Genomic DNA, 72,089 nt, shown 5'->3' with positions numbered 1-72,089 from the left:
GAGGTGTGGTCGCACCATGGAGCGATACAAAGGCATTATAAAATCCTCATTTTTGTCTTCCATTCCTTTCCTAATAACACCTAACATTGTATTTGCTTTCTTAGCTGCCACCGCACACTGAGCGGAGGGTTTCGACATATCATCAACGATGACACCTAGATCCCTTTCCTGATCAGTGACTCCTAATGTGGGTTCCTCTTTCTCACATGCATCACTTTGCACTTGTTCACACTAAACGTCATCTGCCATTTAGACGCCCCGTCTCTCCCAGTCTGGTAAGGTCCACTTGTAATTTTTCACAATCCTCCCGCGATTTAACGACTTTGAATAACTTTGTGTCATCAGCAAATTTAATTACCTCACTAGTTACTCCCATCTCTAGGTCCCAGCACAGAGCCCTGGGGAACCCCACTAACTACCCTTCTCCATTACTGACCATTTAACCCTACTCTCTGTTTTCTATCTTTTAACCAGTTTTTAATCCACAATGGGACACTACCTCCTATCCCACGACTCTCTAATTTCAGCCCAAAATTTAGGAGCCTAAATGTGACTGAAAACTTGCACAATTAGATGTGTGAAAGTGTAAAAATAAGGCACCTAGGTCAGACATTCAGCTTCATTGAATGTCGATTTCCATGTTACTTTGTTATGAGAACTCAAATTTCTTTTACATATCTCCCCTCTCCCCTCCAACCCCCTTGACATGTCCTGATTCTCACCAGAGACATATTGAGGACAACTGATTAAAAAGTTTTGGTGGTGGGGGGGGAAGGGGAGATGGGATTGGGGCAAGATGCAAACATGCACTAATAGAAAGAAAAATGTCTCATCGATATTCAGCTTCGAGCCAGAGAGGCAAGATAGGAATGCTAGACTGACTTCTGATTTCTGGCCTCCGCAAGGAGCAGAATTTAGCTGAAGGGAACTTGGCAATCAGCTAATTGGCAATGAATTAACCATGAAATGCAGTATAACTCCTCTTTTTCTGAAGTACATGATAGTAATACTTCAAGAGGCTTTTAATTATTGATTATTAATTACTGCATGTTGAAGATGATCCCTTCGGCCTGGTGTTTACAAGTTTTTTTTTTTTTTGCCCTTGAAAATTCTGGCTTCACCTTGTTTTGCTGATTTGTTTCATCAAGAAACAATTTCAGATGACACCACTGCCAATTATCTGTTCAACATTTATGATATTTGATGGATTGGTTCATCCAGATTTCAGAATTAGCAACAGGATGGAATCGGTCCAGAGGGCGGCTACAAAATTAATAAGTGCAGTGGTGTTCCTTGGTCGGCCGCCACTCGGGGTGGATTGCTGCTGTACCCCCCCCCCCCCCCCCAGTGCAGCGTTATTCCCACATGGTGGAGAGTCGTCGTCCCTGGCACATCACCTCCAAACACTCCCCCCCCCCCAGTGCATTGCTCTTATCTCATAGGGTGCAGCTGGGAGCGGCTGTCGGCTCCGCCGGTTCTGTGCTCCCTCTGCCCTGGAACAGGAAGTAACATCAGAGGGAGCAGGGAACCGGCGGAACCGACAGCTGTGTAGCTGCTCCCTGCACCCCCCCTCCAGCGTACGCCTGGGGCAGACTGCCCCCACCACCCTGCCCTCGGTATGCCACTGAGTAAGCAGTCTCTGTCGTAAAACATACAGGGAAAGACTTAGGAACCGCAACATGTATATGCTAGAAGAGAGGCGAGAGAGAGGGGATATGATAGAGATGTTTAAACACCTCAGTGGTGTCAATATACAGGGGGCGAGCCTTGTTCAAATGAAGAAAAACTCTGGAATGAGGGGGCATATGATGACGAGAAAATAGAAGGATTCTAAGGAAATACTCTTTCACCGAAAGGGTGGTGGATACGTGAAATGGTCTCCCGGTGGAGGCCGTGGAGACGAGGACAGTGTCGGAATTTAAGAAAGCGTGGGACAGGCATGTGGGATCCCTCAGTTAGTTAGTGTTAATGAGGATGGGCAGACTGGATGGGCCATTTGGTCCTTATCTGCCATCATGTTTCTATGTTTCTATTTCCAGAGAAGGAAGTTGTTCAATAGACTAGTCGTGAATACAAAATGATCATATTCAATATAAATAAATAAATAAATAAATAAATAAATAAAAAGAGGAGACTAGGACTCTGTATACCAGAACAGGTGCATAAACTTCAGCCCAGCACGGGGTTGGAGCTATCTGCACTCAATCTGCAGCCCCTCATTACCTCTCCACCCTAATCTCCCCTTACGCTCCTACCCGTAACCTCCGCTCACAGGACAAATCCCTCCTCTCAGTACCCTTTTCCAGGCTCCGCCCTTTCTGCCTCGCCTCACCCTATGCTTGGAATAAACTCCCTGAGCCCATACGCCAAGCCCCCTCCCTGCCCATCTTCAAATCCTTACTCAAAGCCCACCTCTTCAATGTCGCCTTCGGCACCTAACCATTATACCTCCATTCATGAAATCTAGACTGCCCAATTTGATTGACTGCACACTTTGTCCTTTAGATTGTAAGCTCCTTTGAGCAGGGATTGTCCTTCTCTGTTAAATTGTACAGCGCTGCGTAACCCTAGTAGCGCTTTAGAAATGTTAAGTAGTAGTAGTAGGTATGTAATATATTAGCATTATTAAAATAGACCTGATCCTTCCTTAATATGCAAAATCATTCAGTAGATATCAGCAACCTAGAACCAGACAGAGGATGCAATGCAGACCATATGCTAATGGTGATGTTATCTGTGATCAAGGACAAGTAGCTGAAAGTGCTTTGGGCACACTTCAGTCACCAAACAACCTCATCGAAATATGCCTCAAAGCACTTGAACGTCCCAAGTTCATCATAAGTGTCTATTGTAAAACCCTGGCGATTTGAAGAAACACAAACCTAGTTATAAGAAAAGAAAGGAACTTGTTTGCTTGGTAATTGTGCTCAGAACTACACACACCATTCAGGAATCTTTCAAGGACTAATTACTACGGGCACTACAGTGAAAAGATAAGTAGCCCTGTAGCATACATGGAAACATCCTCAGTACAGACCTGATAGAGCAACCATCTGGATATTGTCAAAGAACTAACTTGTATATGCATGCCTTTTTGTATCGCTCCATGGTGCGTTCGCACCTTGAGTATTGCGTTAAGTTCTGGTCGCCGTACCTCAAAAAAGATATAGCGGAATTAGAAAAGGTTCAAAGAGGAGCGACCAAAATGATAAAGGGGATGGAACTCTTCTCGTATGAGGAAAGGCTAAAGAGGTTAGGGCTCTTCAGCCTGGAAAACAGACGGATGAAGGGAGATACGATTGAGGTCTACAAAATCCTGAGTGGTGTAGAATGAGTAGAAGTAAATCGATTTTTTACTCGTTCCAAAAGTACAAAGGCTACGGGACACTCAAGGAAGTTGCATGGACATACTTTTAAAACAAATAGGAGGAAATATTTTTTCACTCAACGAATAGTTAAGCTGTGGAACTCTTTGCTCAAGGATGTGGTAACAGTGGTTAGTGTATTTGGGTTTAAAAAAGGTTTGGACAAATTCCTGAAGGAAAAGTCCATAGTCTGCTTTTGAGAAAGACATGGGGAAGCCACTGCTTGCCCTGGGATTTGTAGTATGGAGTGTTGCTATTCTGAGATTCTGCATGGAATCTTGTCACTCTTTAGGATTCCAGAATCTTGCTATTTTTTGGGGTTCTACATGGAATCTTGACACTCTTTAGGATTCCAGAATCTTGCTATTCTTTGGGGTTCTACATGGAATATTGCCATGATTTTAGTTTCTGCCAGGTACTTGTGACCTGGCTTGGCCACTGTTTGGAAAACAGGATACTGGGCTACATGGACCATTGGTCTGACCCTGTATGGCTACTCTTATGTTCTTGTGTACAGTGGAGGTAGTAGACATGCAAATCTCTCTCTTCCGTATTTGTTAGGGATATCCTGAAAACTTGGACTGTTGGTGGCCCTCAAGAACTGGGAGTGAAGACCAAGGGCCTATCAGTAGCATCTTTCCCGTCTCTTCATAATTAGACCCAAATCGGACGATATTCCTCTGGCGGCGGTCAGCGTTTTTATGTCCGCTGCTGGCTGTATTCCCGGAAGTTCAATGCCGGGTCATGTCTGGACACCGGCGTTGAATATCTGGATGTATGTTGGCTGCTGAAGCTTATGTGATTAAGTGCAATATTTATTTATTTATTTGTTACATTTGTATCCCACATTTTCCCACCTATTTGTAGGTTCAATGTGGCTTACATAGTACCGTAGAGGCATTTGCAGACTCCGGTGTAAACAAATACAAAGTGATATTGTGGTAAGATAAAGTTCATGTGGCACAGCCATATTAGGGAATCGTACAACGGAAGAGTTGTGTTATGTCCATTACGTACTTTAGTTTTGTTGTGTTGCAGAGATCAGACATTTATGTTGGATCGGTAGGGTATGCCTTTTTAAACAGGTTAGTTTTTAGTTTTTTTCCGGACGTTTAGGTGGTCGTACGTAGTTTTCAAGGCTTTGGTAATGCGTTCCACAGTTGTGTGCTTAAGTTGATTTGTATTTGAGTCCTTTGCAGCTTGGGTAGTGCAGATTTAGGTACGTTCGTGTTGATTCGGATGTATTTCTAGTTGGAAGGTTGATCAGGTCTGTCATGTATCCCGGGGCTTCATCATAGATAATTTTGTGAACCAGAGTACAAATTTTGAAAGCAATGCGTTCTTTGATTGGGAGCCAGTGTAGCTTTTCACGGAGGAGTTTTGCACTTTCAAATCGTGTTTTTCCAAAGATAAGTCTAGCTGCTGTGTTTTGAGCGGTCTGAAGTTTCTTTAATGTTTGTTCTTTGCATCCCGCATAAATTCCATTACAGTAGTCTAAATGGCTTGGTACCATTGATTGTATCAGGTTGCAAAATGTTTCCCTCGGGAAGAATAGCTTCACGCGTTTGAGTTTCCACATTGAGTGGAACGTTTTCTTTGTTGTGGGATGTCACTTGGGGTCTCTAGTGTTAGGTTGCGGTCCAATGTAACGCCGAGGATTTTCAGGCTGTCTGAGATAGGGAGGGTGTAATCTGGGGTGTTGATAATTGTGGGGTTGTCCGCGCTGTGTTGGGATGAGAGGATAAGACAGTGAGCCTTTAACCACATAAGCTGAGCCACGTGAAGATAATTTAGGCCATGTAATAGCAGTTCTAAGTGGTTATGTTATGCGGTCAAGGGCTGAGTGTCAACTCCAACCTTGGAACACCCACAAATTAGCTGGTTTATGCTCAGGCGCTAACAACAAAAGTTCAGTGGCACCAACCAGTTAAATGCCACTGAATATCCGTGGTTAGCCACGGACAGGCGTGGGCGGGAGCCTCTCCTGTCCACTTATTTGAAAATCGGCTGAAGTATATGTCTGATTTTAATGACGTGATCAATTAAAGCAGGTGTTTTACAAGAAATGCACCCCATACCTCTTCAGGACTGTCATTCCCAGTGCTATAATTATTAAAAACCCTATTGCAGGTGCAGTGATCTAAATAACTTACCCCGTGGCAAGACTCCAGATGTACCAGGCCTCTAGATCTTCTGAAATCTGTTTATTTTCTGTCTTTCAAGCCTGCTGCTGCTGTGCTGACTTGTTGCACATCCTTTGCCAGCTACAGAGACAGCTGTACCTGGCCTATGGTGAGAACATCTGGTTCTAGCTGCTGAACCCCGCTGTGAGTCTTCCACAGTACGTCTCTGTTTGACAACAACGCTGTGCCATTCCCCTTAGGCTTGGACACAGAGGTTTTCTGCAATCTGCTATCTCATTTGACAGCACGGAATGTAGCAAGAAACCACATAAGAAGTAAATGTGACGTTCTGGGGTGTCGAACACACAAACATAGAATCTAATGGCAAAAAAGGGCCTTAAGAGGCCATTTAGACTAGGGCTGTCCTGGAGACCTCACTGCTAGTCCGGTTTTCAGGATATCCACAAGGAACATGCATGGAAAAAAATGTGGATCTACTGACTTCCAATGTGCACACATGCATTTCTATTCATTGTGAATAGAAACCATTATACAACAAAAAAAATGCAATAAAGTACATTAATAAAAAAAAGTATAGAAGTACTTACTTTTGAACAAAAACATTATAAAATGATGTAACATAGTAACATAAGTTTTGATGGAAGATACAGAACCACTGCCACTCCGTGCAGGTTACACTCCATCACGATCAAGTACTGGCCAAGGGCATAGCTGTAGGTGGGCCTGGGTGGACACAAGCCCATCCCATTCTTGGCTGAGGCCCACCCAGCAGAGGCACCTCACTTCCCTCTCCTCCTCTCCTCTGCCAGGGGCCCAGCATCTGCTCCCCCAATCCCTCCCCGGTGAACCTCAGAGGCATCCCAGCGGATGCAGTGATTCATCTTCGCTGCCTGCACCAGCCCCCTTCAGGCTTCCATCTGCTGTGTCCCACCCTCGCTGATGTCACTACCTGTTTCCTCACTGGCCACAACAGCCAGTAGACTTGCTGTGGCCTGCTGTGACACCTCTGAGGTACATGGAGGAAGGAAGATGACAGTCTTTGGGTGGGGGTGGAGGGTGCGAAGGACAGAGGAAATGCTGAGCTAATGAGGGGGGAGGGGGTTTGGAAAGGCCCACCCAAGTTAACTCTTGGCCCACCCAAAATAGTAAGCCTGGCTATGCCACTAGTACCTGGTACCACAAACTGGGCAGTCGCACAAGCGGGATTTTATAACTTTAGTTGCAGTGTAGTCTTGCGATCTGGAGCTCCTTGAGGCTTTTTCCTTCCGATACCTAAACTATTTGACACTGTGATTGTGGGACACCTAAGTTTCCTTTTTTTTTTTTTCACAAGGAATCTTTTGTGTGTAGTTGAGCTTTGTGCATTTGGATCCCTTTTCCACTTTATTTTGGCATAGTGGATTTTAGGAAGTGACACCGACAGATATAGCCACAGAATTTAAGAAGACTCCTGAGGCAGGCCATAGGGCCGAAACATGGCCGTGTCGAGTCTATATTGATGTTAAATAAACTTTCAAGACTGTACAGCTTCATTGGATCATTTTTTTTTTTGAGTCACCTTCGCTGTCTCCTCAGTGTCTTTATCCCTGCAAAGCTTTGGTTCTTCTGTACTTCTTGTTGTTATCTCCAGTCTGAAGCCACACTGCGTTAATTATCAAAGAGGAAGAGGCTGAAAAGGCCAGCTTTTGGGCTGACTCCCTCCCCGGGTTTCTGCCCCGGGCCCCTGAATGTCTAACACCAGCCCTGGTGGTACAATCAAAGCAGTTTATATATTCTACGCAGGTACTTTCTAAAAAGAAAAGTTGTTAAACCTTGTTTAAAGTTATTAAGGGATGACTCCACTCATAAATGGTCCGGTAAAGAATTCAAAAAATCTGGTGCTGTAATGCCAAAAATGGATTGTCTAATCTATACACAATATGCAGGTCATTGGATCTTCCTTAATTTCAGTATTTTTAATTAGTGACTACTGCAACCTACTCCTCACTGGTCTCCCACTTAGCCACCTGTCCCCCCTTCAGTCCGTTCAGAACTCTGCTGCACGTCTTATCTTCCGCCTGAACCGATATATTCATATCACCCCTCTCCTCAAGTAACTTCATTGGCTTCCGATCAGGTACCGCATTCAATTCAAGCTTCTGCTACTAACCTACAAATGCACTCGATCTGCAGCCCCTCCTTACCTCTCAACCCTCATCTCCCCTTACGTTCCTACCCGTAACCTCCGCTCTCAAGACAAATCCCTCCTTTCAGTACCCTTCTCCACCACCGCCAACTCCAGGCTCCGCCCTTTCTGCCTCGCCTCACCCCACGCGTGGAACAAACTCCCCGAGCCCATACGTCAGGCCCCCTCCCTCCCCATCTTCAAATCTCTGCTTAAAGCCCACCTCTTCAATGTCGCCTTCGGCACCTAACCTCTACACCTCTACCCAGGAAATCTAGACTGCCCAACTTGACATTTCGTTCTTTAGATTGTAAGCTCATTTGAGCAGGGACTGTCCTTCTTTGTTTATTTTGTACAGCGCTGCGTAACCCTAGTAGCGCTCTAGAAATGTTAATTAGTAGTAGTAGTCTTTGGCAACCAATATTTACACTTATTGAGAGAGAGGGGCACAGGAAGTCAGGCTATTTGAAGATCCCTTCTCGTTCCACATTTTGGTGACACTGAGAACCACGTTATGTTTTTAAAACTTAGAAAACTTTAAAGTGTGTTTGGACGGTACGAAGCCGAAATGGTTATTAATCCTCATAACTAACTTCAGACTCTCAGAAAAGCAGCCGGTCATTTTCAGATTTAAAACAGCTGAAATTTCTCTCTGGAATGCCTACCAACGTAGCCTCGCCATGCCTTTTTTAAAAATATATATAGATCACCAAGGAAATAAGTGCAGATGGAAAGTAAGTGAGTAGTTACTGAATATGCAAGTCCATTCTTTGAGAAGGAACACGAGACCTTGCAATGCATGCTTAGAAATGCACTTATCTTCCAATTTCCAGCATAAATTTGTGTGTCTGAAAAGCGAAGGAGGCGTAGCGGTGAAATCAGCCCACCATTGTTCCTGCTGGGATCTCTTTTTTTATATGAATGCCTTTAATAAAGCTCAAATGACAACAGTGACATACTGTACGCATTTTATCTCATTAATATATAAGCATATTTATCTCTTAAATCAGATGTGACTTGCACCAGAACATGAGTAATTAAATTAAATATTGATGTGTGATGGTTATATGTGGAGTCTGGATGGATAGATGGAATTTGCCTTATCTAATTAACATCTTTCAGAAGTGGCCCCATTGGTGCTGTTAGTTAAACCTCCAAATGGCAATGCTAACGGAAGCATAACTAGCATTTAACTCTAATTAATAGTAACCTAATTATATTTATATAACATCCCACGTAATTCTTGGTTTGGCTGCTAGCTGCACTGTGTTTCTAGTTGTTTTGACAGGGTGACGGAGTGCGCAGGCTGGCATCACCGATGATGCTGCCGGCTGAAGTCCTGGTTCTTGCAGCAGCCTTTGAACCTGGTGCGTGGGGTGGGGGTGGGGGTGGGGGGTGGGTTCCCAAGAAGATGTAGGAACCAAAAATAAAGACGGTACTAAAAGTTGAAAGTGGTGGAAAGAGTTTGTGTGTGTATCCGTGAGTGCAATATGAAGGGAAAGTGCTGGGGGCGAGAGGAGGGCAAATGAGCAATTCTTTGCTTCAATTTATGCAAGCTAGATTTTCTCTGGATCTCAGACATTCCTTTTCACATGATCTTCTAGGACAGGAGGGCACAAAGATATTTGTTTGAAATGCTCATATTAATGCAATTTTCATCAAAAGTAACTACAAAGCAGGGTGTGATGTACTGTAAACTCCGATGGCTACCTGCATTTCATCCCGGTGTTCAGCATGTTATGACGTAGATGGTCCATTAATCTGATGGATTAACACTGGGATCTCAGCTGAGCTGCCGCCTAACAGATTATCCAAACTACAGCTCCCAGCAAACTTTGTAATGAGCAGAGGCGTAGCCAGACTTCGGCGGGAGGGGGGGTCCAGAGCCTGAGGTAAGGGAGCACATTTTAGCCCCCCCCCCGGCGCCACCGACCCCCCCTCCCCGCCCGCCAGCCATTGTCGACCCCCCCAACGACCCGCTTGACCCCCCTGCCGCCTACCTTTCCTGGTGGGGGACCCCAACCCCCCGCCAGCCGAGGTCCTCCTCGCAAAAGGCTTCCTTCTGTTTCTGACGTCGTGCAGGACGTCAGACTCACAGAACAAAGCCTTGCAGATCAGCAAAGGTAGGCAGGTTGGCAGCGGGGGGGGGGGGGGGGGGGGTCAAGCGGGTCGTCAGCAGGGGGGTTCAGGGCCCAATCTGCAGAGGCCCCAGGCCCCCTCAGGCCCCACGTACCTATGCCACTGGTAATGAGGCCCAGGGAAGGAAGAGCTGAAGCCCCAGCATATGCCTTTACAAAGTACATTTAGCTACTGTGACCAATCTGAGACTCCTGAAGAAGGCGCTACGGCGCCGAAACACAGCTGTGTTGAGTCATATATTTGTTCGATGCTACCAATAAACTATTTTTAATCATACGCCTGTCTCTCTGGTTGGAAAGAACCTACCTTCCCCACTCCTCCTCTGTTTTTCCACTGGACCTTTTTCGGGGGGATCAAGTGCACCTCCACAACCTGTGTGGTCTCTCTCTTGCTTAAGTATGGGGTAACCAGAGAGCTGGTCTTTTTAACTAGAGATGTAAATTTCCCAGAAAATAGGAAAAATGGAAAAAAAAAAAGGTGGAAAGAAATAGGAAAACTGGTGGATAATAAATAATTGGATTTGAGTATTGAGAAATGCTCTTATTTCTGTGGCCATTGTGGGCTAGATTCTAGAGGGCCCTTTACAAAGCAGTGGTAAGCTCAACGCGAGTTTACCGCTTGCTAAAACGGAAGTACTGTCAGGCTGCCGCAGCTGCCCGGTGGTAGTTCCCACCCCCAGTGTGCGCCATTTCTGGCGCTACAAAAATATTTTAATTTTTGTAGTGCCAGTGTGTACCCGGTGGTAATCGGGCAGTGGCATGTGCTGCCCGGTTACCGCCGGGTTAGCGCAGGAGCTCAATGGGTGGCGGTAAGTGCTCCCCCTGAAATGAGCGTGTGGCAAGTGCTTTACTTGTCGCACGACCATTTCTTTAAAAGAAGAAAGACCTGCCTTTTACGCACTGTGGTAGAAGGGGGCCTCAGCGTGCCTCAAAAACACGAGCCGATGCCAGCACAGGCCCCCTTTTGCTGTAGCTTCATGAAGGGACCCCTTTATATGGTGCCAAAAAGATCAGCGCAGAAAAAAGCTCTCTTCTATAAGTTAAGCGCGGTTTATAGACTAACGCTTATGCCTGGGAATGGTGCAAATGTGTAACCCCATTATTCTATACACAAAACAAGAAAGCAGACTATATAAAATAAAAACAAAAAACAAAGTAAAGAAAATATTTTTATTAAGAACAATACCCGACGTGGCCACGTTTCGCCCTCTGGCTGCGTCATGGATAAAAATCTAAATTCAAAACACAAAACGTGAAATCAGCATATTAAAAACAGTAACATGTATATAGTCATGAAATAAATTATATTCAAAAACAAACATCAAATCAACGTAGTAAATACATTAACGTGTATATAAATATAAAATCAGTAACATGTATATTGTGATGAAATAATTTTAACATAGTCCATAGTAAAAAAGGGCCCTGCACTATTAGTGGGGGCCGTTTTGGCCACGTGCTGAGGCCCTTTTTACTGCAGCAGGTAAAAAAAAGTTGAAAATAGCCATGGCCGTGAAGATTTCTCATACTATGTGGACATGTGAGGGAGAGCACTTACTGCCACTCACCCTCTCGGTAACTGGGTAGTGTGCGGCACTGCCCGATCACCGCCAGGTTAGTACCATGCTAAAAAAATACTGCCCTCCTTTCCCCAGTGTGGAAAATGGCTCATGCTGGGGCTGGAACAACCGCTGGTGCCCATGTTGGGCCGGTGGTAGCTCCAGATTAGCATGTGGTAAGCTCATGTTGGGCTTATCGCCGCTTTGTTAAAGAGAGAGAGAGAGAGAGAAAAGGGACTTGATATACTGCCTTTCTGAGGTTTTTGCAAAGCGGTTTACATATATTCAGGTACTTATTTTGTACCAGGGGCAATGGAGGGTTAAGTGACTTACCCAGAGTCACAGGGAGCAGCAGCGGGAGTTGAACTCAGTTCCCCAGGATCAAAGTCCACTGCACTAACCACTAGGCTACTCCTCCACTCATTCCACCAATAAGAGTCAACCTCATCAGTGATGTCACAATGGCTTGATTGCCCGATACAGTTCCCCAGGATCAAAGTCCACTGCACTAACCACTAGGCTACTCCTCCACTCCTTATTCCACCAATAAGAGCCAACCTCATCAGTGATGTCACAATGGCTTGATTGCCCGATACTTGGCTCACTTCTCATATTGTGACATCATAAGGGAAAGGGGAGGGGGAAAGGGAAATGGGACTTGATATACTGCCTTTCTGAGGTTTTTGCAAAGCGGTTTACATATATTCAGGTACTTATTTTGTACCAGGGGCAATGGAGGGTTAAGTGACTTGCCCAGAGTCACAAGGAGCTGCAGTGGGAATGGAACCCAGTTCCCCAGGATCAAAGTCCGCTGCACTAACCACTAGGCTACGCCTCCACTCATTCCACCAATAAGAGCCAACCTCATCAGTGATGTCACAATGGCTTGATTGCCCGATACTTGGCTCACTTCTCATATTGTGACATCATAAGGGAAAGGGGAGGGGGAAAGGGAAATGGGACTTGATATACTGCCTTTCTGAGGTTTTTGCAAAGCGGTTTACATATATTCAGGTACTTATTTGTACCAGGGGCAATGGAGGGTTAAGTGACTTGCCCAGAGTCACAAGGAGCTGCAGTGGGAATGGAACCCAGTTCCCCAGGATCAAAGTCCGCTGCACTAACCACTAGGCTACGCCTCCACTCATTCCACCAATAAGAGCCAACCTCATCAGTGATGTCACAATGGCTTGATTGCCCGATACTTGGCTCACTTCTCATATTGTGATGTCATAAGGGAAAAGTAAATGGGACTTGATATACCACCTTTCTGAGGTCTTTGCAACTACATTCAAAGCAGTTTACATATATTCAGGTACTTATTTTGTACCAGAGGGCCCCTCAGTGCAATATTCAGACTCAACTGGTTAAGATGTTACTGCATAAAGATAGAACTGACTTTTATATGGTCCTATTTATGCAATTAAATCAGTCAGTTCAGTGCTGAGTGTTGGCACTCAACTGGCCAAGTGTCAACTCTGCCCTGGAACACCCCCAAAATAGCCGGCTTGCAGTTTGGTGCTAACTGATTATTTTCAGCAGCACTGACCCTTATTCACCAATGCCCTTCCCACATGCACACCCCGATCCGCCTATGCTCCTCCCACATATACACCCCCTTTCTGCCCATGCCCCTCCCACATGCCCGTCCCCTTGCAGTTACATGCTATGGCATTTGTGTACTAAGATTTTGGAATAGTGACCAAGTGCAATTACACTTGCAACTGTAAATTAGTGCGAATTACTGGCAATTAAAGTTTGTTAGCACTAATTATTGCCTAATTGGCTAATTAACCTACATGCATAACTGACACTAATCTATAACCTTTGAGCACAATTTTGTGCGCTAAGCATGAAAACGTCTTCACAAGATTATAGAATGAAGGGGCAAATTACTTCCCTCACCCGTACTGTCTTGTCTGTCTGTATTATTTAGATTGTAAGCTCTTTTGAGCAGGGACTGTCTCTTTGTATCAGGTGTTCAGTGCTGCGTGCGTCTAGTAGCGCTATACAAATGCTAATAATAATAATAATAATAACAAATGTGCGTTTTTCTGACTCTGTGTATTCTTTCCCCAAATTTCTGTTATTCGCCTTCTTCCAGGGTTCTACAGTTTGTATCTGAAGTACATGTATGTATGTACTTATTTTATTTATTGGGATTTATTAACCGCCCTTATGAAGAGACTCACCCCAAGATCCAGATACACTTTGAAAATAAAACCTACAATATACGGAAGGGAGAGAAGCCAGCGAGGCATTGTTTGATGTAGGATCACATTTAATGTCGTTTTATACGAGCAGGGAGCGGAGATGTACTAGACCACATAGCTGGGATCCCTGAATGCCCAGGGCCCCCCCCCCCTTCCCTGCAATTCACTCATCCTGTGACCTTGAACAAGTCACAAAACCTTGATTCACACAGAGGAGAAACAGCAGCTTCTTATCCCTAAAGAGGCATCAGAGCCACAAAACCAGGGGAGTCCTTACATCAGACTTGCACCGCAATGACAGCTTAAGACCTTGGTTTTCAGCTTGAAATGGGCTCAGTGGCATTTCTGTCATCCTTATAATATGAAAGAAGTCTCATCCTATCTGGGTTACCACCTTAGCTGATGGAACAAACTTAGGGGTCCTTTTACTAAAGACTGTTAACCACTTAACATGTTGTGGTTAGCACCCAGTAACAGGGATTGCATAAAGAAATCTGCATTTTTCTGAAGTTTTCTCTGAGGGGGCATGGCACGGGTGGAAAGTGGGTGTGGAAACATTAGCCAGCTGACGCCATTATATTGACAGCCCAATGCTCAGAACTGCCGTGGTAAGCCAACAGCGCAGAAAAAAATACTGTCAAACAGCGCAGAAAATTAGCTTGCCAATGCTCAAAGGAAACGGAATGCACATTATATGCACTCTGTTAAAGTGAAAGCGAGAGTTTCGCAGTAAGCCTAGCTCCTGTGCGCAAGCGCCAGGCAAAACCCAAACATGAAGCACAGATTGGTGTGTGTGCCATTAAAAAAAAAAACGGAAGGGTTATATTTAAATGTGTGCTTTCATTTTTGGGTTTGCTTGGACTCGTGCACACTTGTTTCGCACTACTGGTGCTTAGGGCCTTGCCTGGACTTCCTTCTGTATCCAAACTGTATAAAAAACAGCAGATTTTTTAACCCCCCCCCAGCAAATTCTAAAGAATCATGAGAAATCCTCTCCTCAAACACCCTAATGCCTACTCCGAGCTGGCGCTAATTTTTACAGTGGTAAGGCACAGAAGCATAGCCAGGTTGAAGGCACGGGGGGAGGGGGGAGCGGAAAGTGGACTGCCGATGGCGCATATTTTGAACGTGACAGATTGTATTAAAAATAGGTTCTGATGCTCTCAGAAGTCCATTTGGGGGGAACGGATGCTCCCCCGGTGCCCCCTAGCTATGCCACTGGTAAGGCGGCTTTGTTTTCTGCATTGTTCTCTGAGCATTCGGAGAGAATAGGAAATGACCTCATTATCACGCATTTTTTTTGTACCCTGTGCTTTCCCACTCATGGCAGGCTCAATGCGGCTTAGGTACTTATTTGTACCTGGGGCAATGGAGGGTTAAGTGACTTGCCCAGAGTCACAAGGAGCTGCCTGTGTCTGCAGTGGGAATTGAACCCAGTTCCCCAGGACCAAAGTCCACCACTCTAACCACTAGGCCACTCCTCCACTATTTGCACTAATCGCTGGTGCACTCATTGTTTTCTACGCCAGAACATCTGAGCATTCTGTGCTCACGAATGCTGGTGCTAATGTCTTCTAGCGCCCGCTTTTCCTTCTGATAATTGCGGCCTTAGTGCATACTCTCTGGTTAATGCAGAGTTAATACAGGAGCACCTTGAGTGGTCCTACATTAATTTCCTGCAGGTACTGCTCACTAACGGTTACATTAACACACGACCTGCAGTAAAAAAGAGATGGAATACCTCCAAAAGATGCTGAGTTACACGTGGGCTTAGCGTGTGGTAAAATCCTGCATTACAACATGTTAAACCTAGATTCTAGCACACTTTAGTACATAAGAACATACTGGGACAGACTAAGGTCCCTCAAGCCCAGTATCCTGTTTTCAACAGTGGCCAATCCAGGTCACAAGTACCTGGCAAGATCCCAAAACAGAACAATACATTTTATGTTGCTTATCCTATAACTAAGCAGTGGGTTTTCCCCAAGTCCATCTTTATAATTGCTTTATGGACTTTTCCTTTAGGAAGTTATCCAAACCTTTTTTAAACCCCGCTAAGCTAACTGCTTTTACCACATAAGTGTTGCCATACTGGGACAGACTGAAGGTCCATCAATCCCAGAGTCCTGTTTCCAACAGTGGCCAATCCAGGCCACAAGTACCTGGCAAGATCTCAAAACAGTAAAATAGACTTTATGCTGCTTATCCTAGTAAGGCCTCTTTTAGTTCAAAGTTCTCCATATCCAGAAAAACTGGGGCAACAGGGTCCATGCCTTGGCTGGGTGAATATTCTTGATCAGGTTGGCAAAGTTTGTAGTCCTATCTCCTACTCCAGATGAAGAGCTCTCTGAAAGCCTCCAGTGGGGTTCTCATATCCACAATCTCTCTTATAACTTCCATTGAAAGTAGACATTTTAGAGTTCCTTCTTCAGATGACAATAATACAAAGAAGTGACAGCCCTGCAGGAAGCCACTGTCTGAGTGAATCCCACATTCACCTGCCTGGATAATTCTAATTCTGGGCTCCTCTTGGACTGGATCCCCTGCTCAAGACCTTCGCTCTTCCAAAATCTAACAATGCCCTGTTTTCCCAGAAGGTTGTGGGGGTGGGGACCAGGGCTCAGAAAGCTGGAACAATCAAGATTTCATGCATTTAAGTGGCACTGGCTGTACTCAAGGAGTTTCAAAGCCACACACAGCCTGAAATTACCGCTATCCCCAGAGCCAGAGGGAGGCTTTATAAGCAGCCGCATTACACTGTACTACAAAGACCCTTCATTTCCATAATGCTTGTCTAATGTACATCGCATTTTACAGAGCACAGGTCCTGTTCCATCTTAAAATGCTTTTTAATTAATTCAGTTCATTAATAATGTCTGTCATGGCTGAACTCCCAAGACTTAACGAAAACATTACCTTTCTGGTTGTCAACACGTTTCATTAAAGCACAAGTTTTATTTTTAATTTCTCCTTAATAAAAGGTAGCTACTTTTCGTACGCAGAGTACAGCGCTTAGATAGTATTAAATTAAAGAAAACTTAGCTGCACTGTGTCTGTTTAATCTGGGATGCTCTTGCATGGACACATTCTGAAGCTGGGGCTTCTCTTTGCTTTGCTAAAATATAACTTGAGTTACTAGATGTAGAAATTCAGATCTGGAATGGAGTGCATTTTGCTTATCAGTGGCTCATTTGAAGTTATGAGAGAGTCCAAGGAGTAGGGCAGATACGATCTTCCAAGAATCCAAAGCAACAAGCAACTTTAAATCAACACAGTGGATTCAAAGTCTGTAAAACACGCAAATAAACTTCTGTCGGATTTTGAAATTCCAAACAACAAACCGTTGCAATAATCAAGCCCATAACACTTATTGATCTTCAAGGTCCTTAAAGGAAATGGCCCCGAGCAGTGGCGTAGCCAAGGGTGGGCTTGGGTGGGCCCAGGCCCACCCAGTACCAGCATAGCTATAATGTGGCTGGCAGGGATCCCCAAGCCCCACCAGCCGAAAACTCCCAACAACTGTCCCTCCTGCATACCTTGTAAATAGCAGATTTTCGCCTGCAGTGAACAGTGACTGATGCATACTGCTTACACTGGCCCCATAGCCTTCGCATTGATGTATTCTTGCCTAGACGGAAACAGGAAGTTGCATCAGAGGGAAGGGTATGGAGCTAACATCAGCAATGTGTATTAGTTGCTGCTCATTGCCGGTGAAAATCTGCTATTTGAAAGGTGTGCAGGAGAGGGAGGATATTTGAGAGCCCATATGGCATGCAGGTGAGAGGAGAGACCACATCATCTGTGGGATGAGGCGGGGTTCTTCTGCCCACCCATCTTGGGCCCAGGCCCACCCAAAATTGGGTGTCTGGCTACGCCCCTGGCCCCGAGTACTTGAAGAATAGGATGACCCTCTACACACCTGCAAGGACACTAAGGCCCTCCCAAGGGGTATCCCCAACCACACCCTCTCCAAAAGACATTACACGATGTGATACCGACAAGCGAGCCTTCTCCGGAGTAGCCCCCACATTGCCTGAAAGGCTCCGCTTAACACCAGACTACCTCTAAAAAAAAAACAGCTGACTGCCATGAGCTGAATATCGACTGGAAAATGACCACAACACAAAGGTAAAAAAAGCAATTTTTTTTGTGATTAGAATATGTCAGTTTTTGGAATGTCTATTTTAAAATCAGTACGGACTGGAGCTCAGGGGTACTTGGTTGAAATTTGTTCGGCTTAGGGGGAACCGGTGGTGGTGGGCAGGGCTGGTGGTTGGGAGGCGGGGCTAGTGCTGGGAAGACTTCTGTGCCATGAAAATGGCAGATACTAACCAAGGTCAGGTATACACAAAAAGTAGCACATATGAGTTTATCTTGTTGGGCAGACTGGATGAACCATGCAGGTCTTTCTCTGCCGTCATCTACTATGTTACTCACGTTACTATGATTTGAAGAAGTTGCGAATCACTGGTCTACATCACTTTCAGTAGACTAAGGAGTGTAAATAGACACCTTAAACAAAGAAAAAAATGTAAAAAAAAAAACAAACAATTTTTTGATGGTCCACTTGAACCATAGTTTGGGGCTATTCCTGGTGGCTTTCATTAATCTTCCAGTCTCTTGTAAGGTTAGTATTTTTTTTTAGAGCAGATGCTTGACAAAAACCTTCAACAGTACATGTCTGCAGGGCGTTTGTATGAATTTTGCCAGTTTACTCCCATGGGCAAAGTTCTGTGAACTGAAAGCAGAATTAATGAATAATGTATTCAAATTTGGGTTTGCAAATATTTTCTTAGCCGTGCTGCCAGTGGCTTTGTGGCCTTCGTGGGCTTTTGTGGTAGTGAATAACAGTCCTCTGGGCACTGGGATACAACTTGGTCAACTCATTTTATTTGGGAGTCCAGGCCTTGCACCTTGTTGCGTGCATCAATGGGAACTGATGTTGCACTAAGAGGAAATCGCAGTTCCTTAGCATTAGAAATAACAGGTTGCTAACAATTCCTTGTCAGAAAATCAGTCCCGGGTTTACTCTATTGAATGCTGGGAAATGTAGTTTTGCCTTGTGGAAATTAAACTAAAATCCAATGAATGCAGTAAGACTAAAGAAAGGAATGGAATAGCCTTTCTCTTATGGCATGTGGGTTTTTGATAACTTCAGGGTGTTACATTAGCCAAGTCCACTGAGCTGTTAACAAAATTGTAAGTTTTAAGTTAAACTGGACCTGCTTTACACCATCTTGGGTGAATCTCTTTATAAAAGGGTCCTTTTGCTAAGCTATGATAGGCCTACTGCACACTAACAAATCACTAGCACGGGATGCACTGAGGCAACCCATGATAGCTTTCCACTTAGCTTGCGCTAATCCCGCACCAGAAAATATTTTTTTATTTTCCAGCATGAGAGGCGTGTTTGGGGGCGGACAGTAGGCATACCTGTGCTAATCAGGTAGCATAGGCACATTACTGCCCTTTACAGAATCGCACTTAGCTTGAATTTCCATGACCAACTTTGACCGTGATGACTTATATCTGCTGAACCCTGGTGTAAATCTCGGTATGCAAGTTGGGTGGTTAACTCAGGTATTTTACAACATAAGAATATAAGAGAAGCCATATACTGGGTCAGACCAATGGTCCATCTAGCCCAGTATCCTATTTTCCAAACAGTGGCCAAGCCAGGTCAGAAGTACCTGGCAGAAACCCAAATCGTGGCAACATTCCATGTAGAACCCCAAAGAATAGCAAGATTCTGGAATCCTAAAGAGTAACAAGATTCTATTCAGGATCTCAAAGAGTAGTGACATTCCATTTAGAACCCCAAAGAATAGCAAGATTCTGGAATCTTAAAGAGTAACAAGATTCAATGCAGAATCTCAGAGCAGCAACATTCCATGCTACAAATCCTAGGGCAAGCAGTTGCTTCCCATGTCTGTCTCAATAGCAGACTATGGACTTTTCCTCCAGGAAATTGTCCAAACCTTTTTTTAAACCCAGATACGCTAACTGCTGTTACTTTATCCTCCAGCAGAGTTCCACAGCTTAACTATTCGTTGAGTGAAAAAATATGGTGTAAAGCAGGTCCAGTTTGCCTTTTTGCGGATGATACTAAGATTTGAAACAGAGTGGACACCCAGGAGGGAATGGAAAACATCAAAAAAGATCTGCAGAAGCTAGAAGAATGGTCTAAGGTTTGGCAATTAAAATTCAATGCGAAGAAATGCAAAGTGATGTACTTAGGAAATAGAAATCCACGGGAGACGTATGTGTTAGGGGGTGAGATTCTGATATGTACAGACGGGGAGAGGGCTCTTGGGGTGATAGTATCTGAGGATCTGAAGGCGATGACAGTGTGACAAGTTGGTGGCCATAGCTAGGAGGTTGCTAGGCTGTATAGAGAGAGGTGTGACCAGCAGAAGAAAGGAGGTGCTGATGCCTCTGTATAAGTCATTGGTGAGGCCCCACCTGGAGTATTGTGTTCAGTTTTGGAGGCCGTATCTTGCTAAGGATGTAAAAAGAATTGAAGCGGTGCAAAGAAAAGCTATAAAAATGGCATGAGATTTGTGTTACAAGATGTATGAGAGACTTGGTGACCTGAACATGTATACCCTGGCGGAAAGGAGAAACAGGGGTGATATGATACAGGCGTTCAAATATTTGGAAGGTATTAATCCGCAAACGAACCTTTTCCGTAGATGGGAAGGCGGTAGAACGAGAGGACATGAAATGAGATTGAAGGGGGGCAGACTCAAGAAAAAGGTCAGGAAGTATTTTTTTCACAGAGAGAGTGGTGGACGCTTGGAATGCCCTCCCACGGGAGGTGGTGGAGATGAAAACGGTAACGGAATTCAAAAATGCGTGGGATAAACATAAAGGAATCCTGTTCAGAAGGAATGGATCCTCAGAAGCTTAGCGGAGATTGGGTGGCAGAGCCGGTGGTGGGAGGTGGGGCTAGTGGTTGGGAGGCGGGGCTAGTGCTGGGCAGACTTCTACGGTCTGAGCCCTGAAAATGACAGATACACATAAAGTAGCACATATGAGTTTATTTTGTTGGGCAGACTGGATGGACCGTGCAGGTCTTTCTCTGCCGTCATCTACTATGTCCTATTTGTTTTAAATGCATTTCTGTTTAACTTATCAACAGTGCACTGAAATTTTTGGAATGCCCCGACCCACACATTCCCTTTCCATGGCCATACCTCCCTTGGGTTGCACGCAAGACAGTTTGCGCAAGCAGTGTTATAGAATAGAGTGTCAGCAGATTCATGCACAAATTCAAATCAGTGCCGACTAATTGATTGTCGACACCTCGTTAACTTATCAATTTGTGCATGCATCTGCCCTGCGCGTCCACATTTGGGTGACCTATGTAGAATCCAGGGATAGTGCAGATAGGCAGTCTGAAAAGTTATTTCAGGGACTCTCTTGAGTTGAGAGGTGTGGTAGCCGTGTTAGTCCACTTTTAAATGTAATCAATAGAAAGAAAAGCAAATAAAACATGGAAAAGAAAATAAGATGATACCTTTTTTTATAGGGACTCTCTGGATATTGTGTCTGAATATCGCCGTCAGTAGTACTTCTCTGGTTAGGGGGTGCAGTTATCAGGATAAGATTTTTCAACATTGACCAGATTACTTCTCCGCCTTTATTCCAGGTTTCAGGATGTGATTTAGGTGATAGGTGCCATAGAAATCCATCTGTTTAAATTCACGAATATTGACCTAGATTTGTTATCGAGATATACACTAGATTGGAAGGTCGTGGCAGGGTATCGTCTCGCAGTACATGGATGCATCGTCATCATTGCTCTTAGTTCTGTTAAATTCTACCATGCTATTCTTTGCTTTCTCCACTTTAATACTGATTTTTGCATAGGTTGTCTAGGTAGGAAAAGGCACGACCAAGGTGGAATCTGCTCTATTTCCTAAGTATTTAACAAAAGGCGCACTGAATGCAAAAGTGATGGCGTTCCATGTAGTCTACAGGAAACAAACACAGCAGTTCTGTAGAAATATTGCTTTTATGAGGTAAGGAATGCTTCATGGGGTAAGTCTGTGCCATTATTAGGGTCCCAGCTGAGTAATAGAGAGTTCTTTGCTAGTACTGAAAGCTTGTTTCCATCTGCAAACATCTGTTAGTTACTTTTCTACTGTAGCTACATTTGCTACATTGTTGACTAGATGTATGGCCTCGGTTCAACAATGTAGCAATTTTGATCACATCAAAGAAGAGAAGACATATTTCTATATAGAGATAGCAAAATGAATGTACTACATGACACAGCGGGTCAACAGGAGCACTAGACCGCCAACTCTCGTTGGAGTGGGGCATCTCATGGTTTAAAACAGGCAAAGCAAAGTCCCCGAGGTTGAGGTGTGACCGTGATATTCCAATTTTTGATGTTATTCAATCCGATGAGGCATTTTCTGCGCAAAAGTTAGGGACCGACTTTTAATGTGGGGATTTGATGACCCTTATAATTGAAAGACAATGCACCTAGACATAATGCTTTCCAGCTCCAAATGTTATCAATAGAAATCAAAGAAAATAAAACATGGAAAAGAAAATAAGATGATACCTTTTTTATTGGACATAACTTAATACATTTCTTGATTAGCTTTCGAAGGTTGCCCTTCTTCCTCAGATCGAAAATAAGCAAATGTGCTAGCTGACAGTGTATATAAGTGAAAACATTCAAGCATTACTATGACAGTCTGACAGGGTGGGAGGATGGGGTGGGTCGGAGGTATGCAAGGGGACATCAAAGCATATCATTGATATTCTAACAGGATGGGTGTGGATAGGTGAGGGGTGGGGTGATCAACAGAGACATACAGCTACTGAAAGGTAACTTTAAAACCATACAAGAACGTAAGACCTTTGAAGTCAGAATGATTGAATATTTTAACACCCAACAGAAAGGACTTAACAAGGATCTGGGGTTCCTAGCCCATTATAAACCATAAAGCTGTATTTCTCTCCATCCCTCACCTATCCACACCCATCCTGTTAGAATATCAATGATATGCTTTGATGTCCCCATGCATACCTCCGACCCACCCCCATCCTCCCACCCTGTCAGACTGTCATAGTAATGCTTGAATGTTTTCACTTACATACACTGTCAGCTAGCACATTTGCTTATTTCCGATCTGACGAAGAAGGGCAACCTTCGAAAGCTAATCAAGAAATGTATTAAGTTATGTCCAATAAAAAAAGGTATCATCTTATTTTCTTTTCCATGTTTTATTTTCTTTGATTTCTATTGATAACCTTGAAAGACTAAAAATCGGACCCAAGACCTAATAGAGCCTGTGGAAGTGGTTGCAGCAGGGGCGTAGCCAGACACCCAAATTTGGGTGGGCCTGGGCCCAAGATGGGTGGGCAGAAGTACTCCGCCTTGTCCCACAAGTGATTTCATCTCTCCCTCTCTTGTCTGCATCCATATGGTCTCTCAAACATCCCCCCTCCCCCGCATACCTTTTAAATAGCAGATTTTCACTGGCAGCGAGCAGCAACTAATACACACTGCTCATGTTGGCCCCACAGCCTTTCCTCTGATGTAACTTCCTGTTTCCGCAAAGGCGAGAATACATCAGAGGGAAGGCTGCAGGGCCGGTGCGAACAGTATGTATCAGTCACTGCTTGCTGCGGGCAAAGATCTGCTATTTAAAAGGTATGCAGGAGGGACAGTTTGGAGTTTTCGGCTGGTGGGGCTTGGGAATCCCTGCCAGTCACATTATAGATGTGCTGCTACTGGGTGGGCCTGAACCCAAAGTGGATGGGCCTGGGCCCACCCAAGCCCACCCTTGGCTACGCCACTGGGCTGCAGGGCATTAAGTCTGCCAGAAAACTGGGGGACTCAAGTTTAAAAGTTCAAACCTGGGAACCTCAGACATTACTGTGAAATGAGGAAGAGTTCTCTTATCTCTGGCTATAGGCTTCTGTTATCTTCTGCTTTTCCTGGCAGAGTGTAAGACAGCAGGCATACCAGAGAGCAAAATAAATCCAATTAATAAATAGGTTTATGTGCAATCAAACCGACAATCTTTCAATTATTAGGGCATGGCTTTCTCAAGGCCATCATGCTATTAACCCACACCTGCCCTCCCCATCTCTAGTAATTTATTAAGAGCTTTCCTGTGCTCTAGCAGAAAGCTTTGATTCTTCTAGGTCTCTCTGTAGCACCCCTTTGGGAGAGGTTCATGCATCTTCGACTGATCCAATTAGAGCTCGTCCTTTTCGGCCAAAGAACACACCAACAAAATACAGAAACAAGTATAAGTGCTTTCTTAAAATAGCTGTAATTAAAATAAAAAGGGGTTCAGTAGCTCAGGAACGTTCATGTATTACCATCATTTATTCTTCCTTAACATATATATGCACATGATATATATCTATACCATGATCTGTTCACGTATGTTATGTTACATGTATGTTACCATGTATGTATGCAACTTAACACATTGCCATTTGTAATTCTGTTACCCGGAAATGGCAACCGCCATTACGGCAAATGTAAGCCACATTGAGCCTGCAAATAGGTGGGAAAATGTGGGCTACAAATGCAACAAATAAAACTACCTTGTGCTATGTTAGCACAGGACCCATTTTATGCGATGAAACCAACCCCCGATATTCAAAAGCATTTAACTGGCCAGGATCGGCACCTGGCCACTTAAATGCCTCATAACCGGCTATCCGGTGATATTCAGTGGAGGATAACTGGCTATCTCCCGCTGGAAATCGCTGGTTAGCAGCTAGAGGGCAGCTGGTTACATCGAGCGATATAACCTGCTATCCGCTGATTTTCAGCCTCACTTCAATGGCTATATTTGGCTGTGTGAATACATGGGATATCATAACCGGCTAAGCCTGAATATCGACTTAGCTGGTTATTTATTTATTTATGACATTTATACCCCACATTTTCCCGCACATATTTCCATGTGGCTAACAAGTTACAAGAAGACAGTACAAAATATGAAATAAAAACCATAATTCCACACTTATCAACAAAAGGAAGAATTGTAAATACATATGTAATGGAGGGGGGGTGGAGAAAGAACTAGACATCAGCATCAATTGACAGAAAGTTTGGGATCTAATGTATTTCAGCAAGGAATTCCACCACTTAGTACCTTGGTAAGAAAAAGTAGCAGAATACACTGAGGCCCAGATGCATTAAAGACATTGGTAATTCCCGTTCCCTACCGATTTCATAGCGAATCGGTAGGGAATGGGAATGCATCAACGATAGGGAATGCAAATGAGCTACTCGTTGTAGCTCACTTGCATTCTCTAGTCCTTCGGTACCTGAGTCGGAGAATCGGGACGTCCCTTTAGATTAGGCTCCTCTTCCTGGTCTCTTCAGCCAATCAAAGTGGGCTTAGCTGGCTGTTGTCAGCGAAACGCGCTCTGATTGGCTGAAGAGACCAGGAAGAGGAGCCTAATCTAAAGGGACGTCCCGATTCTCCGGCAACCAGGAAAACATAAAAGTTTTGCTGTGGAGGGGTGGCGAAGACAAAATAGGAGGGGAGAAAAAACACCAGTGCCGGCAGAGCTAAAAAAAAAAATGCGAAAAAAAGACGTCTCTCAGAAGCGCAGGGAGAGTACGTCCTTAAAGGACGCCCCTCACATGCGCTCCCTGCTTTTTTTTTTTTCTTTTTTACCTTTTTTGGGGGCCCTTTTCCTTTCCGATTCCCTCACAGGAGCCCTAACAAGAGGTCAGACATCTCGTTAGGGTTCCTACGGTAAGGGAATCGGAAAAACGGTAGGGAATCGGAAAAACGGTAGTGCATCTCATTATAATAGCTTTTCAATCATTTGCAATCCGTTTTCGTTGCCTGCTACCGTGGCAGGGAAAATGCCCTTAGTGCATGCCCGGGGTAAACTACTTGCGTTTTAAACTGGCTGGAACCAGTTTAAAACGCAAGTTGTGGGCTCGTTAGGTTTTGTGCATCTGGGCCTCTCTTATAGACTGCTTTCTTACTGTTAAGAAGTGTTATTTAACCACTAACTCATGCTATTGTAGCACAGGTGACATTTTATGTAATGAGACCTAGTAACTAATAACTGGGGTTAACAGTAAAGAAAAATACATCTTAATAGTAGCCCGTGATAACTTCACCCCCCTTGAAAAAAAGAATGAATGTTTATAGAAATTGAAATCGCTGCTATATGAAATAAAAGTGAACCAACTACAGGGCAATGAAGCCATTGTGACATCACTGATGAGGTCGCTCTTAGGCATTGGTGGAAATTATGACATCACAATATCAGCTCTGGTTACCAGAGATTGAAACTCTTCATACTAAGGGGGGAAATTATCAACGTGGGTTACTATTAAGATGGGTCATTTTACCACTAACTCAGGCTATTTTGACACAGGTCCCATTATATGCAATGAGACCTAGTTACTAATAACTGGGGTTAACAGCAAACTAACTTGTCTTACCAGTAGTCCATGTTGATAACTTCCCCTCTGCAATATTCAGCTGCCAAACAGATAAGTTATGAGTTTAAATTTGTCTACCAAAAGCAGGTAAAACTTTAAACATATAAACGTCAGCATGGTAACCAGTCACACGCATTCAGTTGCATTAGTTTCATAGATGGGGCAGTTGAATAAACAAAGTTCTGAAACCAATTTCAGTGCTTAACATTTTCCGCTGGGTGGGCCGGCTCAGTATCAGACTCATACTTTTTACCTGCTATGTGGTATAATTTTCCAGATAGCCAGACATAACTGCATAGCACCCAAAATCACGCAGTTGTGTCCGAGCTAAGCTTTTGTTAATCTATCCCAGTATGTGACCTTACCAATGGTTATCTTGAACAGAACTGCACATGTGTACACTTATACACACACACACAGTAAAAGCAAAAAGAGTGCAAATGTTAATTGAGCTTTTTTTCCAAATGTAATTAAAGCTTGCATTACAGATGTGATGCTTTTGGTTTGCTTGGTGGTGAAGTTGTTAGCTGAGGCACTCTGGTAAAAGTTGTTCTACTGGAAAGAAACAGAGAATAAGAAAATTCTCTTTAAGGGAGGTCATGATAATAATCTCCTAGTATATTTATAATATTAGGAGCACAGGTAAAATCTAGTGGGAATATATTTACATGTTGGCAAAAGGCATCGAGCCTTTGAGTAAACATCACCCATCTGAAAGGTTCCCGTCTAAGACATTGCAAAGGGTTCCCATTGGCATTTGGAAGCATTGTGCATTTAAAATTCCCTGAAATATGCACTTGGGTTGTACATGCTCAGTCAACGGATTTGATAAGCATGGCAAAATTCCTCAAGGACACAGCAAAAAAAAAAAAAAAAAAAAAAGGTACACTCATAAAACAGACATGATTTATGAAAACAAAGCCAAGAAAGGGAATTGTAATAACCATAAGAATAAATTGTATATGTGTGAGAAGGAGTAGCATAAAACAAAAGCCTCATTCGGAATTTGTGATATGCAAAGAACTAATTCAATGTTATATTTTGCAGTTTATTAAATACCTTTCTCTTTAAAGAATTTGTTAATAACTCAAAGACTGCATCTCACATTTCTTGTTGGGATAATTGTTCTTGGAAAGGCAAACTAACAAACCTTTAATTACAAGTCCGAGGAAGAAAAGCTTGATTTGTAATCTCAACTCAAATGCTAAGGAGTCAGATGTAAAATATTTGTAATATTTAAGGAAGCCAGAGTTTTACATAAAAGTAAACAGCTTGGCCTGAAGGCACAATTTCCAGCAACACAATAAAATGAGCATGGAATTTATGGAGGCTATCCATTAGTTCTTACCAAGGAAACATCACCCATATCGGCCGTCCATCATTATAATAGAGGGTTAATGCACCGAATTTACATAAAAAAGTCATATTGTCTGCATGAATTATTTACACTCTCAGCTGTTTTTACAGCTTGGCTTCTAGCTGAATTCTGGGAGAGATTCTGTCGGTAAATTACTCTGCTGAGACCAAGGCTCTATAGCTACAAACACACAGAGCAAAGGGAAGGAAATAAAAAAAGGGGGAAGGGGGAATGCGAAAGCCAGGGGCAGCGTGGAACGGACTGCTTTTAGGTTCATGGGCACCAACAGAGGAACAGGATGGGGAAAACTTGCGGAGTAGGTGAGGCGGCAGTCGTGAGGGTTTTCTTTTGGATTCGGTGGCGAGACTGTCCGCTCGGCTTGCAGATGTACACACACAGTTAACATGTGTTCACATGTGTAAGAGAAAGTCCAATCCCCCTCCGATATTCAAAGATATTTAACCAGGCAGAAACGACCGTTGAGCAGTTAGTTCATATTATCTAAGTACTTAAGTGTTACCATACTGGGAGAGACTGAAGGTCCATCGAGCCCAGTATCCTGTTTCCAGCAGTGGCCAATCCAGGTCACAAGTACCTGGCAAGATCCCAAAACATTTTAAGCTGCTTATCCTAGAAATAAGCAGTGGATTTTCCCCAAGTCCGTTTTAATAATGGCTTATGGACTTTTCTTTTAGGAAGCTATCCAAACCTTTTTTAAACCCCCGCTAAACTAACTGCTTTTACCACATTCTCTGGCAACAAATTCCAGAGTTTAATTACATGCTGAGCGAAAGGAATATTTTTCTCCAATTCGTTTCAAATTTACTTCTTTGTCGCTTCATTGGGTGCCCCCTAGTCCTAGTATTTTTGGAAAGTCCTAGCATTTTCTGTGCCTAAATGTGAATATTCAGCGGGAGATAATTGGTTATCTCCCACTGAATGTTCACAGTCAGTGCTGAAAAGTTAACCAGCTATATCGCGCAATAACCAGCAATAGTCAGTGCTGACCTGCTAAGTTTATTGCTGGTCACCGGAAACAGCTCAAGATTGCATAGCCGAGGTCAGCGCTGAATGTGGTATATATGCGGGCCACCTCCCGTTGGTTGAATATTGGCCCCCATATCCATAAACTGACCTTGGAGTGCAGGACTAACCTAATGGCTAGTGCAGTGGGCTGAGACCCAGGGGAACTGGGTTCAATTCCCATTGCAGCTCCTTGTGACCCTTGGGCAAGTCACTTAACCCTCTGTTGCTCCATGTAGAAAACAGAGATTGCTAACCAGCTAGGGACAGACAAAATACCTCCATGTAATATCCACTCCTACACTAGCTGAGATAATATATATATTTTTTTTAATTTAAGTTTTATTGATTGTTATAACAAAGGTAAACAACGTAACATACTCATAACATCGTACATACATATCACGGTTAAACTATACAACATGTAAAGTTCCCTCCCCCCCCCCCACACCCCCTCCAACCCCTCCTCCCCCCTAGTACTTAGTCTCGGGAACCTACTTACTGCTAACTGAGTGGTTACAAGTAAATACATCAGAACCATGTCATACCATCCTCAATGAGCATTAATAAGCAAACTTCTACCCCTTGGGCTGAGCACCTGAAGATAAGGCATCCATATCTGAAGAAATTGTTTCCTACGTTTAGGCGATAATTTTGAATCTCTAGCCTCCCATATTAAACCATCTCTGACTCCATGTGCAACTTTCTTTAAATTAGTCACCTTACTCTCTTACCTATCTATATGTTCCATCTTTGCTTTACCCTTCACTATCAATTAAAATGCTCTATTGCATATTGTGATGACATTGTAAGTAGTAGACTGTCCAGCTTATAATTGAAAAAGAAAAACGCCTATATTGCGACCCAAATCGGGAGATAGACGTTTATCTCACAAAAACGAATAAAGCGGTATAATTGAAAGCCGAATTTGGACGTTTTCAACTGCACTCAGTCGCGGATGCAGACAAAGTTGATGGGGGCGTGTCAAAGGCGTGGTGAAGGCGGAACTGGGGCGTGGTTCTCGGCCGATCAGAGATAGGCGCCTTTCGCCGATAATGGAAATAAAATATGCGTTTTTAGCGAGAATTTAGGGCACTTTTCCTGGACCCTGTTTTTCCATGAATAGGGCCCCAAAAAGTGCCCTAAATGACCAGATGACCACTGGAGGGAGTCGGGGATGACCTCCCCTGACTCCCCCAGTGGTCACAAACCCCCTCCCACCACAAAAATATGCCGTTTCACAACTTTTGATATTCACCCTCAAATGTCATACCCACCTCCCTGGCAGCAGTATGCAGGTCACTGGAGCAGTTATTAGGGGGTGTAGTGGACGTCAGCAGGTAGACCCAGGCCCACCCCCCCCCCACATGTTACACTTGTGCTGGTAAATGGGAGCCCTCCACACCGCCCCCCAAACCCACTGTACCCACATGTAGGTGCCCCCCTTCACCCCTTAGGGCTATAGTAATGGTGTAGACTTGTGGGCAGTGGGTTTTGAGGGGGATTTGGGGGGCTCAACACACAAGGGAAGGGTGCTATGCACCTGGGAGCTCTTTTACCTTTTTTTTTGTTTTTGTAAAAGTGCCCCCTAGGGTGCCCGGTTGGTGTCCTGGCATGTGAGGGGGACCAGTGCACTACGAATCCTGGCCCCTCCCACGAACAAATGCCTTGGATTTATTCGTTTTTGAGCTGGGCGCTTTCATTTTCCATTATCACTGAAAAACAAAAATGCCCAGCTCACAAATTGTCGAATAAAACATGGACGTCTATTTTTTTCGAAAATACGGTTCGGTCCGCCCCTTCACGGACCCGTTCTCGGAGATAAACGCCCATGGAGATAGACATTTTCGTTCAATTATGCCCCTCCACGCCATACTTTGTATTGTTATTTGAATGTTTTTACTGCTGTAATTGTCTATTGCTCATGTTTGATCTATTCTTTCTGTACACTGCCTTGAGTGAATTCCTTCAAAAAGGGCTGTCTCCTGCCAACTGAATATCGGCCTCAATATGGCTATCCAGTCTGCCTATCCATGCAATGTACTGTTCCCTTCCTCTTCCGTAGAGATCTTATGTACTTGTCCTGAGCTTTCTGGATACAATCTTCATCTGCAGCGCCTCCACCAGGAGGCTGTTTCACACATCCACCATCCTTTCAATGAAGAAGTATTTCCTTAGGTTACTCCAGAGTCCGTCCCCTTTCACCATTACAGTAAAACCTCGTTTTTCGTTGACTTCGGTTATCATCGGTTTCGGTTTTCGTCGATTTTTTCCGCGAAAGCTTTGTCTCGGATTTTGTCGGTTGCCTCGGATTTCGTCGGCGTGCCCTCGCTGCTAATTTTGCGAAAACAAAGGGCGACCCACGCGTTTCTCCTGCTCAGATGAGGAGGAAGAGACAGGGGAGAATGTGCCTTCTTCGGAGATTAAGGACATCTTCTCCATGTGGAGTAAGGTACTTATGTACTTTATGGTTTGTGGAGAAAAATCACCCAGACAGAGCTGTTTGCAGGCCGTGTCTGCAGCTTGTTTAATGATAATGTCTTGCCCCATTTTAGGCAAACCTTAAAGAGGCGGCAGAAACAGACCTCTTTGGACAGCTTTCTTGTGCGACATGGGTCCACTGACTCTGAAGCTGGTCCTAGTGCCAAAAGACCAAGAAGGGAAGTGACTCCAGATAGTGCCCTTATGGAGGGGGATCCCCCTTCCAAACAATAATACCTGCACCTCTCTCTCCCCTCCTCGCCGTCTTCCATACGCCAAGAAGAGTCTTCAGAAAGGTAAATGCCATGTTAAATGTTCATTTATTCTTTACATTAGTCTTTTATATTCATATGGAAATAATTGCCTCGGTTTTCATCGGTTTCGGATTTCGCCGATTGTTTTTGGACGGATTATCGACGAAAACCGAGGTATCACTGTACCTTATGCTCCCTCATTCCAGTTGGAAAAGACTCACCTCCAGTGCATCTATGCCACAGAGGTATTTAGATATCCCTATCATATCTCCCCTCTCCTGCCTTTCTTCCAAAGTCTACATGTTGAGATATTTAAGTCTGTCCCCGTATGCTTTATGCCGAAGACTATTGACCATTTTAGTAGCCACCCTCGGACCAACTCCATCCTGTTTCTATATCTTTTTTGAAGGTGCAGTATCCCGAATTGTACAAGGCACTCTAAATGAGGTCTCACCAGAGACTTATACAGAGTTGACTAAGCAGCTAGCCTCCAAAACTCAAAGCTGTTGTAATTTGAGGTGGACTTGAAAGCCAGGCGCGGAAGCACGGTTTCCCCATTATGCTCTCCTCCCAACCCAAGGTCCAAACAAGATGTTATACTCGATGGAAAGGAAGTATAAGTGCTGAGGGGCAAATTTTGCAGGATGTGGAATAAACATATCCTTCGAAGGACCACCCAAGCCATGCTCAGAAGACACCACCTTCACATCTCTGTGAGCTGCTGCATGCTTGTGTCTTTTCTACAATCAGGACTTATATTGTAGGCCAATTTACACAAGCAAATACATGTTTTACACAAGTAAAAGTCACACTTCTACACTTGTCTTCATAATATCAGTGCAGGCAATATTCACCCTGCCTGATAAGCAGTGGGCAAGCTGCTTCTAGTCACATATTGGCCTATTGCCAGATGCTCAGTGCTGAGGCATGTGTGGCTTCTGGCACTGAATATCCAGGTATGCTTGCTTACCCAGAAGTTAACAATATTCAGATCAGTACGCAGTTAACTCGGCACACTTACTTACATACAGTTTTGGACTATTGCTGCTAGCTGGCTAAGTAACAGCTAATGCACTTGCAATTATTTATTTTATTTATTTGGATTTTGCTCACACCTTTTTCAGTAGTAGTTCAAGGTGAGTTACATTCAGGTACTCTGGATATTTCTCTGTCCCAGGAGGGCTCACAATCTAAGTTTGTACCTGAGGCAATGGAGGGTTAAGTGACTTGCCCAAGATCACAAGGAGCAGCAGTGGGATTTGAACCGGCCACCTCTGCATTGCAAGACCAGTACTCTAACCACTAGGCCACTCCTCCACCCCGACGAATCTTGTTACTCTTTGGGGTTCTACATGGAATGTTGCTACACTTTGAAATTCTGCATGGAATCTTGTTATTCTTTAGAATTCTAAAATCTTTATTTATTTATTTAGATTTTACTCACACCTTTTTCAGTAGTAGCTCAAGGTGAATTATGATCAGGTACTCTGGATATTTCTCTGTCCCAGGAGTTTGTACCTGAGGCAATGGGGGGTTAAGTGACTTGCCCAAGATCACAAGGAGCAGCAGTGAGATTTGAACCGGCCACCTCTGGTGCTCTAACCACTAGGCCACTCCTCCACTGCCAGTTAGCATCAGATATTCAATGGCAGTGCCCAGGCGTGGCCTGGCACTAAATATCTGGGGATAATTCTGCTCACAGTAGTCAGTGTTTTTTTTTTTTTTGTAGTCAGTGTTTAAAAAAAAAAAAAAAAGGCTGAATTTTGACCATTATATGGCATAGGATAAAGTTAAGAGGTTATAGGCTTGGGAGTAATCTATAGGAATTCTTTTTCATGGAAAGGGCGGTGGACGCTTGAAATCGCCTCCCAGTGGACGTTTGGGATCTCTTAGGGAAAGGAGGCGATAGCGGTTGCTATGAATGAGCAGACTGGATGAGCCATTTGGCTTTTACCTGCCGTCATGTTTCTATGTTTCTTCCATATGTTTTCCTTATGTGATTTTTTTTGTAAGGTTTTATACGTGATCTGCAGAGCAAAATGGTACCAAAAGTGAAGTTACATATAGAGATAAAGACTGTAAAATGCTGTAGAAATATGTTTTCTGGAGCCCAACATTCAATGTGATCAACACACAATCATGGCAAAGCCTGCAGGTAAATAGTGTTATGGAGTGAGCTTGTTCCAACAAATTCAAAAACAAGACGCAGTAGGAATCTGAAACAGGATATCCTTCAGTGTGTAAGGCTTTTCATCCTGTTACAGCTTGAGACGGAGAGTGAGAGAACCAGCTCCTCGGTGAAGGGATCTGTGAGAGCAGCAATCGTAAAAGCAATGGACACACAATAGGGACAGGCAATAAGAGAAAATGGCTTTTCCCTCTTGCTTGAGTCCCTGAGCACAACAGGGCCACCTAATGGCCTAATCAGAGATAGCAGGCTTTAACCTATGGTTGTATCTCTCAACAAAAGTAGGACAGTTTGAAGACTGCTCTATGATGATTATTCAGCAAGCTAAATACAAATATCATATATAGCTATAGGTCCAAGAGAGTCAGTGTCTACTAGACAGGGAAGCATCTAAACACACAGTATCCACATGCATATTTTACCAAGCTGCCTAAGAGGTTTACGCATGAAATATATTTGCATATGCTGGGTCTCCATAAGTACATAGGTACTGCCATACTGGGACAAACTGAAGGTCCATCAAGCCCTGTATCCTGTTTCCAACAGTGGCCAATCCAGGTCACAAGTACCTGGCAAGATCCCAAACCAGTACGATACATTTTATACTGCTTATTCTAGAAATAAGCAATGGATTTTCCCCAAGGCCATTTTAATAATGGTCTATGGATTTTTCCTTTAGGAAGCCATCAAACCTTTTTTTTAAACCCTGCTAAGCTAACCGCTTTTATTACATTCTCCAGCAACAAATTCCAGAGTTTAATTACAGGTTGAGTGAAGAAATATTTTCTCCAATTCATTTTAAACTTACTACATTCACAGCAGGTGAAGGTATTGGCTTTTGCCGATGACTTGCTGGTGGTGGTCACTGACCCACATAGATCAATGCGAGTTCTGTTAACTGAAATAAACAGATATGGACAACTATCGGGCCTTAAACTAAATATGTCTAAATCATCAGCATTAGAGGTAGTTAAGGGAGATAATCAGGATTGGAAACATAAATTTCCCCTTATCTGGGAGGAGAGATTTATTAAGTATTTAGGAATTCGCATTCCAGCCCAGTTGTCACAAATATATGAACTTAATGTACAAAAGTTGCTTACAGACACAAAGTTAAGTTTACAAACTTGGAGTGCACTCCCGGTATCGTTACTGGGGAGAATAGCATTATTTAATATGATTATAGCCCCCAGATGGATTTATTGTTTTCAAACTATACCACTGTATTTAAGGAGAAAAGATGAGCAAATTTTGAATCAACAGCTGCAGGCATTTCTTTGGAAAGGGAAAAGGGCCCGTTTGTCTGTCAAATCTTTAAGTATACCGGTAGAATATGGAGGGTTGGGACTCCTGAACCTTCGTTATCTCAATATTGCTAGCGGAATGAGGCATATAAATGATTGGTATAGGAGTACCAGTGATTACACAAATACAGCCCTAGAACTGAGCCTTACGCCGAAACTACACTTTAGCAATTACCTGCATGCTACAGGCGCGCCCATGCCATATATATTAAGACATTCTGGGATTATGACTACGGCTAGAGCAATATGGAGATGGGTGTGCCGACTACACCATTTTGATATAAAAGTGACACCATACTTACAAATATGTGATAACTTTGCTTTTGTACCAGGTCAAATGTATTCTGTATTTCACAAATGGAAACAAAAGGGAATAGTATATTTGTTGCAAGTGGTAACTAGAGAAGGGCGTATGCGAACGTTTTCAGACTTGCAAAATGAATATACATTGTTGGACAGTGATAAATTTTACTATGGACAGTTGAGTCATTATATCTCTACAATACCATGGACGTCGATGACAGAAGATGTTCAAGAAGAACTCTCCTCGGCTTTTACCTTGGAGTCGCAGCAGAGAGTACCGATGTCATATCATCACAGACATATACGGGATACAACTCCAGAACTAGAATACCGCAGACTGGCACGTTTGTGGACTGGAGACTTACAAATAACAATCCTGGAACAACAGCTGAAATCCCATGTTCAGCAGATACGACGAATCACAGATTTTGCGACTCACTGGGAATTACAATATAAGATAGCCCTGCGCCTATACATCCCACCAAAACGAGCGTTCTATATGGGGTTATCACCCTGGGGAGACTGTGTCAAATGTGGTGCCCCAGGGGCTACTCTGGGCCATATGTTTTGGACTTGTGTTGGTATACAGCAATTTTGGAAACAAATCATAGTCTGGGTCACCAAGATATGGAGACAGACATGGCATTATGAACCACTGCTGCTATTTGGACACCCAAACTTGGGAGTGTCCTCAAAAAAAAAAGGATATGTTGCATTTGTACAGAGAGTAATAATTGGTGGTAAGCAAACGATCCTGGCAGAGTGGTTATCCTATCAATACCCTACATGGCAGCAGTGGCATGTTCGTATGGTGACCTTATTGCGTATGGAGCGCATGTCCATAAAGGACTTGGAATCAAAGACCGGAGTGAGATTCCAACAGCGTTGGAGTCCATTTTGGGACTCAATGACATCTGCAGCACGCAGTCACATATTGAATTACTGACTACAATGCTATGACTTATAAAGACCAAGGGGGGAGGGGGGAAGGGGAAGAGAATGGGGGGGAAAGGGGAGATAAAAGAAAACTAACTTTAGATGTATAATGAAAGCTGTCAATGCAGAAGTTTTTGTTATTGAAGGTTTAGGAGACAAGGCGATAACATTCATTTATAACATGTATAATCCTATGAGAAAGTTTTGTTGAATCCTTGGTTATAGGTATGCATGGCAGAATTGTATACATATGATGTAGAATATGACTGCTCTTTAATAAAAAACAGATTTAAACATAAACTTACTACATTCTAGCTTCATCACGTGCCCCCAATGAATGAAAATCTTCATCATACATATTCGTTGTGATAATCCTACAGTTCTATATATGTTCATGTAAGACTGTGATCTTCCAGTTTGTATTGAAATGCATTCTGGTTCTGGAAGCATCCATTTTGTAAGAAGTGGGTGGCACACTGACATTACCGACTGACCAACCGTGGCCAGTACAAAAACGCCATCTCCGGCAGCAGCCAGAATAGGCTTTTCAGGGGTCCATGAACTTAAAACCAGTTATGCTAATTGCGCATCTTTTTCACCTGAGCTGCGAGGAAATAAGCTTTGCTGACGTCTGTGCTTGAGAGTTCCACTTTATACTGTACCAGGGCAACAACTCAGAACGATTTACTACTCATCAATTGCTCACTCCAACTGAAGAAAACATGAAATGAATGGAAGACTGGGAACAGTTTTTTTTTTGACTGAACAGAAGCAGGGTCTATCTACATATTTATGAAGCTTCTATAAATATAGTGCACGGAAAAGCAAAGCGTCTAATTAAGACTCGGTTGCAGGAGTCTTTGAGCGAAATCTTGCATTATTTTCTCCAGAAAGATAAACAGTCCATTCCTTTTCTTTTCTTCTTAAGATGGCAAATTTTAATAATTCCATAACTGAAGCACTGTTACCAGTGGGGCTATGATGCAGAGGATTCCTGAAAATGCATTATAACCCACTCCATAAGACCCCAAATTATTCCCCACTGGAACGACATTCAGAGTGGCCATACCCCTAGCAAGGTGCGTGCCACAGTGCAATCGTCATAACTGAAAGAAATGTCCCTGGGGCATTAATATGCCTCCATGTGATTTAATCCTTAAATTTGTTTTGCTTTCATCTCCAAGGGGAAGACAGATTTCGGTTATAAAGTATCGGTACTAGTGAACAGCAGATGTTGTGTCTGTGCATTCATAACCCGTTCTTACGCACACCAGGCTGAGGTGAGGAGGAGAATCATAATAGCTCCTGTATTTCTTACTATTTCCTACGCGAAGGGGTAGATTTAAATTTAAAAAAAGGGGGGGGGGGGGGGAAGGAAGAGAAGTGAGTTTCCTGTAAATGCTACAATGTCAAATACAATGGGGAGAAAAAAGTGCAAAGAAAGAAAACATTTTGGAACGGCTTACACGCTCCATTTTTCACACTGCACTGTCTAGTTAGGTTGGCTCTACGCATGTGCGCCAAAATGAGACTACTGCCAGGCCAGCGCGCCCTCCTGGCAGTAATTTCAGATTTGACGCACGCCCATAACACCTGGATGAAGTATTTACTGCCGGAACTGGCGCACGCAGGAGGAAATAATCGGCAGTTGGCTTGCGCTGACCGGTCACTGTGCATGTAGTGTGTGCGCCTTTACCGCTAGATTGATGGGTGGCATTAAGGGCTCAGGTCGGATTTGGGTGCGCGCTGGTTTCATTTTTACCGCAGGCTCTTTTTGCGTCCCATTAAAAACAAATTTTTGTACATGCGGTAAAAACTGCCCTGGCGCGCGCCCAATACACGTGCCTACAACACCGCAGGCCACATTTTACCGCAGCTTAGTGAAAGGATCCCAAAGGATTTCAGGCCTCTCGATAGCAAAAAGTAAAGAGCGGCATTTTGGAAAGGACGTTTAATTGGAATTGAGTTGTCCAAGTCAGGAGAACTCAACCTCTGCTAGTACTTAACAACGGGGTCTCTCAGGGGTCTTTTAGAAAGACACGGTAGCATTTTTAGCGCACGCTAAATGCTAGAGACACCCATAGGAATATATGAGCATCTCTAGTGTTTGGGGACAGGTAATCCACCTAGGTGGATGACCAACGAAATCCCACAAATCGAAAAGACAAAAAAACAGCAGTGGGAAATGAACCAATGACTCCAGAGACCGGGACAGGAGGATAAAATGAGAAAACCTTTATTACAGACTCGACACAGATCCTTGTTTCGGCCACAGGTCTGCCTCAGGAGTCTCTGTGAGATGCAGTCGAAAGGAATGCTTCTCGAAAAAGACCTGAAGGTGTACGTAATTCAGCTCTATCGCTGGAGCTAGGACTGGAGTTGCAGCAAAGGAGCCAACTTTTCAAAATTATTGGGGATGCTAAGCCCAATGTAAATAACTCCTCCCTGGACACATACAAGGAATTTTCTCAATATTGGGGGTGCTCAAGCACTCATAGTAACATAACATAATAACATAGTAGATGACGGCAGAAAAAGGCCTGCACGGTCCATCCAGTCTGCCCAACAAGATAAACTCATATGTGTATACCTTACCTTGATTTGTACCTGTCTTTTTCAGGGCACAGACCGTGCAAGTCTCACAGCACCCACAGAGTCGGCTCCTATGAGTTGCAGCTGTATGTTTCCTTAGTGCACCTGAATATGTCACCTTGAACTACTACTGAAAAAGGTGCGATCCAAATCCAGAAAAACTAGGAGCCTTCCAACGGCCATTTCTGCATCGCTCTACAGAATGGAGCTGCATTGGCCACCATTGTCACTTAGAATGCAATAGAACGTCTTGACTCTCATTTATTGGGCATGGTACCAGGCTGGCCCTTTGCATTTCACACAGGCTGCACGGACTGGTGAGGTCTGAAAATGCAAAGAGATCTCTTAGTGTCATCAATGTCTAATACACAGGCAGTTACTTTTTTTCTATAGCTGGGCTGCTAATGTAGAATAAACTTCCTGGGCGTTTGCGCTTGTGTGCAACTCCGCAGTAATTTAAAAAGAAATTGAAAACTCATTTGTTTTAGCAAGCTCTTGCTAGCCTATGATGATATGACTGCTTAGCCTTTGCTTGATTTACTGTGAGCTGTTATGTGTTTCGATTTCACGTATGTTTTATCTATAAGCAGGTTATAAATTGTATAAATAAATAAATAAATATAGCATCCTTAGCCTCAGAAGACCCCAGGTGAAAGTACTGACTCAGCAATCAAAACAAGGGCCTTCAGTGCCCACCCCCTCTGAGCCCTCAGGCTGCTCCTCCTGGCCTCCCAGTCAGTGCTTGTCATCTGGGCTGTCACTTTCATGTCTTGAGCATGAGGAGGACTGCTCCTCCGGCTTTCAGGTGCGAGGTGGATCAAAGCTGTCCTCAAAAGACTGTGCATTCTAATGGGCAGAAAAATCACAAGGGCTTTGAGATATCAGGAACAAGTAAATTTATTCCCCCCAAAAAAATGCAAAGTGCAATGTTTGGGACTGTCTCTAAAGCAGGGGTTCTCAATCCGATCCTCGGGAGACATCCAGCCAGTCAAGTTTTCAGGATATCCACAATGAATATGCAGTGGCGTTCCTAGGCTGGCTGACACCCGGGGCGGATCGCCGATGCGCCCCCCCCAACAGTGAAATTACACCCCCCCTGGCTGCAGCGCGACCCCCTTGGGTGCATTTTTATCTGCTTGGGGGGGGGGGGGAGGTGCTGCGCACCTGTTGGCCGAGTCCGCTCATTCCCTCCCTGCTGCTCCCTCTGCCCTGGAACAGGAATTAACCTGTTCTGCGCAGAGGGAGCAGAAGGGAGGGAACGAGCGGACTAGGCCAACAGGCGCGCGGCACCCTCCCAGGGGCGTGCACCCGGGGCGGACCGCCCCCACCACCGCCCCTTGGTACGCCACTGTGAATATGTATGAGATAACTCTGCATGCATTACCGCCTGCCCGCTTAAATCGCTTTGAAAATCTGCCAGCAAATTTACAGAAAAGGGCCTGACATTTTTGTTGGTAGCTGCCAATTTATGGCATCAGGTCATGCAATGTAACTGCAGCTGTTCTAAAAACTAGACATGAAAACTGGCGTCTTATGTTAGACGTTGTCTTATGGAATTGTCTTTCACATATTTTTCCCATAGATAGAAAAATGGCGAAACCCCTTTGGAATATATTAATAGGTATTCATTCGAGAGTTCCTTTTGTGTTTGATTATGTATTGATCGGTCTTTTGGTAGACCAGATAGGTGACATATAACCAACCATCTGTTCCCTAGATTAGATTAGTATAGTTGTCCCAGAATCTAATAGTATCTAATCAAATTCCCAAAGAGATGAATCAAAAGCAATTGTGAAAAGGGTGTATGTCCATTCGTATAACCTAAATACATTTTAATGTGTGAATAGGAGGTCTCAGCGTGAATTATGAGCTATAAAACAAGCCAATGGCTTGGCTGTAATGCTCAACATATTCAAGAGTGGATCAATCTTTTATATAAGTTCACTCAAACCCACACCATCATTGTGTCACGGTCGTGCCCTGGTTTCAGGCTCTCAGTCATCTTGCTCCCTGGTGGCCAGTCCTGGTGGCTACATTGGATTGTCTGTGTGCTGTTTCCCGTTCCACACTTCAGCCCAGTCAGGTCCAGATCTTCCGGCCTGCCAGACTTGCTTGTCTTGTTTGAGCCTGCACAGCACCTGTAGCTGCCTGGTGATTGCTGCAGCTTAATCTCAGCTGCTGCTGGGCTTATTAGCCATTTGGAAACTCTCTGCTTGGCCTTTGCATCGCCTAAGGCCCTGGCTTGTTGGTGCTTGTTCCTTGTCTGATGCTAGTTAGTCTGTGTGTAGTTTAGCTTAGGGTTATTGTTTGTTTCCTAGACTTGTTCCTTGTTTGTCTTTTGTGTTTAGTGTCTGTTTGTCTGTGTTTCTTGTTCAGTGGCTGCCTAGCAGCTTTCAGTTCTGTCTCGTGTTTGTCAGTGTTGTTCCCTGTTTTAGTGGCTGCTTGCAGCTTCCAGTTCCTACCCTGTCCTGTAAGTCCTGTCGGCCGCCTGCAGCCAGGGGCTCAACTCCTGGGGAAGGGCGGCTAGTGCAGGTGAAGTCTTGCTGTTCCTATCTGAGTTCTGTCTGGTTCCTGGTGTGGGGTGGTTTGCCTGCCACTGCAGCTCCTCGGCAGTGGCCCAAGGGCTCACAAACCTAGTTCCTGCTTTGAAAACCTAACACATTGGGCTCCTGAGGACTAGGTTCTATATATGACCCCTAAAAAATTGGCAGCAAAATGAAATATGTCTAGGTCTAAATTTGGGCACGGGCAGTTACGCCAAGTAAAACTCGGTAGACATGCCAACACCTAAATTACCCGCAGACTGGGTGTATTCTGTAACCACATGCATATATTTTAGAAATGCCAAGCAACAAAAAGCAGGGAGGAAAATCCTCACGCAAATCAAAGATGATGGAAACGAAAATGTGAGGACAAGTGTGGAGAAAATCCAAGAAACTTTATTGGTAATCAAATAACGACACGACACGGCCGTGTTTCGGCATCAAAGCCTGCCTCAGGGGTCAAACAAACCTTCTTTGATTGTCACTAGTACTATTGACGTCATTTCTGTGCATTGCCGTCGAGGCACTCCATAGTTGACTGCTTAATTCCTGAGTTTGAAGGAAGTCCCATAACCACATTTCCTTTTGGTTTTTAATCGCGTGACAACCAAAGAAGATTTGTTTGACCCCTGATGCAGGCTTTGATGCCGAATCACGGCCGTGCCAGGTCGTTATTTGATTATCAATAAAGTTTCTTGGATTTCCTCCACACTTGTCCTCACTTTTTTGTTTCCATTATATTTTAGAAATGCCCAAGACCTGCCCATTCCACACTCATGGCCATGCCCCCTTTTCAACTACCGTATGCGTCTTAGAATTTACGCACATCATATTACAGAATACACTTAGACAGTTCTGCACATAAACTTAATTAATGCCTATAATTGCTTGTCAAGTGGCAATTATTGGTACTGATTGGCTTGTTAATTCATTAAGTTGCGCGTGCAAATTGAGAATACAACGGGATTTGCGTGTGCAACTTAAGTCGCACTTTACAGAATCCCGGGGTTAGTGTGATGCACAGTGTTCAAATAAATTGTACTCTAAATACAAAATATACACCATCCACAATATATAAAAGTCTCTGCAACTTCTCAATTATAATCCAAAGCAACTCCACATTTTTTTCAATGACTATCAAACACGGGTCTGAAATTCAATGTCCAAAAGCACACTTTATCTTTCAAGTGCCTACTCAATATTCCTTTTCAAGAGTAACCAGCTGGTTCAATAGAGCTCCGTTTCAGAAGACAACCTTCTTCATCAGGAACCCGTTATTTTCATGACTCTCTTGTGGAAAAGCTCCCGCAGGGTTGCACAAAATGACGCTGCTGAGGGAAGGGGAGGGCGGGATCAAACGCTGGGATAATATTGACTTCCTGAAAATGACATCATTTGACTGTGCGCATCACAAAATGACGTTCCATTCAGTGCTGTCATTTAAACCACCAAGTTTAGTTGATTCCAGCTCAAAGATCCAAAATTGCTCTCTAAGTTGAATTCATTCAAATCTAATAGGACAAGAAAATGAATGAAGCCCATTGTGGAAGCCAAGAAAGAGGCCACTTTTTTGTTACATTTGTACAAAAAAGCGAATTGGCAGGCTCAATGTGGCTTACATATTGTATACAGGTACTTATTTGTACCTGGGGCAATGGAGGGTTAGGTGACTTGCCCAGGGTCACAGGGAGCTGCCTGTGCCTGAGGTGGGAATTGAGCTCAGTTCCTCAGTGACCAAGGACCAAGGTCCACCACCCTAACCACTAGGCCACTCCTTCACCCACCAAAGAGGTTTACAGGGACAGATAAGTTTGTGGATTTATTTTCTAAAAGGTTGGTTTTTTTTTACAGATAAAAGTTCAAACAAACAAACAAACAAAATTAATTAATGAAAGTTATAAGAGGGGTTTCAGCCAGTGAGGTTAATCTACCCTTTTATTTATTGCATTTGTATCCCAGATTTTCCCACCCATTTGCAGGCTCAATGTGGCTTACAGAGTTTTGTTATGACATAGTCATTCCAGGATGTCAGATACAATTAGTAATATACAGAGATTAAGAAAGGGTAGAGAGAAGGAGGGTATTAAGCAGGATAGTATAGAAGGTGGACTTTAATAGCTGGGTGAGCTGGTAGGTAATTTTGTAAGGTTATGGGTTCTCTTTGTAGGCCTTGTTGAAGTCTTGTAGCAATGATAATGCTCAAGACATGGTTCTGAGACTTTTCCCCTTATATTTCTATAAAACAGTTTTTGAAAAAGTTGATAAGCTCTACTGCTTGATTTTCTGAAGTAACGTTTTGTGGATAATGGAACCCAGCTCCCCAGGTTCTCAGGCCGCTGAACTAGCCATTAGGCTACTCCACTCAGCTGACGTTGAGATAGATATAGAGCAAGACCAGAGGACCCCTCTCCCCAAAAACATCCTAGTGGCCCAACTGGTCCCCCCCTCCCAGACTCCCATGCACCCCCCACCTCCTGCCCATGCATCTTTGAAGCAGGAGCAATGTCCACTCACTCCTTCATCTGCGCCGCCGTCTTGAAAAATTGAAGTGCCTGACCCCCACATGGTGAATCCCATAGTGCACCACATGGGATCAGTTAGCTAAATAAGTACATAAGTAATGCCACACTGGGAAAAGACCAAAGGTCCATCGAGCCCAGCATCCTGTCCACGACAGCGGCCAATCCAGGCCAAGGGCACCTGGTGAGCTTCACAAACGTACAAACATTCTATACATGTTATTCCCGGAAATGTGGATTTTTCCAAATAAGGGCATTTCCCTTGGAAAATGTGTCAAAAATGTTATCTTCAGTGGGTTTCAAAAGTGAACTAGTAGAAGGCAATTTCCAAAAAGCTCTTTTACCTGGGTTAACACCTATTTGAAAGGGCTTTTTGAAAACTATCCGGCCTCCTTGATGTTATACAGGATCAGGATGGAAAATGCAGCATCATGCATAATTTTTCATTTTCAAAGCTACTTGCATTGCTTTGAAGGGAACCGTATCCAGAAAAGAAGCAGGTCTGCACCTTCGTGAGTACTTTTCTCTGGAGCAGTTTTAAAAGGGAAATAACGTGCACGCCATTTCGTTGAGAAGTGGCGCCAAGTCCGAAAGGAAAATGCCCTTAGACTTTGGAACTATCTAAAGACATTTGAAAATTGCTCCCTTAAGATCAAAAAGGGATGCTGTGAATATAGTGTGCTTTAAAAATCTCTTTCCTCCAGGCAGCTTTTTCCAGTTGTAGAGACTTGCACCCAGTGTACTGGCATGAGGTCTTATGGCAATCAACAAAGCAGAAAGCACCATCCCCCCACCCCCTCAGCCCCATAAGTACATAAGTAATGCCACACTGGGACAAGGGTCCATCGAGCCCAGCATCCTGTCCACGACAGCGGCACCTGGCAAGCTTCCCAAACGTACAAACATTCTAAACAATCAAGCCATTGTGACATCACTAATGAGGTTGGCTCTTATTGGTGGAATGAGCCACTATGACATCACAATAGGTTAAATCACTGCTCTATGTAATAAAAGTGAGCCAAGTAGAGGACATAAGTACATAAGTAATGCCACACTGGGAAAAGACCAAGGGTCCATCGAGCCCAGCATCCTGTCCACCACAGCGGCCAATCCAGGACAAGGGCACCTGGTGAGCTTCCCAAACGTACAAACATTCTATACAATCAAGCCATTGTGACATCACTAATGAGGTTGGCTCTTATTGGTGGAATGAGCCACTATGACATCACAATAGGTTAAATCACTGCTCTATGTAATAAAAGTGAGCCAAGTAGAGGACATAAGTACATAAGTAATGCCACACTGGGAAAAGACCAAGGGTCCATCGAGCCCAGCATCCTGTCCATGACAGCGGCACCTGGCAAGCTTCCCAAACGTACAAACATTCTATACATGTTATTCCTGGAATTGTGGATTTTTCCCAAGTCCATTTAGTAGCGATTTATGGACTTGTCCTTTAGGAAACCGTCTAACCCTTTTTTAAACTCTGCCAAGCTAACCGCCTTCACCACGTCCTCCAGCAACGAATTCCAGAGTTTAATTACGCGTTGGGTGAAGAAAAGTTTCTCCGATTTGTTTTAAATTTACTACACTGTAGTTTCATCGCATGCCCCCTAGTCCTAGTATTTTTGGAAAGCGTGAACAGACGCTTCACATCCACCTGTTCCACTCCACTCATTATTTTATATACCTCTATCATGTCTCCCCTCAGCCGTCTCTTCTCCAAGCTGAAAAGCCCTAGCCTCCTTAGTCTTTCTTCAAAGGGAAGTGGTCCCATCCCCGCTATCATTTTAGTCGCCCTTCGCTGCACCTTTTCCAATTCTGTTATATCTTTCTTGAGATGCGGCGACCAGAATTGAACACAATACTCAAGGTGTGGTCGCACCATGGAGCGATACAACAGCATAATAACATCCTTACACCTGTTTTCCATACCTTTCCTAATAATACCCAACATTCTATTCGCTTTCCTAGCCGCAGCAGCACACTGAGCAGAAGGTTTCAGTTTATTATCGACGACGCCACCCAGATCCCTTTCTTGGTCCGTAATTCCTAACGTGGAACCTTGCATGACGTAGCTATAATTCGGGTTCTTATTTCCCACATGCATCACCTTGCACTTGCTCACATTAAACGTCATCTGCCATTCAGCCGCCCAGTCTCCCAGTCTCGTAAGGTCCTTCTGTAATTTTTCACAATCCTGTCACGAGTTAACGACTTTGAATAACTTCAATGAATAACAGCTGCAGTGGCTAAGAAGGAGGGGCCTTTAAGAAAATTTAAACACTAATTATCTGCTCTGCTATTAAATACAAATCAGAAAGGAAGGAAAAATAGTCATGATTTTGGTTTAGCTACCAACCGAATTATTTAGATCTTTAAAAAAAATCTTTGAGCTCTGATTTTAATGAGAACTGGAAAGAAGGAAGGGCTGAACTTCACTGTGCTATAGTGAAAGGTTTTGCAAATGTCTACACTGAGAAAAGAAGTGACTGCCAGACGCTGTAGAATCTGATGGAATAGCAGAGGAGAAGACCTGGTTTCTCCTCAACTCAGTCCTCAAGGAACCCCAAGCCAGTCTGGTTTTCAAGATATGCACAATATGCATGAGATACTACCCCTCTCCTCAAGTCGCTTCACTGGCTCCCTATCCGTTTTCGTATCCTGTTCAAACTTCTTCTACTAACCTATAAATGTAATCACTCTGCTGCTCCCCAGTATCTCTCCACACTCGTCCTTCCCTACACTCCTTCCCATGGATAAATCCTTCTTATCTGTTCCCTTCTCACACTACTGCCAACTCCAGACTTCGCGCCTTCGGTCTCGCTGCACCCTACGCCTGGAATAAACTTCCTCTAGCCCCTACGTCTTGCCCCATCCTTGGCCACCTTTAAATCTAGACTGATAGCCCACCTCTTTGACATTGCTTTTGACTCGTAACCACTTGTAACCACTCACCTCCACCTACCCTCCTCTCCTCCTTCCTGTACACATTAATTGATTTGATTTGCTTACTTTATTTTTTGTCTATTAGATTGTAAGCTCTTTGAGCAGGGACTGTCTTTCTTCTATGTTTGTGCAGCGCTGCGTATGCCTTGTAGCGCTATAGAAATGCTAAATAGTAGTAGTAGTAGTAATAAATTTGCAAACACCGCCTCCATTGTATGGAAATATATCTCATGCATATTCATTGTGGGTATCTTGAAACCCTGACTGGCTTGGGGTTCCCCAAGGACTGGGTTAAGAAACCCTGGCTTAGAGCAATGAGCTGCAAGCCAGGGTTCAAATCCCACCTCCTCTACTGCTATGTCTTATGATCTTGGGCAAGTGATTATCTCCCATTGCCTCAGGAATCCACTTAGATTAGGGCTTCTCTACACAGTTTTCGGTACAGTCAGGTTTTCAGGATACTCTCAATGACTATCCATGAGATAGATTTTTGAGATGTTCTTTCATCGATCGTCTTGGGATTCTCTGTACCTATGCTGCTAATCTTTCTAGAATTCTTCTGACCCTGGTTTTGTCTACATCACCATGCACCCACCACTACTTTGAAGAAGACCTGTTTTCCAGTGTTACACCTGAGTCTACCCCTTCCCTTTTTTTCATAATGCCTTGCTTTGAAGACATAGGGAACATTTCCTGGATATCTTAGAGTGTCCAGGATATGACAGGTATAGCTCTGTATGTTGTATCTATATGTATAAAAAAAATGTAAATGTGTTTCTATATATTTGTTTTTGATATGTTTTATGCTCAGTTCAAGAAATTGTAAAAAGTACTTTTACATTGCTAAACAATATATAAAGGGTAGTGGGGACTGGACATTTGCGAATTATCTTAAGCTTAATACACAGAAGACTAAGCTTGTGTGGTTTGGAGATGATCAGAATGTTTCATCAGACAGAAATAATAATTATCTTTAACGATTGATTCTAAATCAAGAGTGTTGCAGTTATCTTGGATTCTGGACTTACTTACGAAGATCAGATCCATGCTCGAGTAAGGAAATTCTTCTTTCATTCCAGAAAACTTCAAGCCATTCGGACTTCTTTAAGGTCTACAGGATTTCGAATAATTGCGCAAGCTACATTACTTCCATTAATTGATTATTGTAATTTGTTATACTGTGGTGCAAACAAAGAATAGTTGCGTTGGCTTCAGCGTCTTCAAAATACAATAGCCCGATTGATTTTTGTTTTGGGAAAATTTAGCAAAGTTAGTTTTTTGTTGTGTGCTTTACATTGGTTAAGACTGGAATCTCGTATTCGATTTAAGATTATATGTCAAATTTATAAGTGCATTTATGGTATGGATTCTGTTATGGTAGGACATTTAATATCTTTTGTAGCATCAAGAAATTATCTGAGGAGTTCAAAGAATTTGACTCTTGATATTCCATCTATGAAGAAGATAAGGTTTATTGTTTGGGATTCCAGAATCTTGTTACTCTTTGGGATTCTGCCAGGTACTTGAGACCTGGACTCGCTCCTGTTGGAAGCAGGATACTGGGCTAGAAAAAAAAACTTTGGTTTGACCCAGTTGGGCAACTCTGATGTTCTTATGTTCAAAGGAAAACATAACTTTTCCCCTTCATTTGCACAGATGTACAGTGGTACCTCGGTTTTTGTTGACTTCGGTTATCGTCGGTTTCGGGTTTCGTTGATTTTTTCTGGGAAAAATTCGTCTCGGGTTTCTTCGGTTGCCTCAGATTTTGTCGGCGTGCTCACGTGACCTCGCTGCTAATTTTCTGGAAACAAAGGGCGACCCCACGCGTTCTCCTGCTCAGTGTGGCGTTGTTTCTCGTTGTGTGAGCATCACCCCGCGCGTCTAGCCAAAGAATTCCATATGGAAATAATAGCCTCAGTTTTCGTCGGTTTCAGATTTCGCCAATTGTTTTCGGACGGTTTATCGACGAAAACCGAGGTACCACTCTATATGCATTTTCTAACATATGCAATGTATCTCCTAACTCTGTCCCAGCTCTACTCAACCTTACATCTATGAGGACTAATTGTACAAAGGCATCTTTCAAACATATATGACAGTACATGTGTAAAACGGCACTTAGAAAATTATTTACCAAGTAAAAGTATGCCTGAGGAGCAGGATGCATGTAGTTTTATGCGAATTGGGTGTAGACGTGTTGAGAGGATGGTTTGGGTGGTGTGTGGGCACAGTCATGGTTTATGTGTGTTTTTTTAAAAATTAAAAAGGTTCATTCACACATGGTTATGTGCAAACACTTGTGTAAATGTCGAAAGCTCCATTTTAGCCACGATTTCTGCAAGAACTGTGCTGGAATTTTAGGAAGACCCACAAACTCCGAATTTACATAACACCCATTTTTATTAATAGGTGGTGTATGAAAATGTCTATCAATAAATAAACACTGAGATCGAAATTAAGACATCCAGGTCAGAACATGCTCATTTGCGTTAGTATTTTACAAACCACTCATTTATTTCTTCATTGGAGAATTAAGGAGATTTTCCTTAATTCCTTTGCGTAAAGCTCTGGCTGAAATGAACACTTTTAAAAATTCTGCGTGTGCAAAACTTGTTGAGGATACTTTTTACTTATCTACGTGTATTCCTGTTGTAAAATAGGAAATACATCTCGAGATTCTTGGCCCACCCAATGCTGCCACCATGTCCCCTTGAAATCTCCATGCGGTGTGGATCTCCATATGTAAAATAGCAGCATTCTGAAATCACCATGTACATGTATATGTGATCTACATGTCCACATGCTGCTGTTTACACATAGAGATGCTTCTAAAGCAACCTCTGTGGGACACTGTTCCTGCTAAGTCCTCCAATTGCATTGCTGCCAGTAGGGGGAGCTGCTTCAATATTGTGCCTTCAATTTCTAGGAACAGGCAGGTTCTCTGGAGTCCAGTACAGCTTGCCTGTCCCTCACTATTGAAAATGTAATAGAAAAATAGCACCCACCACTGTAAATGGAGGACTTCTGCTTAGCTCAGAGGGAACAGGCAGCAAGTAGGCTCTTTCTTGCCCTCCATACCATGTAAAAATTCATGCTATGCATGGACAGTCAGCATTCATATGCTCATTTCTAGGCATAAGACTATTTTATGCATAAAATTACACCCCCCCCTTCCCGCTGTGTCTTGATACAGTGTTCTGAGCATCTGGTGTGTACTATAGACAGTGTTTCTCAAGCTGATCCCCCCCTCCCAGCCAGTCTGCTTTCTAAGGATTTGACCTATGAATAGAGAAAATAGATTTGAATGAAATATATTTGCATGCAGTAGATTTCTTGAAAACCAAGACTGGTTTGAGCCACACTGCTCCTTATTAATAAATGTTTGCAAATATCAAAAAACCCAGCAAATTCAATCTGTCTACAATCCGTCCACCCCCCTTGGTCTTCAGAGCAGGGCTTCTTCTTGTAGAATGTGCATCGGTAACCATTTTGGGGCAAGAGACGAAACTAAGAACCAGTCCCACTTTGTTTGCAGGCTTGGCAAGAACCAACGTCTACGTTCTCAGGCTCTCTCCCAACCCGGCAAGATTTGTACTGCAGACCCATCAGTTTTGAAACCGCTCATAGTGATGGCATTTGGAAGGGAGCAACTTACTCCAGACCAGTTCTAGAGCTTCCTTATCACTGTGTTATTTATTCCTCTGAGGTATTTGAAGCGTCTCTCATATTCCATCATCTCTCCTTTCTTCTTGGTCTCAGAGACTACCTGGCCTCTTGAGTTTCTAGATATCCTTAATAAATATGCATGATGTACATTTGCAAACATATCTCATGCATATTCATTGTGAATATCCTGAGAATGGGCTGGCCAGGTGGTCCCCAAAGACTGACCTGAGGACCACTGCTCTATGATATGCGTATTAAGTACGTAAGTATTGCCACGCTGGGACAGACCAAAGGTCCATCAAGCCCAGCATCCTGTTTCCAACAGCGGCCAATCCAGGTCACAAATACCTGGCAAGATCCTGAAAAAGTTCAATACATTTTATGCTGCTTATCCCAGAAATAAGCAATGGATTTTCCCCAAATCAATTTAATAATGGTCTATGGACTTTTCCTTTAGGAACTCCTAACCCTTATTCACTTGTTCAGAACCCTTATTTTATCATCCTCACTTTAATATTCCCTTATCTCTTGTTTGTCCTGTTTGTCTGTTTTAATTAGATTGTAAACTCTGTCGAGCAGGGACTGTCTCTTCATGTTCAAGTGTACAGCGCTGCGTATGTCTAGTAGCGCTATAGAAATGATAAGTAGTAGTAGGAAGCCGTCCGGACCTTTTTAAAACCCTGCTAAGCTAACCACCTTTACCACATTCTGTGGCAACGAATTTCAGAGTTTAATTACACGTTGAGTGAAGAAACATTTTCTTTGACTCGTATTAAATTTACTACTTTGTAGCTTCATCGCATGCCCCCTAGTCCTAGTATTTTTGGAAAGCGTAAACAGACGCTTCACGTCTACCCGTTCCATTCCACTCATTATTTTATAGACCTCTATCATATCTCCCCTCAGCCGCCTTTTCTCCAAGCTGAAGTGCCCTAGCCGCTTTAGCCTTTCCTCATAGGGAAGTCGTCCTATCCCCTTTATCATTTTCGTCACCCTTCTCAGTACCTTTTCTAATTCCCATTGCACAGGGCTTTAAGGGGAACGTGCAGCATTTTAGTGACCCCTTCTGTGGATTTTCTCTCTGCCTTCTGTACCTTTCCAGTGGTAGAACCTCCAGAACAGTCCAGGTGAGGATTCACCCACAAGTCAGCACTGACGCACTGTCATCTCCTCCAGCTTCCTTCCCTGACGCTCATAGAATTTTTCAATTATAACAATCCATTGTAAACTAAACAATATATATTTTTTTTCCTTCCAGCGCATTTTATGCCTGGGGGAGATACTGATTATGATTGTATCTTTATGCAAAGGCTCAAATTATGAGAATGATTTAAGAGTATGAGAGAGAAGGAGAGAGAAATAAGCCTGAGCTAATGAGTAGAAGTGTCTCCTGAGAAGTTTCATGTCTGAGGAGAGGAGACAGCGATTTGGCCATTAAAGGCAAAACTCCGTACTTACACTTCAGTAAAGCTGCTAAAAGAACGCTCCGAAGGCGTAGCGGTGGAAGATTGCTCCTGTCAGTGGGAGGCACAGGAGGGATGCAGGGATGCTGCCTAGATGATTGACAGCCCAGGCCACAAACTGGCGTATACGCTAGTGACCAATCGGGATGGGCAGCCACAAAAGTTTTGTTTCAGGGTGCTTTCCAAGTTGTTTCTGGGAATGTTCTTTCCTCCCCCCCCCTGATATTCAAAACCATTTAACTGACAAGGAACGGCTAAGTGACTTATGTGCATCAGAATGGTGGTTTCATTTAAGTGCGTAACTTTCAATTACTGACGCCAATCATGCGTGCGAGTGTTAGTAATCTATAGGAAGGCAAACAAAAACTGGGAATAAGGAAAAATCCAGCTTTTACATTGCCATATCATTTTATTTTATTTATTTGTAGCATTTGTATCCCACATTTTCCCACCAATTTGCAGGCTCAATGTGGCTTACGTTTGCCGTAATGGCGGTTGCCATTTCCGGGTATCATAATTACAAGTGGTATTGCGTTAAGGTGCATATATACATTTGCCGTTATGGGACTAATTGTACAAAGGCATCTTTCAAACATATAATTTTGAAAGATGCTTTTGTACAATTAGTAATTTTAATTTTGCAAAGGCATTTTTATGGGTATATGACAGTGTAAAAAACTATCCCGTGTAAAAGTACACATGAAGACAGAATGTAACCTGGCTGTAAGGACGTTTAGAGGCAGCTTTTAGGTGACTGCAGGTGGAATTGTGATTTACGCTCATGGGGGGGGGGGGGGGGGGAGGGAATTCTATTAATTGCGCTGGAAAAGATTGGCGCTACACACTCTTTACAGAATAATGCTTGGCGCCAGTTCCCACACCCAGCTCCGGGCACCAGGCTTACACCTGCTGCAACCCGGTGAAAACCCCAGCACCCAAGCTGGATGTGGAGGTCCAATATTCTATAGCACTACGCAACTTTTTGGAATGCTCATGCCCCGTCCATGGTTACACCCCCTTTTGGGTTGCACACAATCAGGCTTATTTTCGAAAGAGAAGGACGCCCACCTTTCGACGCAAATCGGAAGATGGGTATCCTTCTCCCAGGGTCGCCCACATCGGCATAATCGAAAGCCGATTTTGGGCGTCAACTGCTTTCCGTCGCGGGGACAATCAAAGTTCAAGGGGGCGTGTCGGAAGCATAGTGAAGGTGGGACTGGGGCGTGCTTAAAACATGGGCGTCCTCGGCCGATAATAGTAAAAAGAAGGGCGTCCCTGACGAGCACTTGGTCAACTTTACTTGGTCCTTTTTTTCTTGCAACCAAGCCTCAAAAAAGTGCCCGAACTGACCAGATAACCACCGGAGGGAATTGGGGATGACCTCCCCTTACTCCCTCAGTGGTCACTAAGCCCCTCCCACCCTAAAAAAAAAACTTTAAAAATATTTTTTCCAGCCTCAGATGTCATACCCAGCTCCATGACAGCAGTATGCAGGTTCCTGGAGCAGTTTTAGTGGGTACTGCAGTGCACTTCAGGCAGGCGGACCCAGGCCCATCCCCCCCTACCTGTTACACTTGTGCTGGTAAATGTGAGCCCTTCAAAACCCACCACAAACCCACTGTACCCACATCTAGGTGCCCCCCTTCACCCCTTAGGGCTATGGTAGTGTTGTACAGTTGTGGGGAGTGGGTTTTGGGGGGGGGGGTTGGGGGGCTCAGCACACAAGTTAAGGGAGCTATGCACCTGGGAGCAATTTATGGAGTCCACTGCAGTGCCCCCTAGGGTGCCCGGTTGGTGTCCTGGCATGTGAGGAGGACCAATGCACTACAAATGCTGGCTCCTCCCATGACCAAATGCCTTGGATTTGGTCATTTCTGAGATGGGCGTCCTCAGTTTCCATTATCGCTGAAAACCGGGGACGACCATCACTAAGGTCGACCTAAATGTTAAGATTTGGGCATCCCCGACCGTATTATCGAAACGAAAGATGGACGCCCATCTTGTTTCGATAATACGGGTTTCCCCGCCCCTTCCCGAGGACATCCTGTGAGGACGCCCTCAGGAAAATCTGGGCCCCCCCCCGTTCGATTATACCCCTCTATGAGATTTGGGCACCCAGCATTAGAGAATAGTGAGCAGCTAGATGCGTTCATAAATCGTAATTGGTGCTAATTAGCATCAATAATTAGTCGTTAGCTCATTATGGGCCCCGTGTACCAAGCTGTGGTAAAGGGGGTCCGGCGCTGGTGTGTGTTTTACATGTGCACCGAGGCCCCCCTTTTACCGCAGCTGGTAAAAGGGAAGTCTCGCCTTCCTGCAGGAAATGGCCGTGTGGCAAGTAAAGCACTTGCCGCATGGCCCATTTCATGGGGGAGCCCTTACCGCCACCCATTGAGGTCCCTGTCTGTTGAGTGCATGGCCCGATTTCCCACTGTCTGTTTCTTCTTGGGTACCTTCTTGGTATCTTTATAGGATTGTCTTCCACGTAGAAATTCTTGTCTTCAGAAAACCACCGCTAATTCCTAGGGGTAACCAGCGTTGATTCTTGCCGCTTTTGGGGATCCTGCCAGATACTTGTGACCTGAATTGATCATTGGTGGAAACAGGATACTGGGCTTGATGGACCTTTGATCTGACCCAGTATAACAATTGCCTGTTAAATGCTTTTATCTGCAAGAGCTATAGACTGGACATAGGCATAGCTAAGAGACACCGTAGGCAGCTGAGGACCTAGTGGAAGGGCAGCCTACTTATTAGGATTTCTTTATTTATTAGGATTTATTTATCGCCTTATCAAAGGAGTTCACTCAAGGCAGTGTACAGTAAGAATACATCAAACATGAGCATTAGGCAATTAGAGCAGTAAAAATATTCAAACACAATACAAAGTATGGCATGGTATACTACTTACAATGTCAACACAATACGTAATATAACATTATAATTGGTAGTGAAGGGTAAGGCTAAGTTGTATCATATAGATGGGTAAGAAAATGCCTAATGGTTAGAGCAGGAGGCTGAGAACTAGGGGAGCCTGCTTCAAATCCCAATGTGGCTCTTTGGGCAAGTCACTTAAAATACAACTTAAAAACTACTTATGAACTAACTAGCTTCCGCAAATCCCACCTATTCAACAAGGCATACCAATAAGATCAGCAACTACTGTATAAATGTAGTGGAGGAGTGGCCTAGTGGTTAGGGTGGTGGACTTGGTCCTGGGGAACTGAGGAACTGAGTTCGATTCCCACTTCAGGCATAGGCAGCTCCTTGTGACTCTGGGCAAGTCACTTAACCCTCCATTGCCCCATGTAAGCCGCATTGAGCCTGCCATGAGTGGGAAAGCGCAAGGTACAAATGTAACAAAAATAAAATAGATACTATTGGAGATTCTACATGGAATGTTGCTATTCCACTAGCAACATTCCATGTAGAAGGCTGTGCAGGACGTCAGACTCACAGAAGCAGAAACCTGCGCGGCCACATTGGTGATCTGCAAGGGCTGACTTCTACATGGAATGTTGCTAGTGGAATAGCAACATTCCATGTAGAATCTCAAATAGTAGCAACAGTGGAGGAGTGGCCTAGTGGTTAGGGTGGTGGACTTTGGTCCTGGGGAACTGAGTTCAATTCCCACTTCAGGCACAGGCAGCTCCTTGTGACTCTGGGCAAATCACTTAACCCTCCATTGCCCCATGTAAGCCGCATTGAGCCTGCCATGAGTGGGAAAGCGCAGGGTACAAATGTAACAAAAATAAAATAGATACTATTGGAGATTCTACATGGAATGTTGCTATTCCACTAGCAACATTCTATGCAGAAGCCTGCGCGGCCACATTGGTGATCTGCAAGGGCCGACTTCTACAAGTCACTTAACCCTCCATTGCCCCATGTAAGCCACATTGAGCCTGCCATGAGTGGGAAAGCGCGGGGTACAAATGTAACAAAAAAGTAATGCATCGCCACTCTACCTATTATCAGTATTGTTTTTGCTCCCTCATCTGCTTGTTTAAATATCGATTGCGCTATTTTCTATGACTTCCCCACATTACCTACTTTCAGTATTGTATTCTACTTATATCTAACGCCTACATCTCAATTATAATATCCTTTATGTAACAATAACTGTTTATCCCAACCTACCAATAACGATATATTGTAAGCCACATTGAGCCTGCAAAAAGGTGGGAAAATGTGGGATACAAATGCAATAAATAAATTAAAAAAAAAATCCCTCCATTGCCTCAAGTACAAACTAGACTATAAACCCACTAGGGACAGGGGAAAAAAAATGCACCTGAATGTAACTCACCATAATAGTGAGTTGCTTATACCTAGCTTCTTTTTAACAGTAAAGTTAAGCATTTGAAGCGTCTGGTAGCAGAAAAATTTAAATATTTAAAGCAACTTCTCCTAATTTATTCTCTAGGTACTTTCCATCAAAGATGGCTGACAGTATTTTTTGTTTTTCTTTTTTTTAGGTAGAATGAACTGGTAAGAGATCCTTGGAAAGACAGAATATGTCTGCTCCTTGCAGAGCTAAGATGCCACACAGCACATCTGCTATCAATCAAAATCAAACCTGTCTGAATTCCTTTTTTTTTTTTTGCCCCCTCCCAAGCTTTCTTTGAATTGGGCTTGCCACTGTTGCCAGGATCCACTCCATCTCGCCCCTAAAACGGATTGACTCACACAGGACTATTTGAATTTTGCATCCGTCAAACGAAGCTCTTAAATCGCTCTCTTGGCATGCAGACTTTCCCTTCCTTTTATCGGGGGAGGGGGGGGGATATGATCTTAACCTGAAACGTGCAATGAGAGCTCTTATTGTGCTGTACCCAGATTTGAAAAGTGCCAACTCCCCTCCCCCTTCCACAGATCATAGACAACAGTAAAATATACACGCATTCTGTCATAATGCTTTTATTAGCAGGGCAGTGTTATATAGGAAAAGTTAAAGCATGGAATACATCTCATGAGACACAATAATTTGGGACAGTTCTATAATTTGGTACCAACATGTACACACTACAATGCGATATGCTTACGGCCAATTCTCTAAATCAGGAGCGTCGAACTTCAGCTCTCATCCAGGTGTTCAGGATTTGTAAAATGAATATGCATGAGATCTAGGGGATTAAGGGGGGAGAGGGTCTTGCCTTTATCCCTCCAGTGGTCATCTGGCCAGTTTGGGCATCTTTTTGGCACGTGGAAGGACATAATCGAATGGGGGCACCCATCTCCGTGGACGGCCCCGGGAAGGGGCGGAGCCAACCGTATAATCGACCAAGATGGGCGCCCATGTTTCGTGTCGATAATACGGTCCGGGACCGCCCAAATCCCAACATTTAGGCCGACCTTAGAGATGGGCGCCCTCGGTTTTCGCTTATAATGGGAACCAAGGGCGCCCATCTCAAAAATGACCAAATCCAAGGTATTTGATCGTGGGAGGAGCCAGCATTCGTAGTGCACTGGTCCCCCTGACATGCCAGGACACCAACCGGGCACCCTAGGGGGCACTGCAGTGGACTTCACAAATTGCTCCCAGCCCCCCAAAACCCACTACCCACAACTTTACACCACTATCATAGCCCTTAGGGATGAAGGGGAGCACCTACATGTGGGTACAGTGGGTTTTGGGGGGGGGGGGGTTGGAGGGCTCACATTTACCAGCACAAGTGTAACAGGTGGGGGGGGGGGGATGGGCCTGGGTCCGCCTGCCTGAAGTGCACTGCACCCACTAAAAACTGCTCCAGGGACCTGCATACTGCTGTCATGGAGCTGGGTATGACATTTGAGGCTGGCATACAGGCTGGCAAAAAAATATCTTTTACATTTTTTTTGGGTGGGAGGGGGTTGGTGACCACTGGGGGAGTAAGGGGAGGTCATTCCCGATTCCCTCCGGTGGTCATCTGGTCAGTTGGGGCACCTTTTTGAGGCTTGCTTGTGAAAAAAATTGGACCAAGTAAAGTCAGTCAAATGCTCGTCAGGGGCGCCCTTCTTTTTTCCATTATTGGCCGAGGGTGGCCATCTCTTAACCATGCCCCTGTCCTGCCTTCAGTACACTGCCGACACGCCCCCTTGAACTTTGGCCGGCTCCGCGACGGAAAGCATAAGTACATAAGTACATAAGTAGTGCCATACTGGGAAAGACCAAAGGTCCATCTAGCCCAGCATCCTGTCACCGACAGTGGCCAATCCAGGTCAAGGGCACCTGGCAAGCAGTTGAGGGCGCCCAAAATCGGCTTTCGATTATGCCGATTTGGCCGGCCCTGAGAGAAGGCCGCCCATCTCCCGATTTGTGTCGGAAGATGGGCGCCCTTCTCGTTCGAAAATGAGCTGGTTAGTCATTATTGAAACAGGTGTATTCAAAAATGTCCTCTTTCTGCCCTGGATGTTTTTACAGCATTCCATTATCGCAGAAAAAAACGTCCAAATCATAAGCCGCCCTAGTCCCACCCGAAACACGCCTCCAACACGCCCCCCTTGAGATTTAGATGAACCGCATAGGAAAACATCTTAAAAATGAGTTTCGAAAATAGCGATTTGAATGTGTTTGTGAAAAAAAAATCCCATCTGCCACTTTGTGTCGTTTTTTTGGACGTTTTTCTGTTTTGAAAATGAGCCTCATTTATTACCGTTGATCACATAACACCTTCTCCATTAATCTACTCACAACGATAATTTTGCAATCGGCCTGTAATTTTCCACATTCCCAACATCTAAAGTAGAACCCTTAAGGATCGAAGTAACCTCAAATGTTTGCAGTGAGTTTGGAAATCTTCCCTGTAATAAGGGACTATTAACTGTATACTGAAAAGGCCTTTCGGACCCACCATCTTATTCAACTGAACTGAAATCGGACCAAGACCACACACTAGGGTCCTTCATCTCCTTTACCAACTTTTATATTGTCAGAAGAGACACTACCCAAAACTCCCTCATACCCTCCCCTCGTTAACTTCACATCTTGGAGTGACGGAAGCTGTAACAATCAATATAGTAACATAGTAAATGACAGCAGATAAAGACATTATGGTCCATCCAGTCTGCCCAACAAGATAAACTCATTTGACATGGTATGTGATACTTTATACCCGAGTTTGATTTGTCCTTGTCTTTCTCAGGGCACAGACCATAGAAGTCTGCCCAGCACTGTTCTTGTACTAAAGGTTCTAAAGATTCTGGAATTCTAAAGAGTTACAAGATTCCGGAATCCCAATTAGTAGCAACATTCCATGTAGAACCCCAAAGAGTAACATAGTAGATGATGGCAGAGAAAGCCCTGAACGGTCCATCCAGTCTGCCCAAAAAGATAAACTAATTTTACATGGTATGTGATACTTTATACCCGAGTTTGATTTGTCCTTGTCTTTCTCAGGGCACAGACCATAGAAGTCTGCCCAGCACTGTTCTTGTACTAAGTTCTGGAGCTATCGTCGAAACCCCTTAAAATTTACGCTCCAGCCCATCCCTATCTATTCAGTCATGATCAGGGCACAGACCGTAGAAGTCCGCCCTGCACCGATTTTACTGCACCGTCGCCACCTAATCTCTGCTAAGATTCCACGGAACCATTCCTACTAAACAGGATTCCTTTGTGTTTATCCCACGCATGTTTGAATTCCATTACCGTTTTCATCTCCACCACCTCCCGCGAGAGGGCATTCCACGTATCCACCACCCTCTCCGTGAAAAAAGTACTTCCTGACATTACTCCTGAGTCTGCTCCTCTTCAACCTCAATTCGTGTCCTCTAGTTCTACCGCCTTCCCGTCTCCCCAAAAGGTTCATTTGCGGATCGCAACAGCCACATTGCAGTAAAATCCCGTGATAAATGGTGGTAATTGCACCATTTAAAAGGGTCAAATGTTGTACATTTGGCTGTCCCAGCTTTAACCATGTCTTCAAATGCTTTTCCATTGGTATGTGTGCCCACGATTTAAAAAATAAAATAAAAACTTCCTGCTCTTTAATTATCCATTATCTAGAAATAGAAACCTTCACTACTTCGATTGAACCAGCTCCTGTACCAAGACCGGAAAGGGTACGACTAGCCGAAATACAAGGGTATCACTCTCACTAATTGGTAAGAATAGTTCTTTTGACCCTAATTAGCTGTTTGTAATCCCCCCCATTTGCATATCAGAAAAGAATCCAATTTGCATATTTGTAAATTAGGAAACATTTACATCTCTGTGGGGTTTGTTTTTAACTTTGTGCCAGGGAACAGCAGCCTGGCACAGGGGGCCAGCGTTCAGTGCAAAGTGGCCACGTGGTGTCTGAAAGCTTCTTCAAAGCAGGAGCCCACTCCAAAGGCAAGCACAAGGCTTCGCAGGCCAGGGCAGAAAAAAAAAAAACCCGACAGTAAACAAGTTGGCTAGACCTTTTTTTTTTCATGTATTTCAGGAAGGCATGCGGAGGTGGTTTTATAGGAAGAAAAATGAAAGAACTAAATTTTGATCATTTTCATGTCGTTCTATAGATTTGGTCCTGTACTGCTGTGTAAGGAGCAACATAGTAAATGACGGCACATAAAGACCTGAACGGTCCATCCAGTCTGCCCAACAAGGTAAACTCATTATACATGGTGATACTTCATTGGTATACCCGTTTGATTTGTCCTTGCTATTCTCAGGGCACAGACCGTAGAAGTCTGCCCAGCACTGGTCTTGTACTAAAAGTTCTGAAGATTCTGGAATCCTAAAAAGTGACAAGATTCCGGAATCCCAATTAGTAGCAACGTCCCATGTAGAACCCCAAAGAGTAACACAGTAACATAGTAAATGACAGCAGATAAAGACCTGAACGGTCCATCCAGTCTGCCCAATAAGATAAACTCATTTTACATGGTATGTGATACTTTATACCCGAGTTTGATTTGTCCCTGCCTTTCTCAGGGCACAGACCGTAGAAGTCTGCCCAGCACTGTTCTTGTACTAAAAGTTCTGAAGATTCTGGAATCCTAAAGAGTTACAAGATTCAGGAATCCCAATTAGTAGCAACATTCCATGTACAACCTCAAGGAGTAACATAGTAAATGACAGCAGATAAAGACCTGTACGGTCCATCCAGTCTGCCCAAAAAGATAAACTCATTTTACATGGTATGTGATACTTTATATTTATACCCAAGTTTGATTTGTCCCTGCCTTTCTCAGGGCACAGACCGTAGAAGGCTGCCCAGCACTGGTTTTGCTTCCCAATTACCGGTGCTGCCACCCAATCTCTGGTATGATTCCGTGGGCCCCCCTCCCCTCTCCTTGCAGCTTACCTCATATGCGATCTGCAAAGGAGAGGGGAAGGACAATCCACATTCAACCCTGCCCCACTGGTGCCATATAACGTAATGATACTGGTTGACTGGATGCAATGGGCAGCTGGCTCTATTTTGTCACATCTGCCTCCTTTACAGGGTACAAATGGGACAAGATGCTGGGGCTTTTTGCTAACTGGTCATATATTTCTTATTCTTTTTGTTTGTTTTTTTTGCCGGGGTTGTTGTTTTAGTGTTTGCTATTAAAAAATAATGCACCATAAAAAACAGGCACCAAAAAAATAAATAAGAGGAATCAAAATACCCCCCCCCCCCCACCTGGTCAACCAAACAATATAAAATTGAAAAAGCCAAATTTTTTTTTTGTTACATTTGTACCCTGCGCTTTCCCACTCATGGCAGGCTCAATGTGGCTTACATGGGGCAATGGAGGGTTAAGTGACTTGCCCAGAGTCACAAGGAGCTGCCTGTGCCTGAAGTGGGAATCCAACTCAGTTCTTCAGGACCAAAGTCCACCACTCTAACCACTAGGCCACTCCTCCACTGTTGCTACTATTTGAGATTCCACTAGCAACATTCCATGTAGAAGTCAGCCCTTGCAGATCACCAATGTGGCCACGCAGGCTTCTGCTTCTGTGAGTCTGACGTCCTGCACGTACGTGCAGGACGTCAGACTCACAGAAACAGAAGCCTGCGCAGCCTTCTACATGGAATGTTGCTAGTGGAATAGCAACATTCCATGTAGAATCTCCAATGGTAGGCAACATTCCATGTAGAACCTCCAATAGTAGCAACATTCCATGTAGAATCTCCAACAGTATCTATTTTATTTTTGTTACATTTGTCCCCTGCGCTTTCCCACTCATGGCAGGCTCAATGCGGCTTACATGGGGCAATGGAGGGTTAAGTGACTTGCCCAGAGTCACAAGGAGCTGCCTGTGCCTGAAGTGGGAATCCAACTTAGTTCCCCAGGACCAAAGTCCACCACCCTAACCACCAGGCCACACCTCCACTCCTAATTTTCCTAATTTTGTATTAATCACCATGCATTAATTCTGCCATTAGAGTGTAGCCATTAAATCAGATTAGTGCTTACCAGCAGCCATTACGTAGGCTGTGAGGGCTCACGCAGTAAGCATGCACTAAGCCATGAGTGCAGAACACGCCCACTCCCTGCCCCCACCACAAAAAAAATAGGTTTTCTTTTTAGCACAAGGCTAGCGTGCGGACATCCCAAAATGACCATGGGACAACTGAAAGTGCTTTGGGCTGCTTCATCTTTTGCTGCAGGAACACGCATTAGTGATTACCAGAGCTTTCTCAAAGGGCCCCTTGGTTTTAATGATGTAGATTAAATGACTATGAGACTGAGATTTTGCACTGTCCCCTGCTACTAGTATGGCCTGAGTCGGTAAATTCGCTGCTGGATCCAGCAGGTGCCTTTGGGAAAGAACTGCGAAGAGGAATGCGTAGCAGTGTGACAAGACTTTGCGTTGAGCATGAGCCCATGACTCTTCGGTACCCTCCGAGCCGTGAGGGACTCACAGGTGAACAAAGGTTATGATATTTGACTTACTCAATACTCACAAGTCCGACCTTCCAGCAGAGCTGACTGGACAAGGAATAACCCTGGTGCTTTTCTCACCTGGCCTGTGACCTTCTTTAAAATGTAGAACGAGAGGACATGAAATGAGATTGAAGGGGGGCAGACTCAAGAAAAATGTCAGGAAGTATTTTTTCACGGAGAGGGTGGTGGACGCTTGGAATGCCCTCCCACGGGAGGTGGTGGAGATGAAAATGGTAACGGAATTCAAACATGCGTGGGATAAACATAAAGGAATCCTGTTCGGAAGGAGGGGATCCTCAGGAGCTTAGCGGAGATTGGATGGCAGAGGCGGGGCTGGTGGTTGGGAGGCGGGGTTAGTGCTGGGCAGACTTATACGGTCTGTGCCAGAACCGGTGGTGGGAGGCGGAGCTGGTGGTTGGGAGGCGGGGATAGTGCTGGGCAGACTTATACGGTCTGTGCCAGATCTGGTGGTGGGAGGCGGGACTGGTGGTTGGGAGACGGGGTTAGTGCTGGGCAGACTTATACGGTCTGTGCCAGAACCGGTGGTGGGAGGCGGAGCTGGTGGTTGGGAGGCGGGGTTAGTGCTGGGCAGACTTATACGGTCTGTGCCAGATCCGGTGGTGGGAGGCGGGACTGGTGGTTGGGAGGCGGGGTTAGTGCTGGGCAGACTTATACGGTCTGTGCCAGAACTGGTGGTGGGAGGTGGAGCTGGTGGTTGGGAGGCGGGGATAGTGCTGGGCAGACTTATACGGTCTGTGCCAGAACCGGTGGTGGGAGGCGGAGCTGGTGGTTGGGAGGCGGGGATAGTGCTGGGCAGACTTATACGGTCTGTGCCAGAACTGGTGGTGGGAGGCGGAGCTGGTGGTTGGGAGGCGGGGATAGTGCTGGGCAGACATATACGGTCTGTGCCCTGACAATGGCAGATACAAATCAAGGTAAGGTACACACAAAAAGTAGCACACGTGAAATCTTGTTGGGCAGACTGGATGGACCGTGCAGGTCTTCTTCTGCCGTCATCTACTATGTTACTATGTATTGACTGGTTTTCAGAATTTGAATTTTCTGTAACTATAGCATGTTTTAAAACTCCTCTTCCTCCTCCTCCCAATTTCCTCTCTTGAACCCCACATCCCACCCCACCCCCCCCCCCCCCTCGTTCTCTGTCTCTCCTTTAACCTGCCAGTTCTGCATATCTTTGATATCCTGACACCCGGGCCCACTTGTTCTGGGCTTTGATTCCCTTGTATAAAAGCACCTACAAGCCCCCTTCCATTGTCAGCTGTGTTAGATTTAATTACAAGTGCCTTAGCCTCCTCTCTCCTTGTAATTACTGAAATGAATGGGGGAAAAGAGATCAGAGAGAGTAGGGGACACTCTCCTATCCTGGCAATGCAATTAGTGCTGTGGGCGGCCATCCATCTGCTGAGCCTATGTTATATAAAGATTTGTGTGTGTGTATGTGTGTGTGTGTGTGTGTGCAAGCAAGCTAATGAGTATATTTGTGTTTCCTCTTGCTTTAACAAATTGTTAATTTGAAACATGTTTTAAGAGGGCATCTTTTGTGCGAACGTGTGTGTGTGTGTGTGGACTGATGTAACATGTGTTAATTGGGATGTTAGAATAACTCCTCAGCCAGGTGCAGTCAGGGTAATAATGAAAAAGAAAACACAGTACAGTCTATCAGTGATTACTCTGTACTGTACAGCGGGCTGTAATAACCCACAGTTCTCCCAGCCTCTCTTCTCAAACAATAATGTTTTCCCAATTAATGTCATTCACATACTTCCTAAAGCAGATTAACCTCAGGCGGGGGGGGGGGGGGGGGGGGGGGGGGGAGTGGAGCCTCGTACAGATGTGACAGGGAGTCTCATCCATCCTGTTAACTCCAGGAATGTTTAGAAGGACCAGCAAGGTGACTTTCAGAACCCTTCCGCTAAGTCGACCTGCCTGTGAAACTGCTGCCCGGGACTAGCGCCAGATTGGCTGACAGTCTTTGCAGTGCAACGCAACACCCGTTTCTGCATTGCGTCCCAGGTTTGGGGAATGAATTACCCAGTGACCTCGGGCAAATGCTTGATTTTGTGCTGTTTTGCAAAAAAATAATAAATAAATAAAGGCATTTTTTGGCATTCTCAGAAAAGCTTTGGGGGGGCAATTTCCCACTGCTAAGAAAATGTTTTTTTTCATTGTGGAAACTCAAGCGAATAAAATCTTTCTTCCCTAGAGAAATATTTCGATATCTAGTCCAATCAATGGTATTAAGTCACCTAGACTACTGCAATGGCATATATGCAGGAAGCAAATAACAACTTGTAAAGAAACTACAGACTGCACAAAACACAGCAGCAAGACCCAAATTTGAAAGTTCAGAGCCCCTTCGAGTGAGGTTGCACTGGCTTCCAATAAATGAACGAATCAACTTCAAGATCTGCACCCTAGTCCAGAAAATCCTTTATGGAGAAGCCCCAGGCTACATGTCTAACCTAAATCAATCTTCCACCCAGGAATACATCAAGCACATGCCGTTCGTTCCTAAATCTCCATTACCCTACCTGCGCCGGCCTCAAATATAAATCCACTTACGCTTCCTCTTTTTCGTTTATTAGCATCCAGTTGTGGAATGCTCTGCCAAAGGTTGTGAAGACCACTCAAAACCATCTCAACTTTAGAAAACTACTTAAGACCAACTTATTCCGGAAGGCCTACCCCCTGGATCCAACATAAAACCCAAAGTACTGCGAATCAGCACATAATTGGACCACTGTGGACTCTCATACCTTTCCCTCTACACCCTACATAAGTATTGCCATACTGGGAAAGAGCAAAGGTCAATCGAGCCAAGCATCCTGTTTCTAACAGTGGCCAATCCAGGTCACAAATACCTGGCAAGATCCCAAAAATGTACAAAACATTTTATACTGCTTATCCCAGAAATAGTGGATTTCCCCCAAGCCCATTTAATAACGGTCTATGGACTTTTCCTTTAGGAAGCTGTCCAAACTTTTTAAAACTCTGCTAAGCTAACCGCCTTTACCACATTCTCTGGCAACGAATTCCAGAATTTAATTACGCGTTGGGTGAAGAAAATTTTCTCCGATTTGTTTTAAATTTACTACACTGTAGTTTCATCACATGCCCCCTAGTCCTAGTATTTTTGGAAAGCGTGAACAGACGCTTCACATCCACCTGTTCCACTCCACTCATTATTTTATATACCTCTATCATGTCTCTCCTCAGCCGTCTCTTCTCCAAGCTGAAAAGCCCTAGCCTCCTTAGTCTTTCTAAGGATAATCTGTGTTAATTGGCGATAATTAGTCGTTATGCACTTAACTGCATTTAACAACAAGGCAGACGATCCGCAGACTCCAAAGTGGAAAATAAGAGAGCAGATCAGTAGTACATATATATACACAAACTTTAATGGAGGCGTTGCACACAAATAGGCTGCCCATATTTATGATAAATGTGGGCACTTGGGTGAAGGCAGATGTGCAGCTAACACAAGCAAAAGGTTGCTAATGAAGAATGCAGTTAACTACACATCTGGAGGTATAGTTAACTGTTCCACATTATCTGCCGTGTTAACTGCAAGGTGCACAGTCTGCCTTTTGCTCTTCTCTTTCCCCGTCTCCTAATGCAAATTTCTATGTAAGGTGCTTAACAGAGAAAATGATGGTAGATAAAGGCCATATGGCCCATCCATATCATCCACTATCTCCCCCTCCCCCTAACACAGTGGTTCCCAAAGCTGGTCCTGGAAGCACCTCAGCCAGTCAGGATTTCAATGAATAATCTTGAGAGAGATTTGCAAGCAGGGGCACCTCAGAACCCCAGCACCACACACGAGAGTGGCTGGAGAGTGGTTCCCCTCGAGCTGGTTGAGGGGCCAACCTTAATGTAGACTGCGCAGTCATTCCAGGTCATAACCTTCCGTGCTGCGCCAGACAGAGACATTTCACTTTGTGTTTGAGAAGGCAAAAATCAGACTCTGTTGTAGGAATAAAAACAGCATCGCAGCCTCGGACTGTGGTGGATAATAAGAAAATAAAAGCTTGACTCACTGGGCACATGGTGCATCGGTGCCTGCAGGCAGCTCTTTTGACTTCATTACCCGGTATAGATTTAAGTTATAGTGGAAGGCATTTTATCCTACCTAGCAGATTCAGAACTTTGCACTGCAAGAATGCAACCTAAGTAAACAACTGAAGAAAGTTTGCTCCTTGGCATACGAACACTAGCAGCCCAGACAACCGTGGAGACCAATGATATGATGGGGGTCTATAAAATCCTGAGTGGACTGGAATGGGGGACATGCAAATAGATTGTTTATTCTTTGAAAATGTACAAAGACTAGAGGACATGGGTAGGAGTTCTTTTACTAAAGTGCGCTTATGAATTACTGCGCATTAAGGGGCCCTGGAGCTATCGCCTGCGCAATGCCTCGCATACATGCCTTTCTGGTGCTATGGGAATTTTTTCCGTAATTATTAGTGCAGCAGGGTTACAGCGGGAACCCTTACCGCCAACCTCAGTGAGTGGCAGTAAGTGCCCCCCCCCCTGGATGGCCATGTGGTAAATGCAATTTTACTGCATGGCCATGTCAATTTTTGAACTTTTCTACCTGCTGTATTAAAAGGGCCCCCCCCCCCCCAAGTGCCATGCAGCCTGTAGTTATACAGCGGTCCTTTTACTAAGGTGCGCTGAAAAAATGGCCTGCGGTATTGTAGATGCGTGTTTTGGGCGTGTGCAGAATTATTTTTCAGCATATCTGTAAAAAAAATGCCTTTTTAAAATTTTTGCCCAAAATGGACACGCGACAAAATGAAAATTGCCGCGCGTCCATTTTGGGTCTGAGACCTTTCCGCCAGCCTAGCGGTAAAGACTCACACGGTAACTAGGCGGTAATGGTCTATGCATGCCAACTGCCACTTGATGCAGGTAGCTGCCATGTGCCAGAAAATAAAAAATATTTTTCATGTGCGCGTAGCGGAAGCACGCCAAAACTGAAATTACTGCAAGGGCCACGCGGTAACCGGGAGGTAACTTTTTTGGCGCACGTTGGGCACGTGTACGAGTCTACACAGCTTAGTAAAAGGGTCCCATGGTGATATTTTTAAAACAAATAGTACAAATATATTTTAAATCAACACATAATTAAGATTCATAATTCTTTGCCACAGGATGTAGAAAATGCAGTCGATATAGCTGGGTTTAGAAGAAGTTTGGACAAAATTCCTGGAGGAAAAGCTCATAAATAGTTAAGGTAGACCTGGGGAAAGCCACTGCTTATCCCTGGGGGTAAGTAGCATAGAGTATTGCTATTTGGGAGTTTGTCAAGTGTTTGCGATCTGGACTGGACAGATACAATCCAAAGGAGATGAGCCATCCTCCGTGAAGGCGAAAAGAAGGTCAGACAGAGAACGCGGGACCACGGTTTCCCATATATTTCTCCAACTGCTGCAGCTCTGGTGGACTTTATACAGCAGTTGGAGAGAATATGTTAAAATAATTTCCAGGCAATGCTTTACCTCAAGCGCCTCTTCTCGCCTTCGTTGGGAAACCACGGCCCATCCCTACTCTAACCTTTTTTTGTGATCTAGATTGGCCACACTTAGAAACAGGATACTGGGTTAGGTGGACCTTTGGTCAGATTCAATATGGAAGTTCTTAAGCAAATTCCAAACTATTCCCATTGAAACAGAAAACACTGAACCTTGGATTCTGGGAAATATAGTTACAGTATGCGAGCTGGCCTGAGTACAGTTGCAGAAATAAACTAACCGGACATTTTCTCATGCCATCTGTGGATGACAACGAGAGACATAATTTGCTCTCAACTGATGCTGGTCATACTTTAAAGAATACACCTAGGCGTATTTTTTCCACGCAGATTTTTTTTTAGGTGTGATATACAGTAATACCTCGGTTTTCGTCGATAATCCGTCCGAAAGCAAATCGGCGAAATCCAAAACCGACAAAAACCGAGGCTATTAGTATTAGCACTCGCAATCAATTAAAAAAAAAAAGCACAAAAACACTGGTAAGCAATGGAATTGTTTGGCTAGACGCGCGGGGTGATGCTCACACGACGAGAAACGCCGCCACACCGAGCAGGAGAACGTGTGGTTCGCCCTTTGTTTTCACAAAATTAGCAGCGAGGTCACGTGGGCACGCCAACGAAATCTGAGACAAATTTTTCGCGAAAAAAAATTGAGAAAAATCGAAAACGACTATAACTGAAGTCAACGAAAACTGAGGTATTACTGTATAGAATTTAGCCCATAATGGCCAACATGGAGTATCTGGGTTTAATTTTTTTTTAATTTTGTTTATTTTGTTACATTTGTACCCTGCGCTTTCCCACTCATAGCAGGTTCAATGCAGCTTACATATTATATGCAGGTACTTATTTGTACCTGGGGCAATGGAGGGTTAAGTGACTTGCCCAGAGTCACAAGTAGCTGCCTGTGCCTGCAGTGGGAATCGAACCCAGTTCCCCAGGACCAAAGTCAGCCAGTAGTGGCCATTTAAGAAACTGCTAAGCGCTACTGGCTGAATATTTCCCTTTACTCTTCATGGTATCATGGTGGGCAGTGAGGACACGTGGAATGGCTTGAAGGGAGCTCAGGAAAGGGGCTGAGAATCCTTTGATGTAGGGATGTGAAGCTAAAACCTGGCAGTGGGGTAGACTATGAGCAGGAATAGAGGGAGTGGATAGGCCCTGCGGTTCTTGATTTATTACCATTTTCCTTTGGTTCTTTCTCACCTTTCAAAAAATAATTATTCTTTTTCAGTTTTCGTGGTGTTATGTATGCTGTTGGAATATTCATTCCATGTCCCACATTAGCATTGACATATCCACTTCCTGCTGTCCATATTTTTCTTAAACGTATGCAGGAATCCCTCCCCCCCTTCCCCACCAAACAGTTGCCTCTGAAATTCAAATAGTGCCCCCAGAAACTGTACAGGCTAATTAGTCTGAGAGGCTTAACAGTACACATTGAGTACTTAAAAAATACAATCTGTAGATCGAGCAAGTAACAGTATTTCAAATAATGCATTCAGAGAACATCTGCTCAGTTGACAAAACATTGCATTCACATATCTATGGACATATGTTTCCTGCATTTCAGATCAGGTTTTTAAACCATTCCATTATGTTTCCACCACCGAAACGCCATGAAATCATCATATTCAGCTCTGACAGGCTGTTGGAATCTACAGTGAAAAGCCCAGCAGCTGCTTGGATGAAACTGCATTGCAAAGTACCAGCATCTCATGACAAAATAAAGCCTTTTGCCTTCAGCTAAGGGACAGAATCCGTCAGCTGGCCTTTTCCAACGTAATCCTGTTTTAAATAATGGCACGTCACTTAGCTCACACTGCACTTGTCAGAAGATTGGGAGCCAGGATCTCTTTGCCCAAGAATTTCTAGAGATTATTACAATGCTCTTGTGTCAATCAGTGTTAAAAAGCTATCCGTGTAGCTGGGATTAAAAAAAGAATAACGTTTGTGCAAGTTTCTGGAGGAAAAGTTCACAGGCCATTGTTAAGGTGGACCTGGGACGATCCACTGCTTTATCCCTGGAGATAAGCAAAATGGAAGCTATCTTCTTTTTGGAATCTTGCCAGGTAATTGTGATCTGGATTGGCCACTGCTGGCAACAGAATACTAACCACATAAGCACCGCCATACTGGGAAAAGACCAAGGGTCCATCAAGCCCAGCATCCTGTCTCCGACAGCGGCCAATCCAGGCCTCAAGAACCTGGCAACCCCCCCCCCCCCCCAAAATTAATAATGTTCAATGGACTTTTCCTTTTGGAATCTGTCCAAACCCCCCTTAAACTCCGTAAGGCCAGCCACTGCCATCACATTCTCCGGCAATGAGTTCCAGAGTCCAACTACAAGCTGAGTAAAGAAAAACTTTCTCCTATTTGTATTAAATCTATTTTTTATTTTACATTTGTACCCCACGCTTTCCCACTCATGGCAGGCTCAATGTGGCAGGCAATGGAGGGTTAAGTGACTTGCCCAGAGTCACAAGGAGCTGCCTGTGCTGGGAATCAAACTCAGTTCCTCAGGACCAAAGTCCACCACCCTAACCACTAGGCCACTCCTCCACTACCATATTCTAGCTTCATCTTGTGTCCCCTGGTTCTATTATTGTTCAAAACTGTAAACAAACGCTTCACATCTGTCCGCTCTACTCCGCTCATTATCTTGTAGACTTCTATCATATCACCCCTCAGCCTCCTTTTCTCCAAGCTGAAGAGCCCTAACCTTCTCAGCCTTTCCTCATAGGGAAGTCGTTCCATCCCTTTTTATCATTTTCATCGCCCTTCTCTGCACCTTCTCCAATTCCTTTATATCTTTTTTGAGATGTGGCGACCAGACTTGGACACAATATTCGAGCTTGATGGACCTTTGGTTTGACTGAGTATGACATATTCTTATGTTCTTCGTGATGTGACAATAAATGGAGTATTCCGTGTTTGTCTGGTAGCCATATCTCAAAAAAAAAAAAAAAAGATATAGTAGAACCAGGAAAGGAACAGAGAAGGGCAACCAAAATGATTGAATAAAAGGAATGGCTTCCTTATGACATAATACATTAGGGCTCGGAGAAGAGACAACTGACCAGGGATATGATAAAGGTGAGGAGGTAGAAGTCTTTCCAGGAGAACTAAAGGATGCATCCCAATCCAAGAGAGGAGAGACAACAAAGGTCCGTAAATCACAGCAGTCAAGGAACAGAACGGATCACAATCAAGTTTCAGAAAACACACAACTTTATTAAATAACGATGACCCGATGTTGGCTCATTTTATTTAATAAAGTTGTGTGTTTTCTGAACCTTGATTGTGATCTGTTCTGTTCCTTGACTGAACTACAGGATACTCCAAGAAACGAATAGTAGCACGTGTAGAATGAATTCTAGAATGTACTTTTTCAGTCATTACATAATTAAACTGTGGCAAGTACCCGAATAGTTATATATGTAAACCGCCTTGATTTGTGCTTCAATAGAAGGCGGTATATCAAAAATTGATAGACTTAGACTTTACTGCTGGAGAATGTGGTCAAGGCTGATAATATAGAGGAATTTCAAAAAGTTTGGATATGTTTCTAGAGAAGAGGTCCATCGACCATTATTCTTTCTTTATTCTTCTGAATTATTTATTTACATTTACTAATACCACCATTCATTACCATGCAGGTCAGGGAGGTTTACAATACTCAATTTGTACAGAAATAAGGAAAAGAACTCCATAACTTTTATAGAAATGAAGTCGTAACATTCACATAGATAAGGTCAAAGGGAATAGAGTTGTCGCAAACACAACCTATGACAACCACAGACAATGACAACAAGCCTTAACTGGAATCAGACCAGATTAGCTCATTCACAAAATTCAACCACACCATCCCTTGATTATGGAACACACTGGGTGAAACAAATAGGTCTTCAACCTGTTTTGAATCTGGGATAAGATAGTTCAGTACGTAACAAGACCGTGAGGCTGTTCCAAAGGGAAGGCGCCGGGTAACCTTCAGTATTTCCATCTTCCGATTCTGGGAGGGAGTGACGTGCAAGGGGATTATCTTATTTGCAGTGGCGTAGCCAGACCCAGT

Source organism: Microcaecilia unicolor, chromosome 11 (genome assembly GCF_901765095.1).
Source record: "Microcaecilia unicolor chromosome 11, aMicUni1.1, whole genome shotgun sequence".
Taxonomy (NCBI): domain Eukaryota; kingdom Metazoa; phylum Chordata; class Amphibia; order Gymnophiona; family Siphonopidae; genus Microcaecilia; species Microcaecilia unicolor.
Note: the sequence above shows the minus strand (reverse complement) of the source record.